The sequence below is a fragment of the Chaetura pelagica genome, unplaced genomic scaffold, assembly GCF_000747805.2.
Source record: "Chaetura pelagica isolate M959 unplaced genomic scaffold, ChaPel_1.0 scaffold82, whole genome shotgun sequence".
Taxonomy (NCBI): domain Eukaryota; kingdom Metazoa; phylum Chordata; class Aves; order Apodiformes; family Apodidae; genus Chaetura; species Chaetura pelagica.
In genome coordinates, this window is record NW_009952990.1 from 4,177,293 (window position 1) to 4,234,107 (window position 56,815).

At 39.6% G+C, this 56,815-nt stretch overlaps 1 protein-coding gene across 1 annotated transcript; it reads right to left on the reverse strand.

The window, feature by feature from the left end:
* Positions 1 to 8,879: 8,879 nt before the first annotated feature.
* Positions 8,880 to 44,179, reverse strand: GALNT12 (polypeptide N-acetylgalactosaminyltransferase 12). The gene is made up of 9 exons (XM_009996522.1): positions 43,969 to 44,179; positions 43,074 to 43,263; positions 39,471 to 39,656; positions 36,434 to 36,551; positions 28,401 to 28,577; positions 25,688 to 25,819; positions 18,576 to 18,689; positions 12,188 to 12,343; positions 8,880 to 9,017 (listed from the first exon to the last, which is right to left on the reverse strand). Exons 1-9 carry the CDS (start codon positions 44,177 to 44,179, stop codon positions 8,880 to 8,882), a joined length of 1,422 nt encoding a protein of 473 aa, XP_009994824.1.
* Positions 44,180 to 56,815: the final 12,636 nt, after the last annotated feature.

The window sequence follows — 56,815 nt, forward strand, 5'->3', positions numbered from 1 at the left end:
GGAGCCCGGCTCCGCTCGTGGCTGCGAAAGAACAGGACTCTGGAGCTCCCTTGGTAGGGTTGCTACAACCCCGCGGGTAGCCTGGGGAAGATGCGTTTTTCCACGCCTGTTCTCCCAGCCAGCATCTCCACGCATGTGGGACATTACTCCACCTCTTCCCCAAAGCTGTGTGCCCGGGTCGCACCCTCGGCTGGGGCTGGCAAAGCCCCCACGCAGCGCTGCCTGACTTTGCAGCCCACTGGGAAGGGCCAGGAGGTGGGACAGGTCACCCCGCGTTTCAAGGCAGGATGATCCCACACGGGAGGCATTACTGGCAAAGCACAGAGCTTTGCTTAACGCTGCCTCAGGCACCTCCCTTTTCATACATATCCATAATTTTGCTAAAGTCACTCGCAGCAAACCTCGGAAGATCAACTTAATGCATCTAATTTATATCACATACACGACAGGGGCATCTCTGCAATAAATTGGAAATAATAGATTAATAAATGTGAAGATCATGATGATCTGACCTTGGGCTAAAAGGCCCCAACCAGTAATCTCATAACACTCACAGCTTTACAGTCTTTCCCTCAAAATGACATCCTGCAGTGTTGGCTTAAAGGCATCAGCAGTGAAGAATGCACCACATCTCTTAATAAATCGTTTCAATCATTACTTAAGTTTGCTGAGAGCTGTATCTCACATTCAGTAACTATTTGGCTTATTCTGGCCTCCAACCACTGGTTCTTATCATGCCTTTATCAGCTCAAGGGGACATAGTATCAGTGATCTTCTCCCACGCATGTAAGCTAAGATTAATCACTGCATTTTGCTTATGTAAAATAATTAGACTGACTTTCCCTCACCACAGGAATCATTCCTTGGAGGCACTTCCAAGGCATCTCTCCTTTTTCCACTGTATGTGTGAGCTGGGCCTTCTGCCTGTCAGCACTGGGCCACCAGAGGCAACCTCACACAGCAGCTCCCTCAGCACCAGCCGTTTCCAAGGGCTGGGCAGATCAGAACTAATCCCTGTAGGCAAACCAGCCAGTTTGTTGTCTTTGTGAGGCTCTCTCTTTATGGAATTATCTACACCGTATTTTGGATCCATTCTGCATAAAAGCATGACCTACTTCTTTGCTTCTCTACATCTGATCTTGGATTAGGATAAAACAAACTATGTACTTTATTTATACAAGTGACCTGCCCAGCAGTTTGTCACTTGCACTCTTATCCAGTAACTTAACTTTCCTCCAGAAAATTTATTATCATGCAATCAAGAACACATGCCTAGGATGCCAACAGGAATAAGTGCCATAATGATTTTGTATAATGCTATTTTAAATCAGAATTTCATATGCTAAATGATGTTCCACTATTCTCAGTCTGATCTGCAATAGATAGCAAGTTTGTCAAAATCTGATTCACAGAAAACCATTCTTGGCTGCTTGTATCCTCTATAATTCTGTCATTTTCTCCAGTACTTGGCTAGCAGCACTACAGCCATTTGGTTATCATTTTGTAATATTGGCACTGTATTAACATATGCATTCACACTGCCTCTGGAATGTCACCAGCTTCCTAAGCTTTTATTTTATATATTTATTTAAAAAAAAAACAACCACAAAACAACAAAAACACAACAATTTCCCATTTTTTAAGAACTCAGTCTCTGTGAAATAAAGCTTGAGTCAAAAGTTAGGTGGTACAACAAAATTAATACCTTGAATATTACTAGTAACTGCATGACATCCTTCTTCTTTACTGATGCAGCAGCAAACATCCCTTTGTTATTTTGAGAATCAAATGCACCTCTGTGCTTCTCTCCAAGCACAGGTCAGAAGGAGTTATGGCAGAGTTCCATTCAGCTCCAGGCTTGCCCTCAGATGGGAAGCAGAGCCCAGCCACCACCAGGGGTGCCCCTGCAGTCTGCTGGGGAGACAGGGCAAAGAAAAACTTCTAGGACAGTCCGTGTCACACTCACCATGGAGTACAGAAACAGCTCCAAAAACAGGCCCAGGAAACCAAGATTTCCCTCTGTTTGTCCAGAAACCTAAGGCAGAATTTCAGAGATAGTCTCTGATGATGCCTCCCTCATTCTGGGGGCTCTTGGCAGGAGACACTTTCTACGCATTATTCTGTGGATCATTTTGCCTGTAAAGTGACACTTCATCGGTGTGTGCATTTCTGGTTTGAAGGTGATCACCTTTGGTCAAATGAATCCCAGCTCCTGAGTCTCAACTACAAAAGTCTGGAATGTTGCTGGATATCATTTAAAACAAGCAAAGCTACAGTTCAAATTACAGTATTTAATAATGCGGTACTTAATCTTAACCTTAATCTTTTTCTCACTGCATTCCCTGTTAGTAAAACAGGAGTGTTCTTGTTCATGGTCATACTATGAAGACAGAGTAATAAATACTTGGGGAGGTCTAAGACACTGTAACATTCAGGTTCCCTAACAAACAGCTGAGAAAATAATCTTTATTTTTCTGGCTAGGGATTTACTATGGGGAAGGAAATAAGGCTACATATTGAACATGGAGGATTTGGCAAACTAAGTCTCTCAAAATCCTTTCTGTATACTCAGGAAGGCATGAAAAACACAGTTTCCACATCTTTTGAAAAAAAAAACCCCAAAACAACAACAAAACAAAGTACAAACAAAAAAACCCACCCACCGAATCCTCCAAAAAACCTGGGGAACAAAATGCAAGAAAATAATGGAATTAAAGACAATAGTGAAACAGATGCAAGGAGATTGTATTTAGATTTAACAAATAACTGTTTCTGACACTTTTGAATATTTCATTTGTAATCCTAGCAAAAACTTTTCATGTTGTAAACATACATGTTTTCAACATGATGTATACACGTTTTTTAAACCTTGATTTCCAGTTCTCAGAACTGAGAGATTTCTTTTTTCATAGGTACTATCCTTTGTTTCTGAGTAACAGATGCCCAGGTAACAGCTTAGTTTAAATAAAAGGAGGCATAAAGGAGAACTTCGCCATACTGCTTGTTAAACATTTTGTCACATGCAGCTCCCTGCCCAGTTGCCTTTTTTTTTTTCTTAGAAAACTCCAGAATGTTTTGTTACTGTGAAATCGGTAAAGTGCATCTCCTAGGATGAAAGCCTCTGACGTAGCACACATCCTTTGCCTGTTTTGCAAAAAAGGCTTTATATTCTTGTTTTGTTGTCTACACCAAACACCCTCTATGTCTGTTTATTCCTTGTTGCCTAAAATATCAGTTCACATGAATTGTATATCCCTTTGCTCAAAAATAAAATGTCACTTTCTTCCTGGAATGTTACCCTGTCACTTCAGCATATCAATCATGTGAATCCTTCAACTGTATTTCACTAAATGCAGTTATGTCAAGTATCTTCCTGCTAATGATAAATTCCAATTTCTTTCAGCTATTTATAAGTCTTCTCACAGTATATGCACAGTTAACATTTTTTTTCTTTATATATTCTTCATATTTGCTCATTACTGAGTACCTAGTTCGTGAAATTGAGGCCTAAGTATCTGTACTGCTATGACTCCCTTGAGCCCTTCTCCTTCAGCTGCAAGTTAAGTATCTTCAGAGCATGGGTAATTTCAAGAAAACCAGAAAACTGATTTTTCCCTACCACCAAGAAAGAAATTGTGTTTGCTGCAAGTCCTCTCCTACTCTGGGAGATGGTCTGATGCCACATCAAAGGTCACATGACCTAAAAGGGCAGTGACTCACTTCCTGCATCTTCCATCTTCTTTCTTCTTGCTTTTGGAGTTAGGAAACTTCACTGAGAAGGTCCTGGCCTGTTTATGTCTCCAACCTCCTTTGGAAGCTTCTCTAAAAGTATGTCATCTACAGCCCCGTCATTCCTGTCAGTGCTGACTAGGACTGGTCTCAACAGGCTGTGTCTATTCATATAAATGTCAGTGAGTAATGGACTGAAAAGACTGAAGCCTGTTGATCTAGGTATAGTAATTTTAGTCTTGGATATACATACATAATTGTTTTCCTCTGTAAATGGAAGAATATTGCAATGCTCTAATTCAAACCCCGTTATTGCTGTTGCAGTCAACTGGTAGCACCCCGATAGAACAGGGGAAGGTTCGCTATCCCTCTCTTCCCTCTGTTCCAAGGACTTTCCCACCTAACTCAGTTAACTTTCTAGCATAGTCAAAATTTTGTCTTTGTTGTGGACCTATGCAGTGATCTCAAACATTGCCAGAAAACTCCACAGGTGCAAGCGCATATACACAACTGCATGATGCTAATCCTATCATCTCTCTAGACATCCCAATTGCTATGTCTTTATATAGGGGTATCAGAACAAAGCTCAACTTCAAATTAACCTCCCAATCTAAAGGTTTTAAGAGAACAAAATGAAATTGAAAGAACATCAGTTTTTTAATTACCAACCCAGCAGTATCACTGTGTAGCTGCCCGAGTTTTCAAATATAAGGAATAGAAGCACAATTCCATCAGTCCACTCAACATGAATTTCCCCTTCCAGTACATCTTACCACTTCCTATAAATAGAACAAAGATTGAACACAGTTTGGAGTCTTTGTTTCAGCAGAGCTAGCAAGAAACACTGCTTCCAATTCATGTTGACTGATGCATATACAATGATGACTGCTGTTCCTGGGTGCTTGTGCATGTTCTAACAGTCCTCCATCGTAATGGTTCAGTCAAAACTGCACACACAGAAGTTTTAGTGATTTATTTCTTAGAAAGGAAATACATGTGTTGTCTTCTGTCAAAGTGAAAATTCAGTAAGTTTTAGCCCATGCTGAAGACCCACACTTAGAGAGGTGGAAGAATAAAAGAAAAAACCTGGAAAAGAGTTACCTGATGAGTTCAAAGAGACATGATAAAGAAATAGGCACCAGACTGCAATCTGGCTTGCAATTTATATATTTTTTATATATAAAGCAATACAAGGACTAAGAAATAAGTACTTTATTTAATGTTTGGGGTTTTTTTCATTTTTTTGTTTTGATGGGTTTTTTGTTTGTTTGTTTGTTTTTTTTATGACAATTTTTAATTCCAAAACCCAGCAAGTTCAATCAGTACTTACAACACCAAATTTTCATTTTGGGGATAGTATCATCAGGTAATGTATGTATTGCATATTACTATTCTCCTTATGAGGTGTATTCAACACAGGATACGGAAAACTGGAAAAACATCTTGGATAGTTTATTTTCTGAAGTACTTCTGGCTTGATATTTTGTGCCTCAACCATGCCAAATATGTCCCATAACCTAGAGACATCGAAGGAACATCAAGCAATGGGAAGGGAAAGAACATGGGAGAACACAGAATCACACTGATCCACTATAATGCCTAAAAAAGCAGTAAAGATGGCGTGTGTGTGTGTGTGTGTGCTTTTGCAGCTAGGCAATGAGGAAGGAATAAAATCCATTTGGGAGACAGATTTCTTAATCTCTAGTCTAGAATTTTATAATGGCACACTGTCTTTTTCAGAAGTTACCTGCTCAACCATGCAGGTCTCCAGCTTCCCTTGAGTTATTTCTTGCTCTTATGGATACACTGATCTGGAGCTTGGAGGAAGTGGTGCTTGAGTATCAACCAACTCTCTTGAGCTCCTCTACCTTTTAGGGCCCTAACCCATGGGATTTCTCCAAGCAGTTTCTTGAAGACGTCAAAGCCCTCCTGAAGTCCAAGGTTGCAGTCCTACTTACTGGTTTGTGTATACTACCCATGATCCTGAACTCATACCTTCTCATGATAACTACAGCCAAGGCTGCCTTAATGTCCTCCACCAGTCCCACTTTGTGTCAGTACTAGGTCCAGTAGTACCCCTTGCCTTGTTGCCTCTTCAACCTGAGTCAAAAAGTTATCCTTATCACACTGGAGGAACTTCCTGGGCTATACATGCCTGGCTCTGTGACCTTCTCAACAGATATAAGGGTGATTGAAGCCCCACATGAGAACCAAGGCCTGTGATTGTGAGGTTACTCTCAGCTCTGCCTCATCAACTTCCTCATCCTGATCAGGTGGACTGGAATAAATACCGACAACAGTGTCTCTCATTTTTGCCTGCCCTTAATCCTTACCCAAAAGCTCTCAACTCTCTCTTCATCTGCTTGCAGGGAGAGCTCAATACATTCCCTTTGCTCTCTCACATACAGCGCAGCTCCACCACCTTGCCTTGCTGGCCTGTCTTTCATAAAAAGGACATAGCCATTCATGATGGCATGCCAGTCATGTGAGCCATCCCACCATGTTTCAGTACTTGCAATGAGATCATAGCACACACATCTCCAGTTCTTCCTGTTTATTCCCTTTGCTGTGTGCATTGGAGTATAAGCATTTCAGAGAGGGAGTTGAGCATGTAGTTTTCACCCTTGAGGGGTGGTAGGCCTTCTGGTTCTCAAAAATACTAGCACACTGTCCCCCAAGTGGTGCACTGCTACACCCAGGCGACTCTCTAGCAAGCCTGGTTACATCCTCACCCCCTTCCAATCTAGTTTCAAGCTCTTTCAATGAGCCCTCCTAACCCTTGTCCTAGAACCATTTTGCCCCTACAAGGTAAGCTTTTCCCATCCAAAAGGATGTCAAGGAGAAAAACAGCAAGTATATGGACTAAAAGGCCAACAGAGGGAGAGCAAGGTTGTGGCACTGCTACTTTCATTGTCTGCTTTTGAACTCAACATAAGTGTGCTTGCCTCCCAAGCATTCAACCCACGGTAGCAGGTTTACTGGTATATGAAAAAACAGTTCAGCTGCATGTAACTATAAGGCCAATTCATCAATACTTCCCTCTAAAGAAGGGAGTGCAGGGTGGGAAGACGTACGGAAGATAATTTCCAATTACTAAGTTTCACTTGCATCCCATCACCTGGTGATGAAATCTTGACGTTCAGAAACTAAGAAAACCTCACTGACTATGGAGGTCAATGAGAGCTTTGTCTACAGTTTTAACAGCTGGGTTCTCATTAACTTACTAATGTAATTCAATCAACAGTCAAATAGGCAGAGCAGAAATGAACAGAAAAACCCTGCAGTGTTGCTGGAGCTGTCACAGTTCTCTCATGCCACCACCCAGATTTGATTTGTGGTTACACAAAGTGCACACCACTGTTGCTAACAGGTGAACTGAAGCATTTACAAGTTCAGCAAAGGAAACCTGAGAGACCATAAAACACAGGTGTCTTCTCCCAGGTGCTGCAAGGATCAAAGCCTAAGAGACCAGTGAAAAAAATAAAAGAAAACCAGTGACCAGAGGAAAAAAATCCCATAGTTGCAAAGACAATTCCCACCCTACTGAATCACAAAATATTTTATTAACTCCAATTTTATCAGTCCAGCCCACAGAGACAAAACTTTAAAGGTGCTCGCAAAAAACTTTCCATCTACGTGGATCTAGAAAGACCTTGGAAGAAGCTACATATGCATCTCTTACAGGCAGAAACCCTCCCCCCACACCCTAATCATATAAATAGATATGGAAAAATTACATAAACTTATGATGAATCAAATAAAGGGCTGTACATTTTTGCTGAACAATGGCAAATAATGGTAGAAATCCAAAACTTAATGGAACAGATGCCATGATTTCTGAGGTAAAAATATTGAAATCTTCATGTTTCTATACATAACTCTATCTGATAACAGAAAGAACCTTCCCTTATGAACTGAAACCCTTTTAATCAACATTATAATGATCATGGTTGATGACCAAATACATTACTATACACAAGACTTGTCTGACCGGGTAAGGCAGATTCTAAACACAACAGCAGAAAACATCTTGTACAGGTGCAGATTAAACCCCATGTCTTCAATAGGACTATATGTGCTGACATGAACAACTTATTAGAAAAGGAGTTCCCAAACAAAATCTAAGTTAAATTTGAAAGACAATTATTTTTGTATTAATATCAGCTGCATACCATACCTATTAGTTGCAAAACCATTTTTGTTTATACAATCATTTTTATATTACCTGTTTAAACATTAACAAGTTAACGGAAAATATAATTTCTTACAATTTTGAAATTTGTCAAAAGAATGATTGCTAGGTCTGATTTTGCAAGTTTTATGCATGTTGAAAATCTATGATGTTAGAATACATTGTCCAGTCTGGGACACAGATTCATACCTAGATCTGTGTGAGTCTAGATAGGTTTTCCCAGATGACTAACTTTAAATATTGTTACCTTGTTTCTTTAAGAGAGATGAGAGAATCCCCATTTTACATCAAAACCAGACTTTAGCATGATTAGAGACTCATCAAGTGCCAGGAACATCTAAAATTGTTGCAACATTTCAAAGATAGTTTTAACAAGCATGTGCAATCTGTATGCATCTAGATTGTTATCTGTGCAAAAACACGGCAGACCTACTCTGTCTTCATGTGCAACTCCACACTGTCTTCAGTGAGGGTATGTGATAGTCACTTAAGGCAGAATCTGGCCTACACTTACCTTCTCGGTATTTAAGAGACAAGAAAAATGAACAGCTACTATCTGTTAAACGGCCCAACCGCATAATATTTTAGTAGAAAAATAAACATTTTAAGTTATTGGCAGATAACATTAGTGCAATAATTTTGACTGCCTTACTTTCACACAGTAGATTAAAAAAATATATTGTCACCTGTGAAAAGAACCTAAGACACTTCAGAAGCAGTTATATAGCTGCCAAATAAAGAAAAGGAGCAGGATCTGTGGCATGACATAACCACAGCACTTACTTTATGTGGCTCTCAATGCTTAGTGCCATTTAATGCTCCAGAAAACAACATTCAAGGCTTGTAAACTAATTACAGTTCTTTCCATATAAAAATATATCACTCATGTGATTTTCCAAAGGCCAACTAGAAAGAGAACATATATATATATTCATCTATATCCTAGCTGACGTGTGGATCAACTTCGTTCTTTGAAGAACCATTTTTGGTAGTCTGAGTTGGTGCACGGTCGTAGTAACGGTGCTGGGTTACCATTGTAAGCCTTTGACTCTGCTTGGACACACTTCTGGGTGTGCAGATGAAACAAAGTACCATCCTAAAAAAGACAGAAATGATTTTTGCTTTTCATGCCTTAAAAATTATAAGCATATCACCGTGTTTTAAAAATAATAGAAGGCATTTGTAACAAATACCACACACCTCCTTCTCTTCGGGCCATTCAGTGAAGCAAAAACTCCTAACTTTAGGATCTCTGAAACTTGATCAGAAGACCCCACTTTTAAACCTACATTAGCACTGCTTTAGAGTGATTCACGCTTGTAAAGGATGTGCTAACTTCATTAATTTTCATTGCCTTTTGTTACTTCCAGAGAAAACCAAAGCCAAATATGGGCATTACTCAAATTCACCAACTTACTACACATAAAATGTAAAGTTAGTTAGTTTAAGTACAGATGTTGGATGTATTTTTAGCAAAAAAAAAAAATAAATTCTCCTTTCTTCAAAGAAGTGTATTTTGAGTGGAAAGGGCAAAATAATCTAAGTGTGCCTCTTGCCTGCAGACCTGAGGGGAATTAGCTTGCTTTGCTGGAGGGAAGCACAGCTGCCTTGGAGATATAAGGTCTCACAGCCTCCACAATCAGAATCCCCAGAGGACATATATTTTGAGGCCTCAGGCCCTCCTATTTCAGGAGTCTCCAGAAACATTTTCTCTTCAGTTCACATCGCTTGCTCCAATCCTGGAGTGCTGTCAACTAAGATGGCAAGCTGCACAATGGCAGCATGTCCAATTGTGGAGAACTGCCCTCCCCCAAGACACTTCCTTCCGAGGGGACATTCCCAAACACAACCATCTCCAAAGCCTGTGACAGCCTCAAAAGAAGAACACCAACACCCTGCTTCTGACCATAAGCCTGACTCCTCTGAAAGCCTGCACTTCCCTCATCAGCAATGTCACACTAATTGCTCCTGATGCCCAGCAGTGCCTTGCTCTTGGGCGTGCTGACAGACTTAGCTGCTGAAGGACTTTCCTGTTTCCATTTTGGTAACTCAAAATGTAGAGTGGACTAATCAATATCTGTCTCACTCAGTTTTGACACAGTGACTATAAGAACTTTATTCTTGCCAGGCTGATGGGAAGGCTCTTCAAATCTTTGATTATTCTACATCCATAAGGACAATTTTTCCAGTGTCTGACACTTCTCCACACAAAGCAAGAGAAATGAGATACTGACGCCTTACTCATCGCTTGCATTGAAAAATGGGGACTAGTGATTTTGATTTAATGCGATAGAAAAAGAGGAATTGGGGCAAAGCAGTACATTCAAATCCTATGCAGACAAACTGATTATGATAAAGAGTATTTAGCATCTGAAACATTATGAATTATTTTTAAAGTTAATGGTTAGGAATGCAGTGGAAACAGATGCATTCCAAAACTGTGTTTTCTTAAATATTTCCTGAAGTGACTGAGGTTCATTCAATGTACATCATCTTAGGAATTAATGTGTATGACCTCAAAAAAAAATATTTAAGGCAGCATTGAAAATGAAATGTCATTTATAAAGTCAGCACTTTAAATATTTTCTGTTATTCAGTAATATCACTTTGAGCTTCAGGCTGGACTAGATTTAGTGAATGGGCAGTAGTTTTCATATTTTTCTTCAGAATTTACCTGCCATCTATCACTGGTGGTAATATCTTAGCATGAAATTTGTCAACTATGGAGCCTGTAAAGTTTAGATGTGTTATGTAGTCACGTTATGTAAATATACCATTTTGATATATTATGTGACCTTTTCCGTTAGCCAAATAATAACACTCCAGAACCTGACCAAGGCCATCATTTTTCATCAAATCTATTTTCTCTTAGGCACCCAGGAACTGCTTCAGAGACTAAAAACTACTAAACACAAGGTTTTCTAAGATCACATGCTCTGTTTATTAATATATTTCATGCTTCTCAATATTTCTGCCCCCTGGGAGTTGGCATTAAGCTTTAAGAAGAGACATAATGATTTGCCTAGACCTCACAGCCAGTAAAATGTGTCTACATGTATTTTAAACACCTCCAGGGATGGTGACTCTACTGCCTGTTCCAGTGCCGGAAAAATTTCTTTACTGAAAAGGTTGTCCCAATACCCATTCTAAACCTCCCATGGTGCAACTTGAGGCCACTTCCTCTTGTCCTATCACTTGTTACTAGGGAGAAAAGACTGGCCCTCACCTTGCTACAGGTAGCTGTAGAGAGCAATAAGGTTTCACCTTCAGCCTCTTTTTCTCCAGAGTAAACAACCAGTTTCTCCAGTTCTCTCATCTGCTCCTCCTAAGATTTTGTTCCAGACTCTTCACCAGCTTTGTTGCTCTTCTCTAGACTCACTCCAGCACCTCAATGTCCTTGTTGGGTGGGGGGAAGACACAAAACTGAACACAGTACTTGAGGTGCAGCCTAACCAGTGCCAAGTACGGGGTGACAATCACTCCCCTAGTCCTGCTGGCCACACTATTTGATACAAGCCAGGATGCCATTGGCTTTCTTGGCCACTTGGGCACACTGCTGGCTTATATTCACCTGGCTCAATACCCCCAGGTCCTTTTCCGCTGGGCAGCTGATCATGGTGCATCAAATTACACAACTGCACATTACACTGCAGAAAAGCTCAGGGAGGACTTCTGGTGCTCACAGGGAAGGTCAAGAAAGGTGGTTTATAGAGGAGAAACAGCAGGTGCTCAAAAGCACAGCAGATTGTAAAGTAATGGTGGTTTGTGAAGTATCAGGGATACAGGGTGATATGAAATCAGTAAATAAAAAAAGCCAGTGAAAGGACAGCAAAAGCAGGTCAGCCACAAGACATGCTGAGGAAAGGGTATGAAGGCACCTCAGTTCTCACAAGGCAACAGGGGTGGTATGTGAGAAAGAACTGAGCAGTATGTGGAAAGCTCTAGATATGGACAGGGCAAAGAGAGAGCTCTGGCAACCTTCCAACTCCTTTGAGGTTAAGAAGGGCACTTTCCTTCCTTCCTGTTTTCCTATTTTTTAGACTGGTGTACTCTTTACCCACACACTGCTGCTACCCTGTTCCATGTTCAGATATTAAAAGCCAAGACAGCATATTTCTCCCAGAGATTTGTCCTGATGTTGTGTCTGCGTGATGTGTAGCCAGAAAGACAAGAAGAAAAATACCCAATAATTCTCTTCCTATCCACTCTCTCCCCCCAAAACCTCAACATTTCTCTTCCAACTCCCAAAAAACCAAACCCACTTACCTCTCTGAAAATAAACTTCTGGTTTTCAGGAACACTGTGGGCATTTTCTTGACACAAGTACATTGTCAAGTAGTCAGTCCCTGAATCAACTGCTGCACAGACTTCTGGCTGTCGGGTGTTGTAACGGATTTCGTTATGGGATGTGTACTCGAAAAACTACAAATCCAAAAGAAATAAGAAAGGAAAATAACCATTTTATATACACACAAGAAAGTACTTGTAAGGAGGATATACTATCATTAAAGTTGCTATTGTATAGAGAAATTCTGCCAAAAATATTCAAGCAGCTTTAACTGCTACTGTTTGCTTACTGTTTTACAGAAAATCAATCTCACCACAGCACTGCCCTACTCTGGTAGCACTTAAAATGTATGAAATGTTGAATAAATGCCCTGGAAAACAGATGGTCTAGCATTAAAGAACTTAAAATTTTTACTGTAATGTTCTACGTCGCATTCTAGATCACCCTTAAAAATAGGATGGACACTAGTTTTATAGCCTGACATTACACCTTCTTAATTCAGTTGCCATAAAACAAAGTTACTTTAATTAAGGAGTTGCTCACTGCACAGTTCAAATGCAGTTTGGTCAAAGTACTCGGAATGTGTGGTGATAAGCATCTTACTGTGCAAGATTTTAAGATATTATTGGGATTAAATCAGCTACAGCTGCTTTTACACATGAACAGAACTTCATATTCAAAACAACTTACTGGCTTTGCTTGTCGTACAGTATTCTACAGGGGTGTTCTGAAAATACTCTAAAACATCTTGGCTTTTGTAGCAATTACAGCTAAAATCTTCCTTAATATTGTTATGTTTATCATGGACACTTGCCAAATTTTGAACTTCATCAAAGAGCCACAGAGTTTGAGAGTTGCTTGTAGCTAGCACGCTTGTAAATAATTTATATTACCATAGTGCACAGATGTGAGTTTAGATCTGATTTAGACTATACTCAGTAGGACAGAAGAGAGTTTTATACACATCAGAAAATTGCTTGTTACCAAAAGCATAGCTGCATTAGTGGAAAGAAATAAAAGGATGAGGGACATAAAGAATCCTCCTTTGTTTTGTTTCACCCCTAGAGAAAGAGACCGTAAGACTTCATGAAGGGGGCTGTACCAATTCAGAAATGTTTCATATGCTTGAATTTACCACAAAAACATCCTCAGCAACCACCAAGGCTAATTGACCTTGAAAGAAAATCTGGAAATGAGTTTTAACGTAAAGAGGAATTACTAAGTCTGCAGGCATCTATTTCCAGGTGTCAGAGTTCTGATCTATGGTGATGGCAATTGTTTCATGACATCTCCTCTGCCCTTCCTTTATCACAATCAGGAATTTCTCTGCCAAAGTGCCTGTCACAGCTGTACACAGACCAATGTTGTCCACTGTGTCAGCTTGTGGAGCTCAGTGGCTTTTCTTTGGGCAGTGATGCGAGTGACCCTTCCATACCCCCAGAACTAACCTGTTTGCCATCTTTCATTTGTGGTAAGCCACAGAGGGAAGCGAGTGTTTCAAGAAAGCAACTTTAAGACTGAAGTCTACCTGCTGATGTAACATCCAGGAGACTCTGATTTCCTCTGGAAACCTATTGCTAGGTCTGTTCCTATGATGTCGGCTGTGCTACCTTTATAACATCTGTTTTATGCCAGAAATTTCTCATCATCAACAAAAGTAAAATGTGATAATATTGCCCCAATTTCTTTATTTATATATACATATATATTTATATATATATAATTTTTTAATTATATAATTTTTTTTACCACAGCAGGCATTTTATTATTCTTTTTCCTTGGCCTTCAGACTTTAGTTCCCAGGTTCCATATGACTGGCACATGGAAATCCTGCCTCTTTGGGCACCACAGCAAGCTGGAAGGGCACTCATTGAAGCCTATGACTTGTGATTAAAGAAAAACTTCATTCGTGCTGATCTGTGTCTGGATGGGCACTTTTCTTACAGCTGCCACTTTTACAAGGCCAGATTTAGAGACTTGCTCATGAGTGTGTTTATATGACATAATAACTCTTTTTAACAATTTGTATTCAGTATCAGTGAAAGCCTGCAAGCAGCTGGTTGCAGCAGATGCATCAAGAGTAGATGGAGCAGCTACTAGGTTAGAGCACTCCTTACTACTAACATCTTTCCTGAATAGCCTCTTGAGGATTTGAATCATAATTTGGAGAAGAGCAGGTAAAATGGTTAATTTCTGGAAAACACTAAGGATTTGGGTTATAGTATTAGCAACTAAGCACTCCTACCTCCTTGCCCAATTAATTACAGTTCTTTACCCTATACTGTTTCAAATGGAATAAAGAACTCAGGCTTCAGGCTTTTTCAAGCTCCAATAATACATGAGGTAAGTCTCTTCCTCCTCAAATGCTTTAGTGTTTTTTAGTGCTCTTTCCTTGCCCAGTACATTGTGTGGGCAGAAAGGAAGCATTTTCAAACTGATCCATGGCCCAGTAATTAGCAGCCTTACAGCATTTCTCTCCTTCAGAGAACAAGTAGATTCCATTAAGTGCGACTAAGAAACTTGATGACGTCTTTTACCCAATGCCTACCCCTTCTGAGCAACATATGGGATATGCCCCACCATACCAAGAAGGACAATGGGCTTTATTAGTGTTGAATTCAAAGGCTTTCATTCTAGTCTACTGGAGGAGACACTGCCACAACATCAGCAGCCTGAGGTGCAAGCAGTGCTTTGTGTATTTTCTGCCTCTCTTCCATATACACTCAGCTTATATCACCAAAGTCATATCTTCACCTTCTTGCTATAATGAAGACACTAATTTTAAACAAACCACTATTAGCTTTCTTACTGCTTACATGACAGCAGTTCAGAAGGACTAAAGGGAAACCTCTCATGCTGTGGATTCGAGGAAAAATAGGAACAACTTACCAGTGACCTCAGTTTTCTGAGAGTGGTTTTACTTAATAAGGCAGGTGCTGGACTTCATAAATAATCAAGAGTAAGGAGCTCTCTCATCTTGGCACAGTGCACACAGATATTCAGAGGTCACTTTAAGTGGAGAATTGCTTCCAGTGAGAACAGCTTTTGCAGTTGTCCCCTACATAAGCAGCCACCTGCTACTGGCATATCATGCCAGAGGGTGGGTGTATTGGAGTGTAAGACACATATGGCTGACCAAGTTAATTTTTATTAATGTTAAATCCTACCAAGATGTTTTTGGAGAATAACTTCACTGAGCTGTATACTGGAGAATTCCTTTCTACCATGGGACAGTGTGAATGTGCAGCATGGAACAGTATTTGAGGAAGAAAGTGATGAATGGTGGAACAAACTCAGCAACTGGGTGAAGGGATAAGAAGACTTACAGATTAAAAATGGAAGCTAATCAGGAAAGAAAAAAAGCACGTGAAAAAGGAAGAAAACATGACCTTCCATGGTTATTAACTGGTGGGAGTAATACATGAGGGGAGAGACAAAAGAAAGGTATTAAAGAATGACTAGAGTGACAAGAACAGACCAAAGGAGAGCAGGCAGAAGAAACAGCCTGGGATTAGGATAGCAGGTTCCCTTCCAAGGGAAAAACAGAAGTTAAGGGCTTCCTATTGTCAGTAAACATCTGTGAAATTCTGTGGTGAAGTACTGTGCTCTCTTCAATGTTGATACAACTAGAGGATGACCAACCTTGTCACTATCAGTTCCATTAGCTGACAGCAGTCGATGTACATGTGGGAGATTTGACTGTTCTAGTCCTGACACTGTCAACTGCCAACTGAGCTAAGGAATTCACACCACCAGAAGCATCCTGTTATCTTTTAAGAATGACTGTCAAAAGGGTATGGGCACAGGAAGGAAATGGAGAGAAACTTGCTGCTAGTAGGTTTCACAGCTATTTGTGAGCCAGAATAAGGTGGTACAAGTTCAGCAATCCTGATTTCCATATCCCATCTCACTTTCATATCTTGTTTTACGCTCCCTCTGTTCCCCCACCCAGAGCTCTTCCTGCTGTCCACTTCGTCTCTTGCAACTATTACCTGTCACCCCTGCTCATGCCCCCATTTGCCAACTGGTGTCTCTTGCTCCCACATTCAGTCCCCCTGCCCCTTTCCATTAAAGGGGTCTCCAGTGATTCTGCTTTTTTTCACGCTGTCTCCCTGTACCTCCTACGTACTCCTTCCTACATCTGGCTCCTGTCAGCTCCCTCCCATGTCTTTTGCCCATTTCGCTAATACTGTTTTTGCCTATTTTCTGTGTTTGGCATTCCTTCCTCAGGCTCTGCAATTGCCTTGTGTCATCTTATATTTTCTTTTTTCTGTTTATTTGCAGTCAGGATGTTTCTCCGGCTCCCTGGATACCAGCAGAGGGAGCACGAATTGCACAGCTCTCAGAGCATTGCTGCTCCTGGTCTGCTGCTTGCTATCACAGCCATGCAGAGGCAACACATCAGTAGCAGAGAAGTGAGAGCATTAATATCCAGTGATGTGATAACTTGGCAGTAAATTCAGTTAATCTTTTAGTGCTAGCTAAACAAAGGATAACTGTAAAAATGTCATCTCTCAACAATTCATCTCTGAATTGTACTTCTCTGGCCTTCACCTTTAATCCTACACCTTTATTTGTTCTTGGTGGAAGGGATAAAATTTAAATAAATTTTTTTGCTCAGAGAAAGACAAAGAAGATTCAACCTCTCTCCTCTCTAATCTGTAATCAAAGGAAAAAAAAATAACCTATAAATACTTTTTGTGTGTGACCACGTAATCTCATATATTAAATACTTCTTAATTGGCAAAAGAATCAACTCTTTCTCATAAGGAAGTGGCTTAACTACGTTATCAATTAGGTGTACAGAAGTATGCTTAACTTGGGCATGGAGCTGAACTGAGGGAGTAAAATTGCTTGGTGTTGTGTGGCTTAACATGCTTAACATACATCTGTCAGTACTGGCTTTTATGACACAAGATTCTCCTCCTGCCCTCTCCTACCATCTTGGCCTCCAGGACAGAAACACAGAATCGTGGAATCACAGAATTATCAGAGTTCGAAGGGACCTCTAGAGATCATCTAGTCCAACTCCCCCACTAATGCAGGATTGCCTAGAGCACATTACTCAGGTCTGCATTAGGAAAGTTACGACATAAACCAGGCATAATCTAATAAAAAATACTAAATAATAGTTCTAATACTTAGGGCAGTAAAATTGCTATCAGAAACAAATCTACTTCAATTTAAAATCTGAGGCATAGTGCTCAGACTGTTTGGTCTCCTTTTCTCATTTACAATGTAATTCATATTAGAAACTCTCTCCTCAATACAGACTTGTTTTTCACTCCTTGAGCTTTTGTATTTTTTTAAAGCAGAGTTCAGAAAGATAACGGATACACTGATTATCTGCCACATCTCTGGTTCTTTTCCATACTTGTTTTTCCTTTTCTAACTGAATGTTTGGATTAATTTCCTTAAAAAAACCCAAACAGTCAAGCCATCAAAACTGTAAATGCTTATGTACTTAGTCTCAACAAGTCTCTACATATTTCTCCACCCTTCCCCACTAAAAGCATGCCATATGGTCTAATCTGGGTTAGAAGCTGAAAATGAAGCTAGATAGGCAAGTAAATATTACATGCCCCACATCAAATACCAAACCTCAATTCCAGAAGGTGGCCACTCCAAACCATGGAAAACAGTCTTTGTAGATTGGCACACGGTGCCCCACAACACCTCTACCACAGCCTCATGCAGAGAGCTCTGTGGGTACCATAACTGACCACTGCTGCACACAGCTTCAATCAGCACAGAGAAAGACAGAAGCAAGCATTTTCAGCATCAGAAGTTAAAACCAAGGAGCAAGAACGAGTGTGTTAGAGGGGATACCTGCTCTCCAGTACTCCAGAGCCAGAGCCCAGGAGAATACTTCTGTATAGCGGAGCACAGGGGAAGATGCCATCCAGAAACTTTTGCGCAGTTAGACAAGGATGAAGAGGAATGATGACAGACACAGGCAGAACTAGGTGAGGTTTGCAATGTTATTAAGGGCTTTGGAGACATGGACAGACAAAAACTCATAGATGTGCTGGTCTGCTCAAGGCCAGCTGGTGATGAGCAAACACTGGCCTCCAAGTGCTGTAGCTGCACTTCTCTGCTATTAACCTCTGCTAATGAGCTCCATGGAAAGGCATAATTAAGGTATGTATGAGTTCCCTGTTCTGGGTAGACACATCTTCAGAATGAAGAAAATCTAACTTGAAGGCAAATCAAAATTAAAAGCATTCAGTGCAAGAATAAAAATTAGACCTAAGATCACTTTGCTGTGGCAACATACTCTCTCAGCCCTACTGCAATGCCTTTACCACACTTTTCTACATTATAATGATAGTGTTAGTCAAAGTGAAAATAAAACATGAATCTTACCTGATTTTGTCCCATACCATGACATGGGTACAGTATGACCCTCTGTCCAGTTACTTGATGTTCATTTGTAGGGTTATAATCAAAACAGAAGTTTGCCATTCCTCTATTCTTCAGCTAATTAAGAAAAGGGGGGAAAAAAAAAGAAAAAGAAAAAAAAAGAGAATATTTTAAAACATTAATCTAAAACATTAATTGAAAGATATGCTGTAGTCACTTTACACCCATCCTGCTGGGCTGTGAGGTTTACATCGCAGAACTGGTGCAAATTAACTGGAATAGATCAAATTAATCAAATGGCAACATCTCTCTGACTAAAGTGAAATGGAACTGCTTGGACCATCTTGACTTCGGGCATCAAAGCAGCCAGATACAGTGGCTTCCCCAAGGAACGACACCACATATTTGCAAATGAAGTAGGTAGGAACTATGAAAAGCTGTGTTGAAATCAAATAAGCCAGCAACTCATGCAGAACAGAAGTCTGCTATGTCTTTTTTTCCCCCCTCAGGATCTGCGTGTCCTTATGAAAAGAAGACTACATACTTTTCTCAGTTTGTCAAATGGGAGATGTTAGAAGGATTTGTTCTCAAAAAGAGTACTCTCTTGAGGCTGAGCAAGCAGACAAATTTTAAGACCAAAAATCGTGAAAATAGGTCAGATAAATCTTTTGAAAGTGACACTAGGTATGATATTAAACTTTCTTTTCTAGTGTTGCTGATTTCTGACACAATAGGTCCATAACTTTTAGATTAGTTTTAAAGGATTAAGTTATCTGATTTTAAAAATATTTGGCTAATTAACAAGGATTTGCACTGAAGTATTCAGGAAGCAAAAGTAACTGGAAGTAAGTTAAACAATGCCTTAACAATTACTGAGTCCTAGTATTAGCCACTTTACCAAATTTAAAATTACACACAGCAAAACAGGTTCTGTAAACATATGTTCAAGCTGAATGCCCCTGTTACCAAGTGTACTTGCATCACAGACAGAATAAGCAATCTCAGAGAGTTACTTCAACAAAGTGTAATTTCACTGCGTCTCCCTCCTTGTGATACTTGTATCCTCAGTTCTTAATGCGGAGAACGAGCGGACGTTAAAGGATTACAGAAAGCTAAAGCCAAACAAGATAAACGCTGCAGGACCCAAACCCACCACAGAGCAAACCACACAAGTTGGAAAATTAAATACTTGTGTTCTAATATATTTTGCTTTCCCAACTTCTACTTTTATTGCTACCTGACGTCTTCTTTCCATTGCTTTTTGCCTACTCCCACTGAAAGACAGCCAAGCCCTCAGCACTCTGCATGCCTGGGCTGCCAGCCCAAGGCAACAGCAATACACTGGGGGCTGGGGAGAACCACCAAGCTGCCATAGCTTGGGGCCCTTTGCAGGGCTGCTGGGGCTGTGAGGCTCTCCTGTCAGAGCCAAATGTATAAACATAGGGCTTGAAGCCCTACCCTCACAGGCTTTGCCTCTTAATTCCTCTCTGAATATATATATTCACTATGCATTTGGTGTAGTTTTTCAGTTCAGGATAAGCTAACATCTGAATTTGCTGTATGATAACATTAATTCTTAGTTTTTAGTGCCTAAGTTTACCAGAAGCAAAACAAACCCCCTGGGTACCCTTTCTACAGAAAGCACTGCTTGGTTTGATGGAAACAACGAGACCTCTGCACCCCTCCTCTATCTGCCAAAAGAGGACACTTTGCTTATCTTCATAAGGCTAGGTAAGAATTAGAATTACAAAAACAGGAAAGAAGAGTGTCTTTTAGAGATTATTTTTAATGGAACAACATAAGCCAAACAACAACCTTCTCATGTTTCTACATTCTACATCAAGAAATATCAACTTAAAGTCATAACCACTTAGAAATGGTAATTGTATCTCTAAAAACACGAACTGGTTTTGGTTGTTGTCAGTGGTTGTCCTCAGGATCAGAGGGTCTCTCATTAGTATGTTCAACAATGCCTGACTTTGCCTGACTGTCTACTGGCTCCAAGGGAAGACAAACGCAGCAAAGCCCTTATCTGTGGTGCCCTTCCAGGAAACCCAACACCTTCACTATTGCTCCAAGTGTGAGCTTTTCACTGTCAGGCCACAGCACATGCTCAAGCACATGCGGTCTTTTGTGTTCTGGAATTTCAAATAACCTATTTTAAAATGCCATGCAGCACCAGAACTACTCTAACTCTCTCACACATGTTACACAATGCCCAAATAGAGAAATCAAAACAAACGTTGTGTAAAAGATTACTAATTTAAGCTTCATTTCAGATAACTTAAAACTGAGCCTGTACTCACTCCCAGGTTGCTACCACATGTTTTCTCATTTTTCTCTTTCATGCATAAACAGTTGTGATACATGCAGACATATTCCTAAACATACATGGTCCATATTTCAACCTGGATTATTTTAGTATGTTTTATCAGATATTGGTAGACATTATTTTATACCCCTAGTTCATTTGGAAGCCTAACAGATATTGAAGGCCTAATTTGTGGGAATAGTGCATACTGAGCTTTTAAATGACCTGATCTGAAATGACAAAGAATTGAAAATAATCAGATTTTCAAATCTGATTGCAGCATCACTTAAAAAAAATAATAAAATCTGCCCTCTGTTCCAAGGAAGAATAATGTATGAGAGAATTTGTGAAAGTAATATTTTTCTCTTGTTAAATGAGAATACACTGTTTAAATTCCTTTTACATGCAACAAGCTCTATCAAAACAGTAATAATTCATTCATTTCTGAAGCTATCTTTGTTCCCATATACACCACAAACAAGTCATGCAAGAACAAAATTTTCTCCATGACTTACCTTAATTCTTTTGCAGAATGCTGCATTAGAGAAACAGAAGTAAGAAAAAAAGTTGATCACATTGCCATTACAACACACAGTTCAGCTGTAGTAAGTTTTGCCTATGCAGGATTACTGGCTGCATCTTTCTACAATCTTTGCCACCTATTGAAACGTTTCAGGTGTATTTGACAGTGCCACTTAGCATGTTATTTACTCTATTTGGGACAAGTAATAAACAGTAACTACTGAGATATTCACCTCAGACCTTTATCCCTTATTGCTTGGAGAAATGTAAGTCTGTTGTTTCCTAACCTCTGGACACTTGCATATAACACTACAACACAGATGGTATTCTGAAAATAATTCTTAGGTTTGGGGGTTTTTAAAGATAAAATCTATTTCATATAACAACAAGCAAAGCATCAACAACAGATTTTTGACATTAAAACTTCATTACATTAGCGGTAAATACAGCCAGTGGAGCACAGCCAACCTTTCTCTTCATCCATAAAGTAGATCAGAATCCTCTTTATTCCACCACAGTGGCACTGGGGCTGATGCATTAGTGGTATGGACAGATGATACTGGGGGACATAGCAAGATGTGAATTCCTAGCAAGACAACAGCTTCAGGTGTAACCTTTTACCTCAGTGGTAATCCAAGCAGACACAGGGAATGATTTTATTGAGTGTATGCCATTTTCATATCACCCTTTTTTGGAAAAAAAGATTATTATTATCTTCAGATTTCTGTTAACTTCTTAAAAGCAATGCTGAAATAGGTATGCAAGTTGATGACGAGAATCCTTGGAAGTAGCCAATTATGAGACACTGCTGTTGGAATTCAGTTGCTCACTCCAGAAAGTTCAGATCTCTCTAGAAGGCTCAAGAACATACAAGCAGGTCTCAAGTGACAGTGTTTCACTTAAGATTAATATCAAACACTTGATTTTCTCCCACTTTCTTTAAAAACTTTTGTCTCAAGCTTTCCTGTTGCAGGCATCAGATCTCCAGGACTAGTCAGACAATCTTGGGTACCAATTCCATCTCAACTGACAGCATTACAAATTGTATTATAACACAGTTTTTCAAGTAGACCCTAGAGGAGGCTGTTTTGAAGCCTGATACCTCTGAGAACTTGTAACACCAGACATGCAATAGTCTTTCTGATTACATAACTTTAGCCATATGGTTAAGATCTCTTATTCTGTAAGTCTGTCCATACGTATCTTTGGTTATTTAGATAACTTACAAAATGGTCTCTCTCATGGCACAGTAAAACAAAATTCTTCATTGATTGAAAGGCTTAAAATATTTCTTCCTGATTATTTTTAAGGTTGTATCTAGTCTAAATTAAAATAAAATTCTGACTAAGCATGTAGAAATTCACTGAAGATGAGATGGACTTAGCAAAAAATATGGAAGGAATCCGTCAACAGAACAACACAAGTTTTTGGTCACCCAACTGATTCAGTCAGCTGCAGACAGCTTTAAGGTAGTAAAAAGAACCATTGGCTAAACAGACACAAGAGGCATCTGTCAGCTTAGGTTCTTCACCTTCAGCTGCAAGAAAGATCAGCTACAGACTGTTTGAGAAGAACAAAGAAAAACTCCTATCAGAACATCATGTGGCCTCATGAATAGAGACTTAGGGTTTGCCCCTACAAATACGCTACGCAAAAAAAAGAACAGCCTTTGCAGGTCTGGCAATTTATTTTTTAAGTTGACCATCCAGTTATCTTTCTATCAAATGCTGCTATCTCATACAGCAATTGAAATATTTTCCAAAATTTCACATCCTTATGGCCTTTGTAGCCTTAATGTTTGAACTTTTATGTTTTGAACTTCACTCCACTGTTCCAGTACTGGAACTTTAATAGAAAAATTTGACTTATGTTAAAAAATATTTTATGAATTAGAACATTTGCAATATTGATAATACTCCTTCTCAAGGTATGATATTGTTCAAAGTACTGAGAGAAATTAGCTGTGGCATTCCAGATTTATTGATGTTATATGATTTTGGTATAAAGTGTACTAATTTTACTAGTAAGATGTATTTCCCTCATTTCTAGGCCTAAGGCAGTTTATATGAATGCAAACACAGCTCAGGCAAAAATATTCAGAATTCTGAATCTTTAAATAAATGTTTAGGCAGCTAACCTTTTAGACAGCCAAGCTTAGATAAATTTTTACTGTCCGTACTATGTATCAGGAGAAAAAAATTAGCAGCCAGTGCATGGCATTAAGTGCTGCCCGATAATTCTTGCGTTTTTTCCAATAACATATTGTGGACCTATCACTGATGTTCCATTTTTCAACTTTGATATAAGATTTTCAAGGGATGGAGGAATCCCTGTATCTCTTTGCAATCTCCTTGAAGAATTAAATCATCTCAAACTAAGCCAAGCTGTTAGCAAAGCTGACACTTTAGAACACAGTATTTTTGTGAACCAGAAAAGCACTTCATGATTAAGGCAGGAGTAAAGAACACAACCAATGAGTCATTGAAGTTAGCAGAGGGGACTCAATATCCACAAATCAGTTGAATTAGAAGGTATCATTTTTGCACTGCCACCTTCTTAGTACAGCTGTACTCTAAGCACATCTTAAATTCTTCCTGCCAAAAAAATGGTTTATTCTTATTATGCTCACAACTAGATGACAGTGGTTAAGAGCTGGGTTTAGAGAGATATATAAAGCACACCTAAATTACAACATAGATAATTCAAGCAGCTCTGAACAATAATTATCTCTAGGTATTGTCAACATCTTTCCGGAGGACGAGATGTGCAGTTAAATAAGAAAATGCACAAATCCCTTCACCTCCCAAGAAGGCTAAAGTACTATCACTGCCATCAGTCTAGGCTTCTTTTGGAGGATGAAGGGTGGAGGTGGAAGGGAGGATAATGTTACCAAAATTATTCTGGAAGGTTAGTCTCGTAACATCTTACTGCTTTAACTGTCTCTGACCTTGTCCGTTACTGATCCACCACTAAATAACTAAAAATGAACCAATGTTTTACTGAGGTCTGCTAAAGGTACTGGGTAATGGTGGCTATTACCTTTCATCCTAGTGTTCACTCAGAGATCCTGAATCAAGTGTAAGCTCCAGGACAAATGGAGGAGGGTGGCTACTCTCTCTGAGGCTCCTAAGGGCTTTGCTGCCAGGGGATGCGCTCCCTGTGGGAGCTCCTACAGCTCCCTGTGGGAAATAGAGCTCCTTGTGCAAAACTGCAGCATTTTCATGTTTAGATCTTTTTTGTTCAACAGGCAACAAAGCTACTGAGGGGAGACTTGGTTCCTGTATATTCTGCACGCCCACAGCAACCAGGTTTTTTTCCTCTACTTGAAGGAGATCCAGCAGAGACTGAGTAACTGAAGTGCAGATGGCAGCAAGACAAGGCTGTTGCGATAAGGGGTGGATGTGATGCAGCAGTGTGGGAATGCAGTTTAGCTAGATCTGCAGGGTGATTGAGTTATTAGCAAAAGTACTTCTAAGTCAACGTGGCATTGGTAATCAGGAAGGTATTTTATACATCATTGCCTGGCAGAAAGGTGCAGTCTTGTCTTCCTAATAAGACATGCAGCAGATACCTGCTGATTTTTCAGAGAAAGCAGGTATTTGCTGCATCATCTCTACCTTCATCCTTTCCAAATGAGATTACAGTAACGTGATATACATGGAGCCCTTGTTTATATTTACTTGTAAGCTGCAGATAGCATAGAAAGTTGTCAGCTCTTAAAAAGAAGAGGATTCTGATGTTGAACTGGAAAATTGCTTGTGAACCCATGCTGATCTGAAGTGACTTCCAGATTAAAAATTAACATGGTTGTTTGACATACAGAATCCTATACGATCTGAGAAGACATCGCACCAGCCGTCTTTCCCATCATCAGAACATCATAGTTTTCATCAGATAAAATGTACAAATACACGTTTCAAAGGACAATCTTTCCATTTTCAAGTCAACAACTACAAACTTAAACACTTTGGTGCTCTCTTTTTTTTTTTTTTTTGCTATGCAACGTTTCAAGTCTTTCTTTGCTGCCTTTAACACTGCCAAGATGTCATGTTAAAGGTGTAATTCATGGCAACATTACCTGTTCTCCTACACCTTTTCACAGAACACCTTCATAAATGGTGTCTTGTCAAAGATTCTGATAGAAATCACATCTTAAGCTCCAGCAATTTAAACTGAATTCTACCAAAATCCCAAGCTGATTCTGGCATAAAAATACCTTCATACTGAGTTAGTAGGGGTGCTCAGAGAACTGCAAGGAGGCCCCTTCTCAGCAGCCACGTACCATACCGAAGAAACCTGGTCTGTCCTCAGGTACATGAAGCTCTGGGTACACATTCTCCAAGAACCACTTGAAGTCTTTACATTTCAGCTTGTCTCGAAGGAGTCTCCTTTCTGTCACATCTCCGTATGGTTCCTGAAAGAAGGAAAAAGAAAGGAAAAAGAAAAAAAAATATGAAAAAAACTCCAACCGGAACAGATGCTCTCTTTTAAATTATCTACATACAGTATTAGGAACCGTGTGCTGAAGTGATGGGTAGGACTTCTAGCTAGGAAAAATCTCCATGTTTGGGTGCTGGATTTTATTTCATTATCCTTACATTTGTTGAGTTTTGACAAAAAAGAATTGGAATGCTGTGCATCAAACTCTAAGACTGTAGAAGACAGTTCGTCTGAGAAACCTCCTCAAATCTACAAGTAAGAAAGTCCTTGAATACAGATTGCTGGGAGCTGAGAAAATGTATTGGAAAATAAAACTTCTTTAGCTGGATAATGAAGATATGCAGAAGCAGTGAGTGAGTTTTAAAGAATTTCAAATTATTTCACCATCCAACTGGAAATTACCTGTACAGCCAGTTTTACACTTAACTGAAGAAATTTGTAAAATCTGCTAATACTCCTTTGAACTTCATAGTTTTGGGGGGTGGGAACTATGAAATCTTAAACCTCCAGAGTAAAACTTTCATTGCTGACTTTTCCCTGTCTATTGATGGGAGCAGAGTTCACATCTTTTTATGTATGTCTTCAAAAAATCTATTTTTATACTGACCAGGGACTTCAGTCAATCAGACATGAGATACTGTTTGCAGCCCCCAGATTTTTATAGGTCATTTAACAAACTCTTTCATCAAATATATTTGCATTTCTCAGAGCTGTGGACATATCACTGAAAAAACAAAGCATTGAATAAACAAACAGCACAACATATTAGCTCTGAGGTCTGAACATTGTTCTTGAAGTGAAACTTCATAGAACCAAAATCTACAGCAATAGCATAATTTTTCCATTATGCCATAGAACTGAATATTTGGGTTAGATGAAGTAAAAGGGACTAAACTCAACTGCAGCAACAAGTGGAGGACAGATAATGACAGAAACCAGAGTGCATTTGTGGCAGGTTTTATCTGTGCAGCAAAACCCATGAGTCTCAGTTTACATCCACTGTGTTACAATATGCCAATATGCAAAGCATTTGATAGTGACACAAAACTGTCCTTTAAAGTTCTGTCATGATAGACATCAGCTTCCCAGAACTTCACAAGAAAAATTGTTCAGTATGTGTTGCTATTTTCTCTTTGCATATCACAAGCAGAATCAGCCTGGCATTGCCTGTGAGCTTCACTTGTTGGATACACAAAAGCCATATTTCTCTCAAAGTCAGCCTCTAATACTAAAACCTAAATGGCTTTTATGATGCTAAAGTAAAATAATTATTATTACAAATGCATGGATTGTAATAATTATCCAGTTTAATCCAAGAGAACACAAGATGGAAGCTAACCAAATTCAGCTTCCCCAGTGTGCTCCAGTGTATCCCTTAGAAGCGTAATGGTTTAAAGAGCAATTTTTCCAACACATGTCTATTGGAATAGACCACTCAAACTTGTGAAGAGCTCCTTGTCTCCCTGCCTGGTCCCTAAGCTCTGGTCCACTGTAGCCAGAGATGGGTACCCAACAGTCCAATGTAGGGCAGATCTCCCCATGCACAAAACCAGAGCTGGTGCTCAGATCACTTTCCATGCAAAGGGAAGTGCCTGGTGAGATTAAGCACCTCCAGCAACAAGCAACAGCAGAAAGCGATTCCTTTTAGGCTTGAATTTTGGGACTCAGTGCCAGTGGATCAAACAAGTAATTTCTAGACACTCTGAGGGTATTTCAGTGTTACCATCTTTCAGTCTACAGGCCCCTGATGATAAAAACATCCAAGCTGTGAGTTTTCACACTGCATTACTGTTCTGACCTACTCAACTTTCAGAATATCTCCTGAAAGATTTTGCAAACAAATGATCTTGTATTTTCTTCTTCATGGAAAACAAAAATATAAACTTTAAAAGAACCAAACCAAAACAGAACTGATACTTCAGATATTCTATTAGAAACATTTTCATCTGAGTTCCAAGGACTAATTTTAATTAATTTCATCTTTGCAATACTTATTTGGGGCTTTTGGATTGTTTTTTAATCAAACATTGTGCAGCAGTAAACTGAACAGGAAAATCCACTTTGTCTTACATCCATCCAAAATTTTGCAATTAGCACAAGATAGTAAATTTTGCTAAAGACTATTAGCATGCTGTTCACTTAAAGATCTACCCATTCATTGAACCTTGTCAATTAGCATTCATTAATTGTGCATCTCTTCTGTAATCCTTTATTGATATAATCATGCATCAGCTGACTCACAGAAGCATTCATTTCAGGCTAGACAGCTCCTGCTTACTTGGGTCACCTTGCTTAATTTTATTATTTAATTTTTTCATTCATTCATTCAATATTGACACAAATGTGGCCTCCTACTCTTACAGGTTTTCTGATTTTTTCCAAGGCATTTAAAATTAATTATATATACATTTATTCAGTGTTTGAGAAAAAGCTTCAGAAGAAGAAATAAGAAATAAACACTAAGAGACCTTTGTGTTAAATATTAGCTAAATTATTAATTATTTCAATGAAAACAAATTCTTTTGAAATACCAAGGACAACAGACTTGAACTCACCAGGCGAGCATGTGGGTTTCGGTGGTAATAAAGTTCTTTATACCCATCCATCCACACCTCAGCTGCACGCACACTGTTTGCCAGAGCTTTGGATCGTGAGTATGGAGCTTGTTTGGGGAAAACGTGACCCACATGTGAGCACGGGTGGATTTCAAGACTTCCTCCACACTGCCATATCTGAGGAAAGAATGAATATTGTGCATCATTCGACTCTTTGTAAGCAGAAAGATACAGTAACAGCCTTTGGAAGGATAATACCTTCTCAAGAATACCACAGCATACTTATAAGCAACACACACAATAATTTTGTGTGTCATTTGATGAATAAGCTGGGTAAAATGACATACTTGTGAACTCAGAGCAAATCACTGGGAGTAACAAGGAGATAACCCCATCTCTGGTTTTATCTGGTGTGCAATTATCCAGTTCTTAGCTTCACTTTCTCTGAATGCATTATAAGAAAAGGTCTACAATATTTCTGCAAGTGTAATTGTGGTCTACAATTCAAGTTATACAAGCATTATTAAACAGGCCTCCACAAAAACAAAAACAAAACAAACAAAAAAAAAAGAGAGAGAGAGAGAGAGAGAGAAGAAAAATGAGGCATGTTTCTTGTCCAACTTAACCAGAAACCCTTGCCCATATTCTACTGGAAAGGTGATCTGACAAAACAGCTAAGCTTGTCATGTCATTGGAGAATGGTTAGTTTTGTTCTCATTTCTGTATTTACCATTTCAAAATGGAGACATGGGTTCCTAACCATAAATACATATAACTAACCTTTCCCATTGGAAATCTGGGAAAGGAACCCAAGACCCAGTGCATGAAAAGAAAAGGTAATTCTGTAACTAACTCATGGCAGTCTAACTAGCTTTAGTGAAACAACTCCCCCTGTCTAAAGCAGTATTCTTCCTTGCTGTAAGGAAGGTACTTGCACCTGAACATAGAATTGGCAGAACTCACTCTGCCTTTTGTCTTCATCCTCCTGCTCCCCAGGTCAGGAAATGCGGCACTGGAGATAAAGCCCATAAATGACCACAAAGTAGATATACTAGCTTTAGTGCTCTGCAAATTTTTTAAATTATATTCTTCTCCTCTGAAAACTGTGGACTTTCAGCAGCTCACATACATAGCCACCTTCCCATCATCTGCTCTGATCTCAAGTTTGATATAATGAAAGGAAAGCACAGCTAAGTATTCCCTATTTAATATCCCTGTTTCTGACGGGTGCCTTAAACGAGGTTTCTGAAATTTAGTCAGATGGGAGTAGGACACATTGTGGCACTTGAACAAACTTGAGGCTATCTCCAATGGCTCCAATAGACTTCCTGTGGAAGTTCTTTGAGAACTGGCACTCCAGTGAATCAATTTTCCTTGCTTATTCAACTCCATGTAGCTGGCAGCTCATCACCACTTTATAAATATAGGACAAAGGAAATTAGCTGAGATATGCTCAAGGGGTAGAAAGGTTTGCTCCCTGACGACCTTCTCATATAGCACATACATTTTAATTACATGTTATTAAAATTAACACAGTAGGAGTGAAAGCTATGCAGTGGCAAATAACAACAGATCAGTGATGGGACTTTCCTAACCTCTCTACCTAGGACTTCTAGAGATCTAGTAAGTCACTACAGACAAAGGCTTTCAGCACACACAGGATGGATGGTGTATCCAGACTGCCTTTTTTTTTTTTTTTTAAAGTTGCTTATAATTTCTCTCAGATTTCTTAATTTAGAAAGCAATGGAAGTTGTCTCTGTTGATTTGCTTTTGGATAATCATAGAATCACAGAATGTATTGGGTTGGAAGAGACCTCTAAAGGCCACCTAGTCCAACCCCCCTACAATAAGCAGGGACATCTCACACTAGAACAAGACTCCTCAGAGATCCATCAAGGCTGACCCTGAATGTCTTCAGGGATAAGCCTCCACCACTCTCTAGGCAACCTGTTCCAGTGATCCACCAACCCCCCACATTAAAGAAATATTCCCTAATGCCCAACCTAAATCTACTCTTTTCTAGCTTAAAACAATTACCCCTTGTCCTATCATTACATGCCCTTATGAACAGGTCTTCCCCAGCCTTCTTACAGGCTCCTTTCAGGTATTGGAAGGTTGCTGTAAGGTCCCCCCAGAGTCTTCTCTTCTTCAGGCTGAACAACCCTAATCCCCCTCAGCCTGTCTTCATACGAGAAGCGCTCCAGCCCTCTGATCATTTTCATGGCCCTTCTCTGGACACACTCCAACAGGTCCACATCCTTCTTGTGTTGGAGGCTCCAGAGCTGAATGCAGTGTTCCTGACATAATGATGTCAGACCTAAAGTTGCTTATAATTTCTCTCAGATTTCTTAATTTAGAAAGCAATGGAAGTTGTCTCTGTTGATTTGCTTTTGGATAATCATAGAATCACAGAATGTATTGGGTTGGAAGAGACCTCTAAAGGCCACCTAGTCCAACCCCCCTACAATAAGCAGGGACATCTCACACTAGAACAAGACTCCTCAGAGATCCATCAAGGCTGACCCTGAATGTCTTCAGGGATAAGCCTCCACCACTCTCTAGGCAACCTGTTCCAGTGATCCACCAACCCCCCACATTAAAGAAATATTCCCTAATGCCCAACCTAAATCTACTCTTTTCTAGCTTAAAACAATTACCCCTTGTCCTATCATTACATGCCCTTATGAACAGGTCTTCCCCAGCCTTCTTACAGGCTCCTTTCAGGTATTGGAAGGTTGCTGTAAGGTCCCCCCAGAGTCTTCTCTTCTTCAGGCTGAACAACCCTAATCCCCCTCAGCCTGTCTTCATACGAGAAGCGCTCCAGCCCTCTGATCATTTTCATGGCCCTTCTCTGGACACACTCCAACAGGTCCACATCCTTCTTGTGTTGGAGGCTCCAGAGCTGAATGCAGTGTTCCTGACATAATGATGTCAGACCTTCACATGTGACACAATACTGTGCTTAGTAACAGTCATAAGCACTCTCATACGTGTTTACTTTTAAAATAGTTTCCTTAAAGGTATAGGTAATTCAGTATTCAACTATAAGCAGCACTGGATAACCTTTACTTCCTGGATTAAAAATTTTAATTTATTGTTTCATGAGAAGCAATGAGCAACCTCATGAGAGGCTGGGATTTTTTGCTGATGCTTTCTGGGGAAGCAGTGTATCTGCCATGTAAACACAAAGATCGTTAAGTAATTCTACAAGAAAACTAGAATTCTGAACTCATCTTTTAAACAATTTACAGATTTTTGCATATAAGTTACACTGCTGTCACTTTGAAAGCTGCTAAAAACCAGTTAACCACTTTCACTGTAAGAGCTCCCTTTTTGATATTTGTTTTAAAATAATAGCTTTCTTACATTATTATTTCCATATCCAAGATTACTTTTTTAAAGTTGAAATTCATCATGCAAGATTTGTCAGCAAATATTAAGCACCATTAAATTTTCTGAAGTTTAGCAATTTCCATATTTGCTATACTCCATATAAGCATTGTTATTGATCATTAATGTTTTGATCAGTCTGTTTTTAAACAAGATACCAGGAATGGACTCTAATGACTACTGAAGTAAAAATGTGCATTTAAGAAGGAAGCACATTCTTCTATTCTTTTGTGATAAAGTCTGATCTAAATGCAGTAAAATAGGCTGACCATATCTCTGTTAAATTGCTGCCAAAAGCCATTCCACAACAGCTGATTTTTCAATAATAAACATTTCTGAATTTCCCTAAAAGATAATTGTAGGTTGCTAAGCAATGATCATTAAATTCTGCTTCCTTTATTAAAACAGTTCAAAAGTCCTGACTTCCTGTTACCAAAAAAATTAAGTATATTTCAGCTAAACAACACCACGAAAGGTTATTTTTTTGAATGGAAAACACATTTTGAGCTCTATATAAAATTATGTACATACCAAGAACAAGGAAAAGAGACAGAAAGTAAGGAGTTTACTAGACAAAAGGAAACAAGACTACTAAACACAAAATAAGTGACTCTGGAGAAGTCCTCCCCTAAAACTATTCAAGCCTCCTTTAACAGTTAAGCACATTAGATTTCATGTATATTTTTCATGCTCACATGCATTAAAATGTTTCTTTACTAGGTCTGGTGAGCTCATAGCTCATTATGTAAGTTTACTTTTTTTCTTTCCACAGAAAAAGAAAACAAGGTGATATTCAGGCCTACTTTCACTTTCATCTTGATGCATGCAGACTGGATATTTTTTCTTTTCTTTTCAGAGACAGATGGTGGCATTATGAAAAGCTACAGTAAAAGTACAAATCTCACCTTGGGATCCTCATCCCTGCCAGGGTCTTTGGACAACTGACCTAATTGCTGGGTCAATATATGCTAAACAAGAAAAGCTTTGTAAGCTCTACTACCTAGTATTTTAGGGCTCTCAGGAAGAAATAAAAAATAAAAGGAGGCTACATCCTGAACAAAGACAAACTGCAGAAATACTTTGTTCCTGCTCCTCTCTCTGATGCAATTTTGCTTGTCAGCTTGCAGCTGAGCCCTCGGTGTACTGCTCTGCTGAGAGCTGGGGGGGCAAAGGGGCCTCCTCAGCTGCATTTAACCCATCCCTGCTTCTCCCACCACGAGACAGATTTTCAGATCGAGACAGAAAGAAACAAAAGATCGGAAAAGAGAAGACCCCAGGCAATCAGAGGCATATCACCCAGGCTCATGGGCAATGACATTTCCAATAGAAAAAAGGATTTATCAGTAAATAATTTTGCCTTTTTGAACATGTGGTTTTCTCTTATGCCATGATGGTGGGTTGAAGGGCAAAACATAGGCATATCCAGCAGTGGTTCCTAGAAACAAGCTTACATTGCAGTGCCACTAGCAGGACCAAGAGCAGAAAGGGGGGAAGAAAACCTGCAACCAGGATCCTCTCACTCCACGTAGAGGAGAGAAAAGATGAAAAGGCATATTTTGCACCCCTCAGAAAGAGGAGCTTCAATGCCCATTATGCCCATGAAGTGAAATTTTATCCAGCCAAATAGCATTAGACATCTCAAAATCAAGGAACACTGATTCGATCCCGCATTCAGCATGCAGCCTCCATCTCTCTTAGTCATCAAGCTTTTAGCCAAAGCTCTGTCCTTGTTGCACCTCTAAAAATCACAAAGAATTTCAGTTTAGAATGATCAAAGTAAGAGAAAGGAGGAGGCTCGAGGACAAGTCTTTCATGTCATCAGGAGGGGCATTTTCAGAGATGAGAAGAACTATCAATTAATTTACACTGTTTTTCAATATCCCTGTTCCTAATTTTCGGGTCCAGCAGCTCTAGAAACCAGAGAGACAATAGAGTTCACACAGATCTATCCCTCTTGACCTTCTTCAGCACTGTGGGCAACCAGAACACAGCTAAGCTACACGGTAGCGCTCTGCTCTCTTCCACAAAAAACCTCATTGCAGGAAGCATGAGTTACAAGGGCTTGAAATCAAATAGAGGAAAGCATGTTGTGCAAGATTTGGATCCAAATGCCTGGATCTTACTGATAATCTGCTCTAGTAAAATTAACATAGCCAGGCATACTAGCTGCCCATTGCACAGTTCATCCTGCATAACTGTTGGCCATTTTGCAACACCAAAAATGAGACCTGCTTCCAGAGCCTGGCAGAGGTCAATGGCAGTGATAATTTGAGTCTAGAGGAGCAGCCAGTGCAGGGGGACTCCATGTTGATAGGGCAGGGGTCAGGCTTGTCCTATCTGCAAGCCTTGGTCTCCCAAAAACCAAGACATGAAGAATAGAAAGCCAAGAACTGTATGCAGAGAAAGCATATTTAAAGCTTTCTACAAGGAGCTGTAGAAAGCTCCTTGTATAAAGTTCCTGCAATCCATCTGGGAGGAGAAAACTACTGCTATCTTGGGGTGGTGCAACACCTAACTCCTACTGGTTAGGCAACCAAACCTGTAGCAGCTAGGGTCACAAAAGACTGTAGATATTTAAACAACGTGAAGCAGATCTTGTAAAGTTCAGTTCTATCAACTCTGGCTTTTGTTTCCAAGCTTGCTGGCTTTGGGAAGGATGCAAATTTCTCTGAAGAGGCAGAGCCCATAGTAGTTTCAAAAGCAGCATCCTCTCCGCTTCATGGGTGCTCAGTCTGGTTGCACACGCACTAGCAGACATAAACAAGAGCCTGCAAGAGCCAGTCTTGCTCAGGAGATGCACATACCCAACACGCTTGCTACTGTTGTGCTAGACTTGTGGGAGACAGTCACATGCTCTCTGATGTAGTTTGCTGCTAAACTGACAGTCTTGTCTCTACTTATTTGTCTGCTTCAATAGAAAGCAAGAGACACAGTAAGCCCCAAGTCAGCAAGCATTTGTACCCAAAAATGCATGAACCCCTCACTGTCATCACCCCTTCCAATCCCTCATTGAGCAAGAAAACCAAATTTCCCTTGCCAGAGTTAGCTGGGGATGGCATCCACCACCAGGCTGCTTTCCAGCTTAACCTACCTTGGGTTGTGACTGATGATGAGCACAATCATTTGTTCAAATCCAGTCTATTACTACTTCTGGCTCCCTGAGCAACCACTCAAAAGGAGGCATGACAACAATTTTATTGAGAGCTATTTCATAGCTCCTGACTCTATGACTGAGCAATTATCCCACAGAAAAGAAATCCCTTCCAGTGAAAAGAGATGAGGACCTCTCTTTCAACATGGGCTACACCAGAACCAAAGACAGCTGGGAGACTCCTGCTTCAGAAGCTCACAGAGCTGATGGAGTCGGGTAAGCTGCTTTGAGGTTAAGGTGAAGGCCTGCTGAATTTACTGACCAAGCAGGCTGTGTGTTGGGACTTACATGCCAGAAAATTTTCCCTAGTTGAGACAGGAGGTGGTCATGAATTCAGAACAGTGATTCTAGCTGAAAAATTGCCCTTCAGGGAGAAACCATGTCAACTCCAGGTCTGTGCTTATTATCTTCCCTAATCCTTTTCTTTCGTTATTTTTGTGCCCTCCTTGCTAGGATTTCTGCAGTAGAGGCAACAAGACACAGAGACAGCAGCCAGGAAGACTCCATGCTTCCCCAGTTAACAGGCAGACATCAAGTGAGACAGTCTGCTAATGCTTCCTTTCTCAAGTAAGTGGTTTTGTAACATTAAAATACTACTTGTCCCTGAAATCTGCTGTCACCTGGTGAAGCCAAAAATAAAACCATCAACCATTGTGTCCCACAATTTAGTGACACAGAGCAATGCAAATATGACCATAAAATACATCTGATAACCAGAAAAGGCAAGGGAAATCCAGGGTACCAAGCAGTGAACTCCCTGCGAGGCAAAAACTGCCCTGCAGTGCACACCACCACTGGAGTGCTTCAGCAAGCTAAGTGTGATATGGAGCAAACCACAGGCAGACAGTGCTTCGTGGTGATCAGCCAGCACAGGGAACAGCAGAGTGGAGGAGGACAAGATTGTTTTGCTCAGTCTGGATTGTCCTGTATCTCGTATCTCCTGTCTCTTCCCCTGCCACAAATCCTTTTTATTCCATCCCATCTATGTAGTCCACACCCCATCACCTTCTATAACCTTTATACAAGCTTTTCCTGAAGCATAATAAAACCTTCATAAGCAGTGCAGGAGCTGGCTTGTCCTGCCCCACTGGTAACTGTCCCCAGTTGCCTCCTGCTCACTCCTTCAACTGTGGTGAGAGCTCTGTGTCACATCAGAGAATTATCAATGTTTCTTTCCAACAATCCTTTTCGAGCCACAGAATGTAAACTTCACTAGTCAATATCATACTTCTACTTACATTTTATACTGTCATTCAAAACAAAGGTATGTTTTTAAAAAAATGTTTTAAAAGGGTTGTTTGCAAGGAAAATAGAGCCATAACGAGGTGTGAGAACAAGGACAAGAAATTCATATAAACATCTCCCAAAATACTCTCTTCTTAACGCTTGTTTACATTACAGCTATCTCATTAACTAAAAGGATGTGAAAAAAAATAAGAAACTTGTTTTTCTCCTCAGGAAAAAACACTTTCAATTGAGCCCCTTACTTACCCTGAAAGAGAATTCAAGGTTTTCTCCTCCCCAGACTTCCATTCCTGTGTCATATGAACCAAGATAATCAAAATACTTCTTGCTCACAGAAAATAATCCACCTGCCATGGTTGGAGACCTGTAAAAGTGAATATTAATTCTTAATTGAATAAAAATCAAAGAAATGTAAATTAACAAACCAATGAAATAGATAAAAAAAATATATTTCTGTTTTAAATTTTCTCAGATTTTCTGCATACAAAAGGAACAGGCAGCCATTGATCAGTTATCATCAGGCCATTCCATTTTAAGACTGTAGTAAAGTTTTCTCTGTGAAAAAAGCTCCAGAATGTATTTAAATAAAAATAACAGTGAAATTTGAGAACATAAACATTGTGTTCATATAAATTTTTGTAATTACAGTGCTTTTGTGAATGACAATAAAATACTAGCTTTTCACCTTCACATAGAACATAAGCTTTTTTCTTGCAGAATTTTATTAGTCAGCTCTAAAATTCTAAGGGCAATATCCTTATATATATATTTTACTTATGTAATATGTAAACAAATATCTCTGCTATAGTAATTAATAACAACATTCCTGATCCTGTAATACCAAGTGGGAGAACTGGCTGATACAACTGAAGGCTGTGCAGCCATTCAGCAAGACCTAGACAGACTGCAGAGCTGGGCAAAGATGAACATAATGAGTTTCAACAAGAATAAGTGTAGAGTCCTGCATGTGGGGAGAAAAAACACCATGCACCAATATAGATATGGGGCTGACCTGCTTGAAAGCATCCCCATGGAGAAAAACCTTGGAGTTCTGGTGGACAACAAACTATCCATAGGACAGCAATGTGCCCTCATGGCCAAAACAGCCAATAGTATCTTGGGATGCATTAAGAACAGTGTGTCCAGCAGCTCAAGGGAGGTTCTGCTTCCCCTCTACTGCGCCCTAGCGAGGCCACATCTGGAATATTGTGTCCACTTCTGGCCTCCCCAGTTCAAGAGGGACAGGGATATGCTGGAAAGAGTACAACAGAGGGCTTTTCAGTGGTGCCCTGTGGTAAGACAAGTGGAAACTGCACCAAGTTACAACACAGTTCCACCTCAACATGAGGAAAAACTTCTTCACTATCAGGGTGACGGAGCACTGGAACAGGCTGCCCAGCCTCCTTCTCTGGAGACTTTCAATAACCATCTGGACAAGTTCCTGTGTGATCTGCCCTGGGTGTTCCTGCTGCAGCAGGGGGATTGGACTTGATCTTCAGAGGTCCCTTCCAACCCCTACGATTCTATGATTCTATGAAATGGAAAAACTCTTGGGCATCAACTGAATAGAATTAGGTAAGCATAGTCCCTAAAGATTTTTCTTTTATTTTTAAAAAGATCTGCCCATCTGCATTTTTTTTAATTTTTTATTTAGTTTGGGAAAAAAAAATAATTGCAAACTCCAAATCAGCTCCTCATCAAAGACCACAAGGTCCACAGTGATAAGTGCAGTTTAGGGTAGGGTAGTGTGTGCACATATACATAAACTTGTATATGTTCAATATTGTTCCTAATTGTTTGTAGTCTTAGAAAATTACCTTCTTTAAAATGCCAAGCATATAACGCTGTTTGGAACTAAATTCAGCTAACACTTTATGAATTTTACTAAATTGATGTTGAGGTAAATATTAACAATGCTAGGTGCAGTGATCAATCTGTCAAAACTAATTTTACCAGCCATCTTTTTGAAGCAACACTGTCTTACACTGTCATTTGTTGTTTCAAAGAATGGAATGAGATGAGGTGAGACAGAAGGGAAAAAAACAAACTCCATAACCAGTCAAGCTCTTCTGTCTCACTCCAGATCTCCTCTTTCCTAACACAGCTGTCAGTAACACCAGTCTCAGCACTGCTGCCTTCTCCTGACACTTGCTGGGCTTACAGTCCTCAGGCTACTGTGGAGCTTTATCCCTCACTGTTTTCCCCATGGCCTGCCAAAGACAATTCTTCTTGTCATGGAGAAGAAAAGCATCATATTTAAGCTAAAGGCTTTAAAAGCATTTACTCAAATTTAAAACTGTTTTAAAGAAGAATGTGGCTAATATATGCTGAGAAGGAGTAAATTACTACTTCACTTTTCCCATTAGAAAAAAAAAAGTTGTCTCAGTTGAGAATAAGTTTATTATTATTTGTGAAGTACTGGATATAATTATCATGATAAGCAACCCAGAAAAGACTGAGAAAAATTAATCACCAAGGACTAAAAAAATCATTATGTTAAAAACGCCAAACTGCTGCTTAATTTCTTACAATAAATTGCTGCAACACAGCAACTTCCAAGTTGAACTGATCAGACCCTCAATTATCAGAATTTTGTCTACGGTGTCCATTCTCCAGATGCATTGTTTATACTCTTACCTCACCTTTCCTAAAAATACAGCATGAATTGACAAATAACACTGACTGACTCAAACTTGCCTTAAAAATCAAACAAAACTAAAATTCGTAAGGAAGACATCCATATGAACTCCTATGATTTAGCACTCTGTAGAAATTATGGTGTGTAAAGCTGAGTAATTTCATCTCAGGACAGGACTGGCAAATTTGAAAACTGGAAAAACCACAAACCCTACAGCACAGAGTAAGTCTTCAAAACTACCTTTGCCTTCTTACTGGTTGATGATTTTTCTTCCCCCTTTTCCATCATTGGCCATGATATATTCTTTACAACACGGATATCTTTGCTTTCCTTCAGTATTAGTTAATCAGTTACAACCTTTCTGTGTGCTGATAAACATTTGTAGGAGTTTGCCTGCAGCAGTCAAAAGAGTACTTGTGCAGTAAAGATTCCATATGGAAGATTAAAGAGGAAGTTCAGCTTTCAGAGCAATATATTTCCAGGAGCACACTGAGCAGGAGTTATTTTGGAAAAAGAGAACTAAACAAAATACGTAATTTTTAGTAATATTAACATTTCTCAAATATTTTTCAGCACCTGGCATTTCCAACTGAGATCAGAAACACTTGTATCAATCACAGTTTGGTAAGATGCATAAAAATTTACCTGATCACATCGGTCTTGGATTTCCTCCGTTTTTGTTCTCTTTCAGGGGTACTATGCCAAGTGAAGACCAGCCTCCAGTCAAATCCACCAATCTGTGGCTCACCAGCATTTCCCAAGTACTCAAACGTATTCCAGTCAATAACATCAATAACAGGGCAGACAACAGCTGTTTCTTCTTCCGCAATCCTAGTATGTTTAAAAGAAAAGGGTGACTTCCATTAGAAACTTCTCTCAAAAACTAGAACTGTCAAGAACAGAGGAATGCTTATGTATACCAAACACAAAGTTTTGTTCCCTTTCAATTAAAGCTGGAACAGAAGGGAACAACAGCTGTAAGAATAACCCCCCATTTCTTGCATCAGGAGGATACAGCAGGATGGACTCAGCTGTAGGCACCTGGCAATCATCAGTCTTCCTGGACAGGGGAAGCAAGGTATGTCAGATGGCTTGAGATAACACACTCAGCATCTGGCTTGGCTGCCATAGCCAGCACCCAATTCTCAACAAAAATGTCTGTTTTGTATTTTACAGGTAGCTGGGTTTAACATATTAAGAGAGCAGCATGATAGTATAGTTCTGCAAAGATTAATAATTAATTAACTAGCCTCTTGGCCCTTAAAATCATGGTTGTTCTTGTAACTATTATCAACTGCAAAAAGTAAGACTGAGCACTATAACACTAACTCAAAAAGAAGCCATGAGCTTAAACAAAAAGAAAAAACAAACCAAACAAACAAAAAATACCCCCCCCCCAAAAAAAAAAACCAACCAAACACAACACACACAACCCATGCAACCCAGAAATTCGATCTCCCAACAGTGAAACATACTTGAAGGAGGCCTCCAAAAACCCAGGCAACATAGGAGATAAAAAGGAGAAACAAGCAAGATAGTACTGCAGGATGACTATCTGGCTGATCTAAAGATAGTTACGGTCTTTCTCACACTCAGAATATATCATAGCTGATGACATTTCTTGCAGGTCTATTTCTGCAAGGAGATAAACCCCTTCCTCTCATTTCTCAATACCATGCAGGGTTTTATGGATTCCTTTCCAAAAGCATTGGCCTTTACAAAAGGCAGAGGGATCCTCTGTTTTCACTTGATCCTCTGGAAAGGCCTCTCTGAGAACTAGGAGTTATCAACTTCAAGTATGCAAGATCAAGCTAAGGTCTTTTTCCTAAATCACTCTTCTCTACACTAGTCTTAAACATCTCCTGTTAGTTCAGTGAAACAAAGGACTTGTTTGACGTCAGGATGCTGGTACTTGTTTCAGCCCTGCATCTTCTGATTTGCAGATTCCCGAGGAGAAAGAAAACTGAACACACTATATTGCCAAGCAAGGAAGAGACATGATGTATCTGTCTTTCAAAGGGAGCTAGCTCTTCATGGAATTATTATACTCAAATACCCCTAGGCTAACCAAGCGGCTCTGGCTCTGAAATTAGAGCAGCTTGTGGTGGTTATGGTTAAATGCAGCAGAGAACAGCAGCAGTTCCCAAGAAGTATTGTCTGAGCTGAGAAAGACTGCCTTATGAATGAAATGGTCTCTTGTTGCTGGAGGGAAGATGCAAGACAGCTGTTTTCTGATTTATGACCTCCCATTAAAATCCTGTTTGTTAAGAGTACACAAAAGGGCTTATACAAATATTGCTATCTCCTGTCTCACCTGCATATAACTTACATATAAAGCAATGTGAGTGATATGCCTGCAAAGGAAAAAAATCCTAGTAAAAGGTAAAAATGTTTTGTTGCTCCTGTAAATGAAAAGGAGTAAAAAATAGGTAGCTGGCATGTGATTTCAGCTATGAAAGGAATAAGTGAAAAGTCACCACCTTTCCTGTAAGTTAAGAATTAACTAGATAGTACAATGCACAGGCAGCTTACAAATCCAACTATGTTTGCACTTCAAAGTGCTAACACTGTGGTATTGCTCCCATACATTTGAGTCAGATATGCCTTGCAAACACCCCCTTAGAGATTTATGTCTGCATTTGCAAGAAGGGAAAAAAATTTCAAGACACATCCAGGGTTAACTTTTTACAGAAGGTGAGTTTAGATACCTGAAATTATCCAAATCCCTCCTCAAGACTGCCATCTAGTGGTCTGCTAAAGAAGTGAAGAAATTGCAGAATCGTCTCCACAGAATGTAGTTTCTTCAGAAGACAGTCATTAAAACAATGCTTATTCTTTTTACCGTTTTCCTTTCTTCACACTATCTATATACTGTTCATAGTTAACCCGAAGTTATCTGGAATATACTCGGAGTGAAACTTAGAAACATGTGAAATATGAAAATTTTAAGAAAAAAAATAAACTATAACCCCAGATACTATTTCAAATGGACACGGTGAGTTTGAGAACACAAGATCCACTAGAAATAAGGAAGACTTAAACACCTCAAGACAGCATGTGGTTTTGGATACCTTTCTACAGTTTGCACTGGCCCTTCTCTGAACTCTACAGTATCTGGTGGGAATCTTTATAGGATGCAAATCAAACCACTAACCTTGAAAAAAGGCTATTTTTAAACGGTGTTTTAAAGAGAGCCAACTTTCTATATACAGTATCTATACAGAAATCTTATTCTATGCATACAGATCTCATCTACTACCTCACCCAGTCTGGGACAACAGTTCAGGTACTGTGTTTATCAATATCTACTAATGGCATCCAAGGGGGTAAAGATACACGCTGTCAAAAAGACAGGCAAAAGCAATACTGCCTCGTGCATGTGAGGTGTGGGTGGCAGGGTGCTGTGGTGAGATGTACCAGTGGTTGAACTGATAGTGGGAGAAGTGCATGCATGGCTGCTAACTACATGTGGGTGAGGCTTCAAGGATATCAGAAATATTCTAAGTTGTAATTGAGCTAGTATTCTAGATGGATAGAGCCCTCTCTGGATGCTGGCTATGGATGGAAGATAGGGAAGAAGAAGGCAAGTTCACTTCCATGATCCCTGAATTTATACCGAGAGTTAACTATATATGGGATGGAATAATCTGTCCAATTTTGCTATCTGTCTAGTCCTCTCCTCCCTACAGGAGGGTTGTAGATACAACTCTTCTGCTCCTTTAGTGTCCAAAGCACCAGATTCAACAAGTGGAGCAAAGTGTCCTTCCTCTCTGGGCAGTAACTATAAATATTTGGGCATCATCAGCCCACCGGCAGAAAACTTGGTGTTAGTTTCAACAAGTGTGCTGCTTAAAAGAGAGTTCAATGAAGGAGAAAAAAAAAAAAAAGTAAAAAGAAAATTGGCTTCATCCTGGCTCAAACCAGGACACACCACCAAGGCTGACAGAAGTAACCACCTTTCCCAAGGTAGTTTCAAAGCTGAGGGAGGTTTCCTCTTCCTGAAAACAAAACTTTCCCTTCTCTGAAGAAAAATACCAGCCTGGTCCTCTGGAAAAAAACAAAAGTCCACCTCCTGCTCTTCCATGCTTCCATTGGCTACCTCACCACCAGGAGTGTCTCAGGGACCAGACTGTGGTAACTTTCCGTAAACTCTCCGAGAAGAGACCTTTTTCCATTGTGTAAGTGTGCCAAACTGTCCCTTCTCCTTCTGCAATGGGAGAGAAAAATCAGCTCAGAGTATAACCTCACCTTGCCAACAGCGGCTCCAGCCAGCCCTCATGGCATTCGCAGTGGCAATCCAGGAATGTCAGGATGTCTCCCTTCGCTATAGAAGCCCCGAGCAGCCGGGCTCGAACCAGCCCCTCTCGCTTATTGGCACGGATAAGACGCACCTTGCGTAACCCGGCCACGTAGTTTTCCAAAGTCTCCTTTAAATGTTCTGTAAAAAGACAAAATAAGAGAGGAGGAATATAGTTATGTAATGACTGATTAGCGTCATGAGACAGGAAACTTTTTTTCAGTTAGTGTATTTCTTACAGCAGTGCCTTAAAGATGCTGGCTCTGATTCTGCCGTACTGTCTGTGTTAGGGAAGGACAAGGAAAAAGCACACAGCTTGGATGGACTGAAATCATGCTTAGTTTTAAGAAACTGAATGCTTCCTATTTGTCTGTGTAATTAATTTTCAAATTGTTAAGTGAATCTCAAGTGCTTTGTAAAGCTATTTCCATGTAAAAGCTTTTTTCCTAACACAATTCGCATGTGGTGAAAAATGCCAGAATTGTTTTGTGTCCTATAATTCAAATCAAAACAGACAACCAGGAGACTCCTTATAACATCTCACACTAGGGAAACCTTGGAGTAATCAAAACTTGCTCAAATTAGGAAGCCTGAAATGCTCCAAGACTAAAGTCACCTATATATGCAAGCACTCGTGTCACAACAAAGCAAATGTGCTTCCCCATTCTGAGCTAAAGTTAGTCCAGAACTCAAAATTTTCACTGCCATGTTACAAGAAAACCCATCTTCCAATTAGACGCCTATGTTGTACAATTTTATGTTACGTTACCCAAACAGCATATATTTTCCTCCTGTGATCAGATAACCCCACAAACAATCAACATTATTTAGAATTACTCTTCCTACCTTTGTCGCTGTAATCATCCACAAGGATAATTTCTTCCAAAAGTATATCTGGAGATGTCTCAAGAACACTATGAACAGTTCGCAGAAGTGTTGACCAAGCTTCATTATAAAAAGCTATCACAACAGAGGTTTTTGGCAGGCTGTAATAATCATACTTTATCTCTCTGCATCTGTAAGAGAGGGGATTAGATTTAGGTAAGTGCAAAAGCATTTTCAGAAAACTACTCTCTAATGAAGAGTCTGTATGCTACTTACTAACTGTAAACAAAAATATATAAAGGATCTTAAAGGACCTGAATGTACATGGGGAAGTCATGCCAACACTGGTCTTCCAGAAGTCCCATTTTCACAGCAGCATTACGGTAAAATTCTGCAACCACAAAAATGTCTAGAAAGAAAGATAATAGGAGGTATTCTGGCCTGGTATATGTGCAGTAGCTGTCTTTGCACAAAATTACACTAAGGAGAGGAACAAGCAATGGCCAAACATGCCTCAGATTACAGAAAAAAAACAAACAACAAAACCTAAGCTCAGTAAAAACAGTAGTATACTTTACTGGTAACTTATGCTTTCGAAAATAAAACAAGTGCTAGACAGTAAAAATATAACTGCGAAGGAATAGCAGCATGTAAAGAGAAAAAAATAGCAACAGAACTGAGATGCATGCACACTGAAGCAGAATTTGGGAAGACCACAGAGCTGCCAAGATACAATAATGAAATCCACAAAAAACACAGACAGACATAGAAATGCCTGGTTTTGGCTCTATGGAGAGCCAGGAAGTTTGCAAACCTTTGGATTAAGCTCCAGAATGTAGCTCCTATAAACATATGTATGAAGTTCCCTAAATGAACATAAAGACACCAAGAAACTTCCAGCTGAGCAATATGTATAAATTGTTAAAGACTCCCCTGGTCTGAAATAATTTTACAGTAATGGCGGTATTTACTACCATTTCTCTCCTTTCCTTAGAACAGTTTTGTTAAAAACCAACAGAAATTGTTTAGAGATGTTTGAGTTTTTTCGTGCCTCCAGCTTACTGCCTAGAGTCACTGGGGCTTGTACAGGGCAGGACACAATTCAGCTTCTGTAGACTACTACGTCATTATAGACACCAAAGCAGGTAGGACATCCCTCTGTGGGTGGCTGACCCTGGCTGGATGTCAGGTGCCAACCAAGCTGCCTATCGCTCTCCTCCTCAGCAGAACAGGGGAGAAAAAATGTAATGAAAGGCTCGTGGGTCAAGATATGGGCAGGGAGAGATCACTCTCCAAATACTGTCATGGGCTAAAAACAGATTCAACTTGGGGAAATTAGCTTAATTTATTACCAATCAAATCAAAGATGAATAATGAGAAATAAAAAAGAGAAATAAAAACTACTCCTCTCTTCTTCCTGAGCTCAACTTCACTCCTGACTTCTCTACCTCCTCCCTTTCAATAGTGCAGGGGGATGAGGAATGGGAGTTGTCATGAGTTGTCATCACACGTTGTCTCTGCTGCTCCTTCCTCCTCAGGGAGAGGACTCCTCACACTCTTCCACTGCTCCAGTGTGGGACCCCTCCCACACGAGACAGTCCTCAATTAACTTCTCCAATCTGAGTCCTTCCCACTGGCTGCAGTTCTTCACAAACAGCCCCAGCATGGGCTCCTGCCATGGGGTGCAGTCCTTCAGGAACAAACCGCTACAGTGTGGGTCCCCCCGCGGGGTCACAAGTCCTGCCAGCAAAGCTGCTCCAGCATGGGCTCCTCTCTCTGTGGAACCACAGGTCCTGCCAGGAGCCTGCTCCAGGGGAAATTCTCCACAGCATCACAGCTTCTTTCAGGCATCCACCTGCTCCATCATGGACCTCCATGGGCTTGCAGGGGGACAGCCTACCTCACTATGGTCTTCACTACCAGCTGCAGGGGAATCTCTGCTCTGATGCCTGGAGCACCTCCTGCCCCTCCTTCTTCACTGACCTTAGTGTCCACAGAGTTGTTTCTCTCATGTATTCTCACTCCTCACTCTGGCTGCAGTCACTATTGTGCCGTGTTTCTCCTCCCTTCTTTAATGCTATCCCATCGCTGATGGGCTTGGCCTTGGCCAGAGGTGGGTCGGAGTCAAGACACCTAGGAATCTTCTGGCAGCTCCTCACAGAAGCCACATCTGTAGCACCCTCCCCACCCACACTACCAAAACCCAAATGCACACTCCTACCAAACCAGAACAGCAGCAAGTCCTCCAAAACCTCTGCTGTCGGGGGAAACCAGAACCGCTCAATAAAAAACGTGACAGCAAAATCCCTTTGGTGAATTTAGTGGAACTGGAATTCCTCAGTATACCCAGACAATGACATTTGAAGATAACTGCTTACCTATAGCACATCAAAAATATATCTACCGATCAACTAACGCTGCTGTTAGCCATAAAAAAAAGGACTTCTACATTTTTTTAAAGATTAGGCAATATTTACTAAGATCTGTGGTATAAAAATAAAAAAAAGTCTACATATTCCTAAACTTATAATTCTTCTGAAGAAAAATAAGTCTGTAAAGTATTTTTGTAATAGATACCTGAAAGCGAGGAAGCAATGGGGAGAAAGGACACTTGGGCAGGAGGCACAAAGGAGGGTTCTTCTCAAACATGAAAGGAATGCTGTGCAACTACACTCATATATGATGCGTATGCAGGCATACACACATACAGATACACATAGATAAGTGGATACAAATACGCCCACACTGCAAGTGTTAAGTACAAAAATGCCAGTTTCTCCAGGCTGTGACTTGTTCTGAGGCAAACAAGGGCATTCAGAGAACTGCCACAGATGTTTCTGCTTGGTGACAAAAGTGGTTTCTTTTGCCAAATGTTTATGTATTAACATATAAAAAAGGAGTGACATTCTAATTACCTTTTTCTTGTTGTTTTTTTTTTTTAAGCAGCAAAACCTACTTTATGGATCCAATTTTAGAAATACGTATTTACTTTAGCCTATTGAAAAACGTTTATGCTCAGTACTGCTGGGAAAAAAGATTTTCTTATGCATCACAGTCACTTCTATCAGGTAATTTCAGTTCATTTCTTGATGGAAATGGAATCTTTACCTAGCCATTTTGGAAAACTGAAGGAAAAAAGAAATAAACAGGAAACTTTTCTCTGGAATAAATAGGAAACCTTTCTCTGGAAAACATTTCCGAAAGATTCACATAACAATAATGTCCAATTCCATTCCTTAAAAAAGGAAATCCAAAAGAAGCTTATGAGCCTAATTATAAAAACTTCAATGGATCTGCTTGCAAATTACATGCTGGAGATAGGAAACAGTTCGGCACAGAGTACGGCAATCCTGAAACTGTTTGTGATTCACCATGCATCGCTGCCTCCTTTGCTGAGCATACCCTACACTGCGGGAAAAGGTCAGCCTCCTGCAGGACATACCACAGTACACGTTTCTTAGGTTTCTGAAGTCAAGAAGGAGGGCCAAATTAAAAAGGGTATTTTATTTATTAGCTCTGTGGTGGAACGTGGCACAGAAGTGCAGAGCAGTGGCCGGCCAGGGCGGCAGGGCAGGCTGCTAGCTGGCATGGCCATCCTGCCTCAGCACTGCCTGGCTTCTTGGCAGCCTTATTTCTCCACAAGTGGAAGTTCAGCTTTCCAGTATATTAAGTTTATTTTGGGGAAAACTAACCATCAGGTATGGACCAACTAAAATTTTGAAACTGTTAAAAAAAATAGAAAAAAAAAAGTTCTCCAAATTCTATGTAGCTTTGCATGTTTACCACAGAAATTATTTCCAGTTCCTTACTAGATTACTGCAAGATCTCAACTATCTCAAATATTGATTAAATGAAGCATAATTCTCTTAGCTTTCTGTTTTGAAAGAAATTTCAAATCATTTTGCTCAGTCTTGAAAAATAACAAACCTAAAGTGTTTAAACGTTGGGCAAATAATAGTGAAAGAAAATAATAATAATAAAAAATATCTCTAAAATGGAAATACTTACAAGTGGTGTTGAACAACAGTTAAGCACCATGCTTATGGACATGAAACATTTCCACTGCACAAGATATAAAAGTTTCAAAAAAACCTCACTACAAATATGAAACCTGACATAAAGCCGAGTGGTCATAACTCACTGTTTCCATTTCCCAACTCCTATTTACAATGGAGCCACCTTAGCAGTGCATCTTCTGTATCCAGCCTTGCGAACAGCAGGATGTATTTTTATTCTCTGTCACCCAAGTATTCAAGCTCCTACTTACCAGGTAAATAATTTCACTCCTACTTTGGGTTTATCAGAAAAAAAAAAAAAAAAAAAAAAGTATATCAGTAATGATATGTCAGGGGAGATACAAACTGGTGGCAGCAGCCTAAAAATATGTTTTTTTCAAATACTGGAAATGTATATTTGTAATGCCTTTACCGCAAGCTGCTTTTGGCTCCTGACTAAGGTGCTCTTTAGTGCCACCCTTAAATGCATAACACTGTCCTTTCCCAATATAGAGGATTACATTAAGACAGGATTAATTGCATCTTAAATTAGCCATCTAAAAGTTAGGCATTATCTTTCAGTTAACTGTCTGGACTTGGCATGCCCATAAAGACAAATCCAGAGGTGATTCACCTCATCCTCCTTAAGTCATTTATCTAGCAGAAACAAGACTTCCCCCTTGCCTATGGACGTTTAACTACAGAGCAAATGCTTAACTTTTCTACAGCTGAAGTTAAACAACAGGAAACTAACTATAGTTCTTACTATCATTTCCCTGATACATCACCTGGAACCTAGTTAACTACCAGTTTTTAAAATCATAGTATGGACTCAAGGAAATAAGTTGTCTGTAAATGTGGTATTTCCAAGCATGGACAATAAATGCAGAAGCACTGTCATGCGTAGTCCGACACAAAATAATTACATATATTAAAAAACCCTACAAAACCAACCAAAACAAAACACAACAATGACAACAAAACCCAACATAACACAGTATTCCCCAACACAGGACAGTTTGAAGAATTGGCTTGACAAGGTGTTGGGCCATTGCATCTAAACCATGTTCCTACCTAGAAAGGTTGGACCAGATGATCTTTGAGGTTCCTTCCTACCTGGCATTCTATTATGTACTTAAAAACATGTGCATGTTGAGTGGGTTCATTTTCTGCAGAAAAGTATGAATATCACTAGTCAAGCTGATTTTGGGATAAGTTCTCAGATACCAGGATCAGTCATTAAGAAAAACACATTGCCACCTTTTTTTAAAGCCAACAAAGCATAGGTATGTTTTAAACAGCACTGGGATTTCACTGGGAAACACTGATATATAATGGATAACAATGATAACAGGCAACACGATGCAAAGGAGTGACATCTTTTTCTCTCAGCCTCTGCCCTCCAAAGGATCCTGTTCTCTGCAGCCCTATTAGAAAATGTACCAGCAGAGTCTTTAGGCACAAGGGAGTTACACCCAGAGGAAGCACAGCCAGGAGTGCCCCTAATCAACTCCCAGGGAGGGGGCTGGGATGCTTCCCTGCTCCAGAGCAGCCTGCTCCAGCACTGTCCTTCGTCTTCCTCAGGCACTCTCTGCCACACTGGGACGATGTTTCAGGAATCCTCTTGCTTCATCATAGCTTCTTACAATACAGGTATAAAGCAAAAAATGCCAAAAGACACAGCCGTTGTTTATCAATTTATAATAAAATAAACATCTGCATTTTAAAAAAAATCTATTTGTATTCAGGCGTTAATTTTTAAATTCCTGGATGGGGTGAGAGAATAACGCTGGGCCTGAACACAGACTTTAAAAGAACTTTACCATGTACCATCTTTCAAAACAGCACCTACTCAAACATCTACCTCCACAAAACACAAACTGATGCAAAACATAGCAAGGTTTATCATCACACATCAAACATTTCCGTGGGTTCTTGGTTTCACATTTTTATACTGCTGTTGGTAAGTCACAGTCTAACCAAGATTATACAGCTGACAAGTTTAATAATTTAACTTTGGAATCTACTACACTACAAAATCTGTTAGCAAGTTTTACAATAGGTTATTTAATAGAAACTGAGAAGACATCAGTCAGGAAATGCCTAAACAAAATTAAATGGGCTATTTTAGAGAACATTTGTGTCAATTAATGTAATCGCTCAATTTATTTCATTGTCAGGAGCTGTTTTTTCTCTTAAGAGATGCATATCTACACGCAGGGAGAGAAAGCATGAATGTGTGCACACTGGGCATGCTGCCATGAGTTAATTAGGAATGGCTGTTGACATACTTCTATTTAAGACTTTCACCACAACTGCAACAACAATATAGCAAGGCAGAATACATTTTTAATCTCAAAATGTTATGTTCTATATGCCAAGTTACACATATTTTTAAGAAAAAACATGACATGTTCTGTGAGTTTTCAAAGATGTTAAAAATACAATTGGCTCAAATTATTTCATACTTTCTAAAAGTTTGCTTCTCTTTTAGAAATAATAAACTGGAACATTTTTAAAGGAAAAAGGTATGTGCTAAAACTTAAGATGTTAAAATTATATTCAGTCATTGAGAAAAGCAAAATGTTTATGTTTAGCTTTTGAAGTTTCATTGTGAATACCTGAAAACACAGAAAATTCAGTACTCTGTAGCTTCTCTCGAGAAGTTTAAAACAGCATGTCACTGCTGTATCTTATTGAACAAGATTTATGTGACTAAAGTACGTGACATTGCCTATACACACCACCACAGTGGTAAAGAAAAAAATCTGCAAAGCAGTTTGGGAAAAAGAAGCAAATCTGTTTAAGACAGATTAAAAACACATTAAGAAAAAATTGTCTAGAAAGCCCACCCATGAGGGTTGACTAAATCTATATCCTAAAATCCACAAATTTAAGAAATCCATAGGTTACCCGAATTCAAAACTGTTAGAAAAAAAGAGTAATGTAAGTTCCTACCTAGCTCAGACTCTGGATATGCACGTAAGAAGGCATTTCTGCATGTCCGTGGGGAGAAGACAATTTTTATTTTATTTTGCTGGTTTGAAACAGTGGTTTCATTTTCCTTGAATGGTTATCCATATTTGCAATTTTCTTCCAAGGTAGTAAGAAACACTTAACATTTGCACAGAGTCATATGACTTCCTACACCTACATTCAGAAACTTACTTTGATGTGTGTAATTTGATTCAGGATAAGGAAAATATTTTGCAAAGTAATACAATAACTGAAAGAAGTTATTGTGACCATCACCAACAGCAGAGTGTGGATGCACCTGGTCCTTACAAACTGTGTATAGTACAAGCACTGTTTGAATAAAGAAAAAAATCATCATAATTTGTAGTTACTATCACTGATCTGGGAACTTGCCAGGTTAAAAATTAAATCAACGGAAACCAAACACTCATTTAGATGTCAGAGGAATCCAAGGATCTCTACCAGAAGCTGTAAAGAAAAACAGTCAAAAAATCTGAGCTCTTCTGGAAAATGTTTGCGGGCAACTGTTAAACAAAAGCGTAATGACAAAGAAAGCTGACGTATTTTTACAGAAGATAGGAAACAAAAACTGCAAAATATCCTAAATATCTAAGTGCTTGTGGACACACTGCATTCTGTGCTGCATAAAATCCAAGCCTACTTATTAAAAAAATTACACAACCCAAACCAACAATGCTGCAGATTTATTACTGCCTCACTTAACTGTATGAGGGAGGCATTAGATGGCTTAGAGACACATTGCTTTGCAGGTCTAAAGCCTGTTAATAAATGCAAGGAAACCTGCCAACTAACAATAAAGTAATGACTAAAAGTTATTAATGTAGTTATCAGTAACCAGCTATCCATTTCAGAAAAACTCAGAAAACAGGCAAAACAAAAAAACCCAACAACCACCAAGCCCAAATCAGTGACCATACTGTTACAAAACATCTAAACTAAATACACCTGTGTTTTGTGCAAAGCATTTGCCTGTAAATAGAGTGCATTGTGTTTTCTGGACTCTGATCACACACAAAGGCCTGGGAATGCCTACACCAAAGCCAGGCCTGGGTGCAGGGTACACAACCAACTGTGCCCTTAGAGGGAGGGGACACCAGCAAGGCAAAGCTCTTCCAGATAAGCTCCCCATAGAGCTCACTTTTCCTACACACACTGAGAAAAAAATGAAGTCACTGCAGTTATTTCACCTTTAGACAACAGATAAAAGAGAAGTTCATCTGTGAAGTCAGGCAGTTGGGGTGGGCTGAGGAAGAAACATCTGGCTGCTGCACAGCTTCCTGGGAAAGGGTCAGGTTAAAGCTCCTGTCAAGAGCAGCATGCCCATAAAAATCCGATGCTGTGATTTTTAGAGTAGAAGAGGGACCAAAAGCTAGCCTCGAGGATTATTCTGGGACAGATGGTATCAGATGAGCAGCCTACATAATTTGATATTTACAATCTAGTAAACAGAACAAACCATGGTACCAAGTGAGATTCTAAGAAAATTACATTCAAATTTGGGAACCGATGGAAAAAGAGGTTTTGCAAGTCAGAAAAATCTTAGCACAAGATTGTAACCCTAAACTCAAAGACAATATACCCCCTCAGAAAACAAACTCTAGGCATAAATGATGGTGACAAAAGAACTGAAGTACTTGTATATGTATGTCTATCTATATAGTTAAATACCTAAAAAACTATATAACAATCGTATATATATACACATATATATAAAACCCCATACAGAAAAAAACACATATATATATATATAAACAAGACCTCTCCCAAAACACAGAAAATTATCTAGAATTAAAGAAGAAATTTCTAAAAATGTTTATAGCTGCTAAATATTATGCAGAATACATTCAATATTTTGTGGACTTCTGTGGCTATTCAATGTTCATTTGCCAGGACAGACATTTGCCAAGACAAGAAAGACACAGCCATATGCTTGCGAGGACAAGTGAGATGAGGCCCAAGGGCTGATTCAGGCTTCTAGCATGAAAAAAAGCAGCACAAAACACCGAGTTGGCATGTAGGTACCCCATTGCTGCCTCATTCCTTTTGCAACAAGAGTCAGCCAAAAGGCTGGTGTGATTTTAGGGAAACCATCCCCAAAATAAAATGCACGCCTACAGTGAGAAATGTAGTGAGGTGAAAGAAAAAAAAAAAAAAAAAAAGGTAGAATGTCTAAAATCAGGACCAATGCTTGAGAACAAACCTTAATAGAACCCAAGCAGAAAAACTGGAAATGTATTTCTTACACATTTTAGTAAACTGTAGAAGGCTGTCTATGAGACCCTACCAGGGTCTGCCTGCTTCTGCAGTCTGCAAAACGAGCACACAATGAGAAGCCCAGCAGGATGGGAAGGTAGAATGTCTAAAATCAGGACCAATGCTTGAGAACAAACCTTAATAGAACCCAAGCAGAAAAACTGGAAATGTATTTCTTACACATTTTAGTAAACTGTAGAAGGCTGTCTATGAGACCCTACCAGGGTCTGCCTGCTTCTGCAGTCTGCAAAACGAGCACACAATGAGAAGCCCAGCAGGATGGGATGTGGCCATGCTGTTGCATGGGGGAAGGTAGAGCAGCAGTAGCCAAAATGAGGCCAGAGCTTGTGCCACTGCACATAGGGGCATCAGCCCCAACAGGACCCTCAGTAAATCAATCCTGAAGGAAGTCCTTGTCTTAAACCTGCTATAATGCCGCTTCCTGTATGTTTATAAACTCAAGGAATGAAGGATAGACATTGGGAAGGCAACCTGGGCCATCTAGACAACAGGACTGGGAGGCAGGGGGAACAGAATTTCACTGTGGCAATGATGCAGCCTTGAAAGATGTGCCCAGGGAGGCTGCTGACTTTCTACGCTTAGAGACTTTCAAAATTTCAGAGGAAAAGGATGGCCTTTAGCAACACACTCTAACACTGAAGGTGCCCTGCTCTGAGCAGGTTGAACTGGAAAAGAAACCCCAGAGGTTCCTTCCAACCTGTGTCATTCTCTGACCCTGTGGCAGCCTTCACTTCTAAGCCTTGTACAACCCGTATCACCATTTCGTAATTTTCTTACACATTCTTATGCATAATATTTTACCAAAAGAACATTTTTTAGTTTGTTTTTATATATATAATGTTTATTTTATTTCTTTATACGTTTTTTTAAATATATATGTTATACATATATGTTATTTAGTTATATTTACTGACCAGGGAAGTGGCTGAGTCACCATCCCTTGAGGTATTTAAAAGACATGAAGATGTGGCACTTCGGGATATGGTTTAGTGGTGGACTCAGCAGCAGTAGGTTAATGATTGGACTTCATATATTATCTAAAAGGTCTTTTCCAACCAAAATTATTCCATGTATACATATAGGTACATACATACACATACAAAATTCTAGACACCAACTAAACTAAATAGTTTATGTGGGAGGAAACACAGTATTATCAGTTGCTGACCTCAAGTGCAGACAGTTAAAGGAAGCAGAAACTGTCTAAAGGAAATGATAGAAGTTGTCAAGTTCTCCAAGTCGTTTTCAACAGAAAGAGACTCAGTTCTTAGAAAAACATACGGTGGTCTGTGAGAAGAAGAAAGTATAAAGGTCTTCTGAATTTTTACAGTGCCAGGAATATATCAGTAGGAGAAGAATCTAAAGTTGAGGAAACTTTTATTATAAATAACATCTGTATAGAATTCATAGTCAAATATTGTCAAATGATACATTATTTGCAGAGTAATCCCAGTCAAACTATTATTTTTCTCTTCCTGCACAGCATTACTAGACAAAGGTAATAGCAAACAACTACTCACACATTCCTGGTCTGATAGCAGATCAAGGATATACAACATGAAGCAGAGGGAAATAGTTTTTGGTCATCAGTTTCTGATAAAGCAACACCTTGTGCATGTAATTTTTCAGATGGGGTGTAGAGGCTGACTGCTTCTTATACTCTCAGTCTTACCAGCAAAATTCTAGTTTTCACTAGATTCACACTTGTGATTTTCACAATTCAGATCCAGAAAGATGGTTCTCTGATGAATGTTGGAGGACACTGAGGTTAAAAGAAGCAGTGGTGCAGCCAGCTGGTGGGAATTTTACTTCTTTTTATTTCCCTTTTTTTCATCCTCTCATTTTCCCAGGAACTAAAATTTCCAGACTCACATTCCACACATAAGAATACACTGGAACAGACCAAACACCTGTAGCTGAGGATAACAACTCCAAGCACACAATCTGTTAATATCTCATGAATACTGGATATCAATAGTCTAATAGATGGAACTCCTTATACTTTACAGTAAACTGATTTTTTAATTATTTTTGTTTAACAAGGAGGTGGCAGAATTTGTGTTAAACACTTCATATATTGTCCTAGTATTGCAGTGGCTCAGCAAGAGGCACCCTATCATTAGCCTGTCTGTCTTTCAGGCTGAAAAGCTGTAAATTAATTAGTCACTTCTGTACAGAAACGAAGCCGTGAGTTGAACAGCACTGGGTCCAAGACAAATTTATGTGAAACTTCACCAGTGACCTTCCTCTATTTAAAAACACAACAAAAACCAAAACAAACAAAAACCCCAAGCCCCCCCCCCCCCCAAATACAAAAGGAAGTGCTTCCCAATTATTTATAAATGCAAAGAATTTCCACCTGAATTTCACAGCTGTTTAAGGAACTCCCCAAGAGCCTCTGGAAATAACAATACACTTCCTTATCCATAGAATTATGACCTTCAAAAAAATCCAACAGGTTTGTGAGACACGTCATCCTTGACACAGGCCAAGCTGACTCCTTCTCAATAGATCGCACCTACCAATCCAATACTAATTATTTTCCTTAACACAGTTTGCAAATAATATGCCTGAAAGAGGTCCAAGGCTTGCCAACACACAGTTCTCTGGTTCTCTTCTGGGACTCCACTAAAAAGGTGTATTTGTCACCTTCTGGTCTTCATGTACTAAAACTATTTAATTCATCACATCTGAAAATGTAGCCTCTGCACTGTTTTTGTGGACAGCTAAAGCCTAGTTAAAGTCTACCATTCCTACTTATTTCCTACTATTGTAGCCTCACCCAAACGCTCATTAAAGATTACAAATAGTCAAGCATTACCAACCTTAAAATACAGAAACTAAACAATCATTTTCCTAGACTGTATTTTTCAACCTATACAGATTCAAAGTGCAATGAATTTTCTGTTGCTACAGGCTTCCAGATACCTTTTTCAATGCTTCTTTTTTTTAATCTCTTACATGGTCTTCCTTCATAAGAGACATCATTAGCTACCTCTCATACTGCAATAAAGTTGTTAACAGCTTTATTGCAAAACTGTCTTTGGAGAAGCTTTTTATTTTTTAACACTTGCTGTGTGAGTTGGATAGATGTTCTGTGTGTTACTCTGTAATTATTTCTGAGGTTGTGTCACTAATGCCTTGCAATCCTTTCGATTTGGATGTATTTCATCATTTCAACATCCAAATATTCAAATTAAAGAGGATGTGCCATTGTAGCAAAACCCACCTATCCACTTATTTTCATTTCAAGAATCCTCATCAATCACGTCCCTCCTACGGGGGGTCACAGATCTCCCCATAGTGTCTGAGCCGGCAGAGTGCAGGTGCAGCCTTGAAGCCTCAGGAGTTAGAAAAACATTCCACTGTCTTACCAGCCCAGCAGAACACACTGTTGGTAGTCACAAGAAAGCTTACTGAAGGAAAAAAAAATCAGTAAAAAGAAAAATTGGCTTCATCCTGGCTCAAACCAGGACACTGCCGTGGGGAGGAGCGGGAGCCACGCAAAATCAGCGACGTTTTTAACTATGGGAGTGAACGCTGCCATTTGAAAGCTTTTTTCTATTTTCCTTTGGGGGTGGGTGGGTGGGTGTGTGTGGGTG

Coding starts and splice junctions, on each gene's coding strand:
- GALNT12 (XM_009996522.1), bottom strand. CDS start 44,179: ATGCTTTTGCACTTACCTAAATCTAATCCCCTCTCTTACAGATGCAGA. Junction 39,657..43,073: donor CTGGAGCCGCTGTTGGCAAG/GTGAGGTTATAC, acceptor TAAACATACTAG/GATTGCGGAAGAAGAAACAG. Junction 18,690..25,687: donor GACCAGGTTTCTTCGGTATG/GTACGTGGCTGC, acceptor TTTCTTAATTAG/CTGAAGAATAGAGGAATGGC.